Source organism: Elaeis guineensis, chromosome 12 (assembly GCF_000442705.2).
Source record: "Elaeis guineensis isolate ETL-2024a chromosome 12, EG11, whole genome shotgun sequence".
NCBI lineage: Eukaryota > Viridiplantae > Streptophyta > Magnoliopsida > Arecales > Arecaceae > Elaeis > Elaeis guineensis.
The window spans coordinates 36,205,697-36,277,785 of NC_026004.2; positions in this window are offsets into that span (position 1 = coordinate 36,205,697).

Below are 72,089 nucleotides of genomic sequence, written 5' to 3' on the forward strand. Positions count from 1 at the left end.
TCGCAACAAAGCAATTCAGGGCTGCCACCCTCCTTGTAAGGTGTTGAACCTCTTTTATCAACTTCAGGGCGGCCATCTCCTGGATGGCATGAATTTTCTCTGGATTGGCTTCGATCCCGCACCCCGATACCATGAAGCCCAGGAATTTTCCCGAGGTCACTCCGAAAGCGCACTTAGTCGGGTTCAGCTTCATCTTATATTTTCGAAGGGCGTCGAAGGTCTCCTCGAGGTCGGCGACGTGGTTCATGGAAGATTTGCTTTTTACGAGCATGTCATCCATGTAGACCTCCATGTTGCGGCCGATCTATTTCTTAAAGATTTTATTCACCAGCCGCTGATAGGTCGCACCTGCATTTTTGAGGCTGAAAGGCATGACTCTGTAATAGTAAAGACCATGGTTAGTAATGAAAGCAGTCTTTTCTTCATCTTCTGGTGCCATCTTGATTTGATTATAGCCGGAGAATACATCCATAAAGGTGAAAAGCTCATGGCCCGAGGTTGCATCCACCAGTTGATCAATTTTGGGCAGAGGGTAGCTGTCCTTCGGGCAGGCTTTATTCAGCTTTTTGAAATCTATACACATCCTCCACTTGCTGGTTGCCTTTTTGACTAGGATGACGTTGGAAATCCAGTCAGGATAATTGACTTCTCTAATGAATCTGGCTTTCAGGAGTTTGTCCACTTCCTCGGCTATTGCTTTCTGCCTCTTCGATGCATGACCTCGAATTTTTTCCTTCGTCGGTTGATGCTTCGGATCAATGGCCAGGCGGTGTTCCATGACTTCTGCATCAATCCCTGGCATGTCTGCTGGGACCCAAGTGAAAATATCCGCATTCTTCTGTAGGAAATCAATGAGCTGCATCCGCACCTCTTCCCCCAGGTTGGAGCCGATCTTCACCACATGTTCCGTATTCCCATCGTTCAAAGGGATCGAAACCAGATCTTCGATTGGGCCGCCCCTTTCCTCAGCGAGATCATCGTGGGCATCCAATCCATCAACCGGACAGAGGTCAGATTGGTCACTTCTTTGCAAGGCTATGTTGTAGCAGTGTCTGGCCAGGGCCTGGTCTCCTCTGACTTCTCCGACTCCCTGGTTAGTAGGGAATTTCAATTTCAAATGATAGGTTGACACCACAGCCCGGAGAGCGTTGAGGCCAGGTCGGCTGAGGATAGCGTTGTAGGCTGACGGCGCCTTCACCACCAGAAAATTCACCAAAGCCTTGGATTGTCTTGGATATCGACCCGCAGCCACAGTCAAAGTTATTACCCCCTCCACCGGGACAGCATCACCGGTAAACCCTACCAAGGGGGAGCTGATCGGCCCCAAATGACCATCTAGGATGGATATTTTTGAGAAGGCATCGTAGAACAAAATATCGACCGAACTTGCATTATCGACAAGAATGTGGTGGACATCGTAATTAGCTATATTTAAAGAAACTACAACTGCATCGTTATGAGAAAATTGAACTCCCCGAGCATCTTCTTCAGTAAAGGTTATGGATTCCTCAATTCTTTGTCGCTTAAGAGGTCCGTCCAATACATCGATTGTTCCCTACCGGGATTCTCCCGAGATGGTGTTGGCAAAATCCGTCGGAGGTCGATCATCGGAATGCTCCAGGCCAACTGCTGTTGCCGGAGGAGGAGGAGCCTGGGTGTTGCTCCTAGATTGATTTTGATGATTACAAAGCAGATTGAAGGGATACAAATATTTTAAATTGAAAAAGTCTTTATGCTCTTCAAGGGCAAAATCATAATTTTACTAAAATCTTGATTTGATAGTATCATTTGGTAGAACAAATGATTTGTAAACTATTGATGAAAATTTTATTATTTTTGGACTTATATTTTTGAAGTTATGAAGGTTTGAAGTGCATGAGTCGACTCATGAGTCAACTCATGGCACTATGAGCTGATTGACACGCAAAAATTTCCCATGGCACGCTGGATTTTTGGCTTGGCACGACCTGTGAGTCGACTCATGAGTCGACCCACAAGGCATGAGTCGACTCATGAGTCGACCTCTGCTGATTTGGGCCAAAAAATCCAGAAATCAAAGTTTCTGGCTAATGCAACAGAAGTCGACTCCTGAAGCATGAGTCGACCCCTGCGACGGAAATCGTCCGCAACGGCTAGTTTTTTGCCCGTTTTAATTGCCTTTTATGCTTCCTAAAAATGCTCTAACGGCTCTTTTTCTGCCTAATATGTTTTCTCCTGTTTCTTAATGCTATAAAATGTTTCAAAAGGTGAAAATACAGGATATAATTGAGAGGATCCAAAATATACATGAAGTGATCAACGAGACATTTGAGAGAAAAAGAAAAGAGGATCCAAAATCTACACGAGAGAGAGACAGGTGATCCACAATATACACGAGAGATTGTGAAAGAGATTCAAGAGCATTCAAAGAGAGGATTTTTCACACCTATTGTTTCAACCTTGATCTAGAGATCTTTCAAAGCCTTCAAGAAGTCTTCAATCAAAGATCATCCTCTTCTCAAGCATTCATTCAAGCGTTCATCCACCTTAAGAAAATCCAAAAAGGAGATTCTTCATTTGAGTAAAGTATTTTTATTGTTATATTCGCTCATTTAAGGAGCTGTTATTGTATTAATTTGTGCTCTAAGCTATTTTACTCTTTGTGAGTATTTGTTCTCATTTTTGGAGGATTTCCAAAACAAGGGAAGGTTGATCCGAACCTGAAATCGGAGTATTTTGGGTTGACTTGTACCCGAAAAATAAGTAGACTAGCTTGGGATAGCTGGTGTCGGAGTTTTCGATGTTTGTATTCGGGTTGAATACAAGTATAGTGGATTAGAATTCCCAAGTAGGAGCTTGGGGAGTGGATGTAGGTGCAAGGTTGGCACCGAACCACTATAAATCCTTGTATTTGTGGTGTGCTTTCTTGTTTCTCTTTATTTCTTTATTATATCCTTGCATTCTTGCTTTAGGTAATTAATCTTGAATTAAAGTCTTTGTTCTCATTCATCATAAGTAATTAATTAAGCCTAAAATTTTTAGAAACCCAATTCACCCCCCCCCCCCCTCTTGGGTTGCATAGCTGGGCAACAAGTGGTATCAGAGCTCGGTGCTCTAGCCCTTATTTGATCTAACAATCAAAGAGCCAAAGATCTATGGCTACCCATGTCGGTACTTGTCTAGCCGAGGGGCAATCTACAAACCGACCTCCACTTTTCAATGGGTCTAATTACACCTATTGGAAAGCTCGGATGAAGATATTCATACAAGCACTCGACTATGATATGTGGAGTATCATAGTGAACGGTCCTCACACACCCATCAAGATTATAGATGGTGAGGAGTCAACCAAACCCGAGAAAGAATGGGATGAGGTTGATAAGAAATTGGCACAATTAAATGCCAAAGCTATGAATATTCTTTATTGTGCACTAGATGCAAATGAATTTAATCGCATTTCTACTTGTGCATCTGCTAAAGAAATATGGGATAGGTTAGAAGTAACCCATGAGGGAACAAATCAAGTAAAAGAGACTAAAATAAACATGCTAGTGCATAAATATGAATTGTTCAAAATAGAGCATGATGAGTCCATAACTGCTATGTTTACTCATTTTACTGATATAATTAATGGTTTGAAGAGTCTTGGCAAATCTTATACTAACAGTGAGCTTGTAAGGAAGATTCTCAGGTCATTGCCAAGAACTTGGGAAGCCAAGGTGACTGCCATCCAAGAAGCAAAGGACTTGAACTCTCTACCTCTAGAAGAGCTTCTTGGATCCTTGATGACTCATGAACTTAGCATGAAGCAACATCAAGAGGATGAAGTCAAAAAGAAAAGAACCATTGCCCTCAAATCCATAACTTCGTCTGATTATGAAATGGATGACACTGAAGATGAAGAACAGGATGAAGAGATGACACTCATCACCCGGAGATTTAAGAAGTTTCTAAGAAAAAGGAAACAGGGGATGAGAAAGAAGTTCACAAAAGGGAAACAAAGCAAAGAGAAAGAGAAAGATCAACCCCTTATATGCTACGAGTGCAAGAAGCCAGGACATTTCAGATCCGAATGTCCACAACTGAAGAAAGGTCCCAAAAAGTTCAAAAAGAAAGCAATGATGGCGACTTGGAGTGCAAGTGATGACTCAAGCTCCGACGAGGAAACCTCAACAGAACAAGCCAACCTGTGCCTGATGGCACACGAAAATGAGGTAACTTCTGAATCCACTAGTGAATTTACTTTTGAAGAATTGCATGAAGCATTCTATGATTTAATTGATGAATTAAAGAAACTAGGAAAGAAAAATAAAGAACTAAAATTGAAAAATCAGTTCTTAGTGAAACAAGCTGAAAACCTTTCAATTGAAAAATTCACCTTGATTCAAGAAAATCAAAACTTAAAGAATGAAATTAACAAGCTGAAACCTATAGTAGATAAGTTCACCTTAAGTTCAAACAAACTAAATATGATCCTTGATAATCAGAAAGCTATATATGATAAGGCTGGACTTGGCTATAAACCCCTGAAGAAATAAAAATTTCTGAAGAATATTTATGTAAATTATTCAAGTAACAAGTCTACAAATATTACTTGTTTCAAATGTGGAAGAATAGGACATAAATCATACACATATCTTATTAACAAATATGCAAACACAAAGAAAATATGGGTTCCAAAAAGAACCATTTTGACTAACCTAAAAGGACCCAAGAAAGCTTGGGTACCTAAGACAGAAACTTGACCTTTGCTTGCAGGTGTGTCTAGCATCCCAAGAAGGAAACAGAAAATAGTATCTTGACAGTGGATGCTCGAGACACATGACTGGTGATGAATCATAATTCATCACGCTTGATGCTAAGGATGGAGGGATGGTCACCTTTGGAGATAATGGCAAAGGAAAGATCATCGGGATAGGTAACATTGGTATCACTCCCTCCAAATGCATTGAGAATGTTTTACTAGTTAAAGGTTTAAAGCATAACTTACTTAGCATTAGTCAATTCTGTGATAAAGGGTATAAAGTAGTTTTTGAATCATCTGTTTGCATTGTGACTAGTCCTATTAACGATGGCATTAAATTTATAGGACATAGGCATGGCAATGTTTATATGATAGATTTGAATGACTTAGCCAAATTAGACATGCAATGCCTAGTATCCTTGAATGCTAAAATTAATGAGACTAGTTGGCTGTGGCATCGTAGACTTGCACATATCAGCATGCATTCTCTTTCAAAATTAATTAAAAAGGAATTAGTTCTCGGTTTGCCAAAATTGAATTTTGAAAAGGATAGAATTTGTAATGCATGCCAATTAGGTAAACAAACTAGAGTTTCATTTAAATCCAAAAATACTGTTTCAACTTCTAGATCTTTAGAGCTCTTACATGTGGACTTATTTGGACCAACAAGAACCACTAGTCTAGGAGGAAAACAATATAGCTTTGTAATTATAGATGATTACTCTCGTTTTACTTGGGTTTTCTTTTTGGCTCACAAAAATGAAACTTTTCATATTTTCACTAAATTTCATCAAAAAGTCACTAATGAAAAAGGATTTTCAATTCAAAATATTAGAAGTGATCATGGAACTGAATTTGAAAATCAAGATTTTGAAAATTTTTGTGATGAAAATGGAATTGGCCATAACTTCTCTGCTCCTAGGACACCCCAACAAAATGGGGTAGTTGAAAGGAAAAACAGAACCTTAGAAGAAATGGCCCGTACCATGCTTTGTGAAAGCAACCTTCCAAGATATTTTTGGGCGGAAGCAATTAACACAGCATGTTACATTTTAAATCATGCTTTGATTAGACAATTTTTAAAGAAAACCCCCTATGAACTTTGGAAAGGAAGAAAACCAAATATTGCATATTTTCATGTTTTTGGTTGCCGATGTTTTGTATTAAATAATGGCAAAGAAAAACTTGATAAATTTGATGCAAAATCAGATGAAGCAATCTTTCTAGGTTACTCCTCCACTAGTAAAGCATTTAGAGTTTTCAACAAAAGAACTTTAGTAGTTGAGGAGTCCATACATGTTGTTTTTGATGAATCTAACGATCTTCCTTCAAGGAAGAACGAGGGTGTTGATGATGCAGATCCACTAATAGAAGGTATGAAGGAGATCACTCTGAAAGATTCAGCAACTCCAGAAGACAAGGATCAAGAAGGTGAACAAGATGAGATAGGTGAAGAAATTCAAGAACAACCTCAAGGTACAAATGACCTACCCAAGGAATGGAGGTATGTTCACAACCACCCTAAGGAGTTAATTATTGGTGATCCTATGCATGGGGTAAAAACCCGTTCTTCACTTAGAGATGTAGTTAATCATTGTGCTTTTGTATCTCATCTTGAACCTAAAACTTTTGAAGAAGCTGAAAATGATCATAATTAGATTAATGCTATACAAGAGGAACTTAATCAATTTGAAAGAAATAATGTTTGGACCTTAGTATCAAGACCTAAAGATTATTCAATAATTGGCACAAAATGGGTCTTTAGAAACAAATTAGATGAGCATGGAAATGTAATTAGAAATAAAGCAAGACTAGTTGCTAAGGGATATAATCAAGAAGAAGGAATTGATTTTGATGAAACCTTTACACCTGTTGCTAGATTAGAAGCTATTAGACTTCTACTTGCATATGCTTGCTTTATGAAATTCAAATTATTTCAAATGGATGTTAAAAGTATATTTTTAAATAGATATATCGCTGAAGAAGTATATGTAGAACAACCCCCTGGATTTGAAAATCATGCTTTTCCTAATCATGTCTTTAGATTAAATAAAGCTTTATATGGATTAAAACAAGCACCTATAGCATGGTATGAAAGGCTAAGCAAATTTCTACTAAATAATAGTTTTTCAAGAGGTAATGTAGATACAACCCTATTTACTAAAAGAAATCAAAATGATATGCTAGTTATACAAATTTATGTTGATGACATAATTTTTGGGTCTACTAATGAATCCCTTTGTCAAGACTTTGCTAAGCTTATGCAGGGGGAGTTCGAGATGAGCATGATGGGAGAACTCACCTTCTTCCTCGGACTCCAAATCAAACAATCAAAAGAGAGAATCTCCATCACCCAAAGCAAGTACACCAAGGAACTACTCAAAAGATTTGGAATGGAGAACTGCAAACTAATTGGCACACCAATGAGTCCCTCATGTAAGCTTGACAAGGATGATGAAGGTAAATGTGTAGACTTAAAATACTATAGAGGTATGATTGGCTCATTATTATATTTAACTGCAAGTAGGCCTGATATCATGTTTAGTGTTTGCATATGTGCTAGATATCAATCAAATCCTAAAGAATCTCATTTGAATGCTGTTAAAAGAATCCTTAGATACTTAAATGGTACTCAAACTCTAGGGTTATGGTACTCTAAGGACTCACAAATTGATTTATTAGGATATTCAGATGCTGATTTTGCTGGATGTAAATTAGATAGAAAAAGCACAAGTGGAACTTGCCAATTTCTTGGAGTTAACCTAATCTCATGGTTTAGCAAGAAATAAAATTCGGTGGCACTGTCTACGGCTGAGGCCGAATACATTACAGCCGGAAGTTGTTGTGCTCAAATCTTATGGATTAAGCAACAACTCGAAGACTTTGGAATCAAACTTAATGAAACACCAATAAGATGTGACAACACAAGTGCCATAAATCTATCTAAAAATCCAATTCAACACTCAAGATCCAAACATATTGAAATAAGACATCATTTTATAAGAGAACATGTTCAAAATAAAAATATAATTCTTGAATATGTTTGCACTGAAAATTAATTAGCTGATATCTTTACAAAGGCCCTTAGTGAGGATAGATTCTGTGAAATTAGGAGAAATCTAGGAATTCTAGATCCATATGCCTAAAATTTCTCAATTTCCAAAGAATTCATGTCAAAAACTCTTAGAGCTCAATTTCCAACATCTATCCTAAAAACTTATCATTGAGCAAAATTCCTTCTCCCAAAATTTCGAATTTTTCTGGAATTTATTCGCATTTTTTCTGAATTTCTGAACTTCATGAGTCGACCCCCATGAGTCGACTCAATGGCAAACTTGTTATTTCCTCAAACTTCCCACGGGCTCATTGTTTTTATATTGGATCCCTGTTCGTGAGACGACTCATCTTCTCATCGTCCTCCTTCCAAAAGCCGTCTTCTCTAATTCTTTTTGCTCCAAATCCAAGGATCTAGTTCGAGGCAATTCTCCCTCCTCCTCTCCACCAAAAATCGCCACCTTGGAAAGGGATTTTTTTTGTGTTTTCTCGCATTGCTTTGCGCGGTTGGAACATGCCCTAGCACTTCACCGATCTTCCCAAATCCACTTCTTTTCTCCACCAAAATCCTTCTTCACTCTCTTGTGATCCCTCCTCCACTCATTCAAGTGTTCCTCCAAGTCTCCTTACCTGCTACAAAATTGGATATGGCTCCAAAGATGAAGCTTCTCCAAAGAAGAAAGTCAATCCGTGAGCCTGAAAAAATTGTCCGAAAGAAAAGGCATGCTCAGTCTTCAACTGCTCCCACTCCAGTTTTAGCATCTGCTCAAGGTCCCTCTCAATCCTTTCTAAGCCCCAGTAAGAATCCTCTTTCCGATAGAAAAGTCGAAACCGGGAAGAATATAGATTTTTGGTTCTTTGAGAAAGAGGGCTTTACTTTTGCAAGTAAGATTAAAAACCAAGGATGGAAACTCTACTGCTCCCTTAAGGAAGTCACCTATGTTGACCTAGTTAGAGAATTCTACCAGAATCTACTTTATGGAGATGGGTCAGTGACTTCAACAGTCAAGGGAATTGATATCTGCTTGGATTCTAGGATATTGGGAGAAATACTTCAGTTGCCTAGTGAAGGTTACTCTTATATGGAACTCCCAGTTAAAGAAGAGGGGATCAGAATTATTTTAGGAGAAACTTATTCAGGGAGTTTAAACAAATTGGAAGCAAAGGTTTTGTCCATTGAGATGAGGATCCTGCATCAGATGGTAACGAAGCTCTTCTTTCCTAGGAGTGGTAGACATGATTTACTTTTCAATAGAGATGTATGTATCATGTTTCATGTCATCACTCAGACCCCCCTGAACCTCCCTGCACTTATGATAGAGGCCATGAGAGAAACTTTGAACAGATCCAAGGCACACTTGCCTTATGGTATGGCTCTTACTAGAGTATTTAGGAGGTTTGGAGTTAGCTGTGAGGGGGAGGCTTCTACTAAGCTCTCTCATGTGGACACTTTCAACCAACACACCCTGCACTGAATGGGATTTACAAAGACTGATGGTGGTTGGATTAAGGGATCTGAAGAGAGAGCTGAAGAGAGAGCTGAAGACAGAACTGAAGGCAGAGTAGAAGAAGAAGATCCATCATCTCCTGTCCATGACTTCAGGGCAGCATCACCACATATTTAGTTCATTCCTGATACAGAGGCTGGCCCTTCAGAGTTTACTAGGATGCCCACACCAGTGTATCAACCAGAGAGTAGAGCACCTCAATCAGAGTTCAGACTGGTTGACGATCAGATCGAGCAGATATCACAGCGTGTGGCTTCTTTACTATCTAGTCAGTGGAGTAGTACTTCTTTTGCACCTGGAGCCACTTCTTCTGATCAGACCATGACTCCCCACATCTCCACTGTGTTTCAGATGATATCAGATCAGTCCATCCGGATTCAGCAGCTTGAGGACACAGTCTGGCGACTGACTGGCAGAGTTCTTGACTTGCAGGGGCAAATCCTTGCTTTGGCCCATCCCAAGCCACAGGAGTCAACTATTAAGGTCACAGACCTCACTGCAGAGGCTGGCAGGCTCAGAGGAGCACTAGAAGGTGGATATGAATTACTGAGGAAAGAGATCCGAGGATCGAGTGAGCATGCTACCACTCAGTTCACTGCTCTACTACAGTCTGTTTCCAGAGCACTGAACGTACTTGATTCCATCAGACTCACCCTTTCTGTTCAGTCCTTAGCATCTCAGCGTACTCAGCCTCCCAGTTCATCTCGCTCTCCTGCTCGTGCTAGAGGCAGACGGGGTAGAGGACGCACTTCTGATCCATCAGCTTCTCATCTCATATCTGATGACTCCGATCCTTGACTTGTCTTGATCTTTACTAGATCCTAGGTGTTAGTGTCTTGTTCTAGGATCTGTATTTTGGGGCCATGTATTGAAAATTAGCTGGTTGACTTTTATTTTAAGAATTATGTAATGAAACAATTATGGTTTTATGGAATCATCTTTTACTTATATTTCTACCTTTTGTAATGATATCGATCATATTTTGGTTATATATATTCTCCTTGTTGAAATATTGTCTTCTCTTTGTTGCTGTTTGCTATTGATAATTGCTATATTAAGGGGGAGCAAACATCTGTGATAAACTCTAAAGGGGGAGAAATTAAAGAATGTTTCAGAAAAAGGAAGAGTTAACCATGTTTGATGATGTCAAAAAGGGGGAGAAATTAAATAAAAATTTGGGAAATTAAACAAAAAGCAATCCAACAAAAGCAAAACCATAAACTATGAAAAAGCAACTCATCAAAACCAAATTATGAGAAATTAATGAATGAATTGAAAATTTAAAGAACAATATCAAAAATACAATGCTAAGTACAATGCAAATAAGTAATTTTTAAATTACTTCTTTACATATGCTCTGATTTGCTTTAAAAAATTTAAATATGCTCTGATATACTTCAAAATTCAAACTTGCTCTGATACATCTTTTGAAATTTTATTTACCTTGATACATCTTAAGAAATTTAACTTACTCTGATACATCCTAAATTTTTTTTTTAACTTGCTCTGATACATTATAAAATTTTCTCTGATACATTGTAAAAATTATTTTTCTTGCTCTGATACATTGTCCTAAAATTTTTAACTTGCTCTGATACATTATAAAATTTGCTCTGATACATTGTGAAATTTTCTCTGATACATTGTAAAATCTTTTCTGATAACATTGTAAAAAAAATTTTTTTTGCTCTGATACATTGCAAAATTTATTTTTTTTCTCTTGCTCTGATACATCTTAAACTCAAAATGATCTAATATACTCTCCAAATCAACTCTTAAACATGCTTTGGCACACATAATTATTTTTTTCAAAAGCAATTAAAGCACATAATTATTTTTTGCTCTGATGCTAAAACTAAAATCAAATGAGAATGAGCAAATTTTCAAAATACAGCTTAATCTGATAACAAAAACAAGTTTTTCACTCTAATACCAAATTCACATAATCCAATGAGCATCTTTTCAAATCTTTAAGAAAATGGACAAACTATTTTTGCATATGACCATTTATATCACATGCCAAAAGAATCATATTTTTTTTACACCTATAGTGCATTCTTTTGAAATTAATGCATTCACATAAATGCTTTTGTTCAAGTATTTTGTCATCATCAAAAAGGGGGAGATTGTTGCTCCTAGATTGATTTTGATGATTACAAAGCATATTGAAGGGATACAAATATTTTAAATTGAAAAAGTCTTTATGCTCTTCAAGGGCAAAATCATAATTTTATTAAAATCCTGATTTGATAGTATCATTTGGTAGAATAAATGATTTATAAACTATTGATAAAAATTTTATTATTTTTGGACTTATATTTTTGAAGTTATGAAGGTTTGAAGTGCATGAGTCGACTCATGAGTCAACTCATGGCACTATGAGCTGATTGGCACGCAAAAATTTCCCATGGCACGCTGGATTTTTGGCTTGGCACGACCTGTGAGTCGACTCATGAGTCGACCCACAAGGCATGAGTCGACTCATGAGTCGACCTCTGCTGATTTGGGCCAAAAAATCCAGAAATCAAAGTTTCTGGCTAATGCAACAGAAGTCGACTCATGAGTCGACTCTTGAAGCATGAGTCGACTCATGAGTCGACCCCTGCGATGGAAATCGTCCGCAACGGCTAGTTTTTTGCCCATTTTAATTGCCTTTTATGCTTCCTAAAAATGCTCTAACGGCTCTTTTTCTGTCTAATATATTTTTTCCTATTTCTTAATGCTATAAAATGTTTCAAAAGGTGAAAATACAGGATATAATTGAGAGGATCCAAAATATACATGAAGTGATCAACGAGACATTCGAGAGAAAAAGAAAAGAGGATCCAAAATCTACACGAGAGAGAGACAGGTGATCCACAATATACACGAGAGATTGTGAAAGAGATTCAAGAGCATTCAAAGAGAAGATTTTTCACGCCTATTGTTTCAACCTTGATCTAGAGATCTTTCAAAGCCTTCAAGAAGTCTTCAATCAAAGATCATCCTCTTCTCAAGCATTCATTCAAGCGTTCATCCACCTTGAGAAAATTCAAAAAGGAGATTCTTCATTTGAGTAAAGTGTTTTTATTGTTATATTCGCTCATTTAAGGAGCTGTTATTGTATTAATTTGTGCTCTAAGCTATTTTACTCTTTGTGAGTATTTGTTCTTGTTTTTGGAGGATTTTCAAAACAAGGGAAGGTTGATCCGAACCTGAAATCAGAGTGTTTTGGGTTGACTTGTACCCGGGAAACAAGTAGACTAGCTTGGGATAGCTGGTGTCGGAGTTTCCGACGTTTGTATTCGGGTTGAATACAAGTATAGTGGATTAGAATTCCCAAGTAGGAGCTTGGGGAGTGGATGTAGGTGCAAGGTTGGCACCGAACCACTATAAATCCTTGTGTTTGTGGTGTGCTTTCTTGTTTCTCTTTATTTCTTTATTATATCCTTGCATTCTTGCTTTAGGTAATTAATCTTGAATTAAAGTCTTTGTTCTCATTCATCATAAGTAATTAATTAAGCCTAAAATTTTTAGAAACCCAATTCACCCCCCCCCTCTTGGGTTGCATAGCTGGGCAACACTGGGAGATCGGAGATGGGGCCGGGGCTTGCGGAGCTCGCTGAGACCTGGCCATGGAGGCCGTTGACCACCGGGAGGATGCCCTTCGGGGAGGCATCAGGTGGAGGCCAGGCAGAAAACTGGAGGAGAAGGTATCGGGGAAGATGACCGGAGGCGGTCCCGTTGAGCGCTCCTTTAAGAACAAGAGTACTGTGAAGACACGAGCCCTTCCTCTAGCGCCAATCCTGTTGGTGCAAAAATCTGTCTGCATCGGAGAAGCTGGAGTCGAGGGAGTCGCGGTCGCCGTCGGGACCTGCAAAAGAAGTCTAAACCGGAGTTGGGATTATTCCGGCAAGACCCCTCGACGCTCAAGTCAGTTTTCTACCTCAACAAGAATGGAGTGCTCGAACGGAAATTTTAGCAGAGTTTTGGGATAGAAATTAAAGCTTAGAGAATAATGTATCTGGGGCCCCCTTTTTATAGGCAGAGGGAGCAATGGATTGATAGCGACGTTTGTAACTGCCTAGTAGTGGGCCGCTCGGGGCCAGGAAGAGTTTATTATGAAGAGTAATGGGGGGAGTCATGGCTGTCACCATGGCTCGCCACGTGGAGTCTGTTGCAGAGAGTGGAGCGGCATCCACAGTCGTGACTCATCAGGGAGTGGTGGAGCCGCACAGAATCTATCGCAGGAAGTGGAGCAAAATCATGGCCATTACTATGGCCTGCCGCGTAAAGCCTGTTACGGGGAGTGGTGGACCAGTGCAGAATCCATCGCAGGAAGTGGAGCAGAATCATGGCCATTAATGCGGCCTGCTGCGTGGAGCCTATTACGGGGAGTGGTGGAGCCGCACAGAATCCATCGCAGGAGGTGGAGTAGAGTCGTGGCTGTTACTGTGGCCTGTCAGGGAGTCCAGGCCTGTCGGTCGAAGCTCAGTTGAAGCGCTTGATGGAGAGAGGCGGCTATCCATCTGAAAGGAGCTCGGATGTTGCTGGCGGGCCATCTACCGTTGGGGTCCTGAGCATTAGTACTATAGGCGAGGGCCATTTGCTGTAGGAGCCCAGTCAGAGGCTTTCTGTAGATGAAGTTCAATTTTCGTAGGAGTCCGGACGAAGGCTTCCTGCAGCCAGAGTCGGAGAAGAAGTCCGGCTCCCGTAGGAGTCCGGATGAAGTCTTCTTGTAGTCGAGGTCAGGGATGAAGCCCGGCTCCTGTAGGAGTCCGGATGAAGTCTTTCTGTAGCCAGAGTCGAGGATGAAGTCTGGCTCCCGTAGGAGTCCGGACGAAGTCTTCCTACAGTTGAAGTCGGGGATGAAGTCCGGCTCCCGTAGGAGTCTAGACGAAGTCTTCTTGTAGTCAAAGCCGGGGACGAAGTCTGGCTCCCGTAGGAGTCCGGACGAAGTCTTCCTACAGTCGGAGTCGGGGACGAAGTCCGGCTCCCGTAGGAGTCCGGACGAAGTCTTCCTGCAGTCAAAGTCAGGGATGGAGTCCGGCTCCCGTAGGAGTCCGGACGAAGTCTTCCTGCAGTCGGAGTCGGGGACGAAGTCCGGCTCCCACAGGAGTCCGGATGAAGTCTTCCTGCAGTCAAAGTCAGGGATGAAGTCCGGCTCCCGTAGGAGTCCGGACGAAGTCTTCTTGCAGCCGGAGTCGGGGATGAAGTCCGGCTCCCGTAGGAGTCCGGACGAAGTCTTCCTGTAGTCGAAGTCGGGGATGAAGTCTGGCTCCTGTGGGAGTCCAGACGAAGTCTTCCTGTAGGAGAAGTTGGGGATGAAGTCCGGCTCCCGTAGGAGTCCGGACGAAGTCTTCCCACCATCGGAGTCGGGGACGGAGTCCGGCACCCATAGGAGTCCGTCCTTCATGAAGAATCTGGTTGACGCTGGAGGGGATTTATCCATCGGCAGAACTTGAGAATGCTGCTGAGGCTCAATCGTCGGAGAGATGTCGTCGAAGGTCGGACGCTGGTAGAATCCCTGAGTGGTCACTCCTGACACGAACTTCGACTGGGGGGGATTTTATACCCAACAAAGTCCATGGAGATCAACAGTGTATGAGCACTTGTTGATCCATCCGAAGGAATTAAACCCATAGGATGCAAATGGATTTTCAAAAGAAAAAGAGGAGCGGATGAAAAGGTAGAGACCTATAAAGTCCATCTAGTTGCCAAGAGATATTATCAATGTTATGGTATTGTTCGTGATGAGACAATCTCTCCTGTGGCAATGCTCAAGTCCATTCAAATTATGCTTGCTATAGTGGCACACCTAGATTATGAGATCTGACAAATGGATGTCAAAACTATTTTTCTCAATAGAGAGTTGGAAGAAGAGGTGTATATGATACCGAAAGAAGAGTGTCCTACAAGCCAATCGCATGAGTAATGTGATGGGACTTTTCTTTATAAACTTCCAACACATATAATGATATTTTTTATTTGATAATAAAATGAGATATTGATTCATCATTTTAGCTGTATCTTAGTATATTTAAGATTATGATGAACCTTAAAGATTAAGATAATAATTTTAGGAGATATGAATGGGTCATGCCTGTGAGATCTAAAATCATAATCTTAAACATTCCTGATTCTGAGATCATTAAGTCGGAGATCAATATTCTGGATACACTGACACATCCTATATATGCTCGATGGAGAGGGTGGCTAATCACACTAGCCACTTATGTGGGGACACTAATACAAGGATGTGGGTGCTCATTTGAGAATAAGTTCACTGAATTGACTTACCAATAGAGAACATCTTATGAAGCCTTATATGCATGTCAAAAGATAGTTCTCTAAGTGGGAGTTGTACAAGTGATCCTTAGATCTGAGATCATCATATAATCTTGTGCACATAAATCTATATTTTGGTTCATAACTAGGTATGGCATTGAGATATATACGGAATATTTTGGATATGATGGAGTGTATGAAGCTTGTGAGTCGATCAACAAAGAATCCATCACTCCTAGTAAGAGGACATCCTGTGAATTCTCAGCTCTAAATGACTCAAAAAAGTCTTTTGGCCAAAAATAGGATAAAGATTAGAAAGAGTTTCTAATGCTTCCTCATTAGAGTCATCATTGGTTGATAGAGAATCGATATGAATAGATGGTTGAGTTTGATATAATTCCATACTCATGAATATATTCGGGATGCAAGGATGATCAAAAGATTCAATTGCACGATAACTTGCCACTGAAAGATATATTTGATATTTTTTTAAAATTTTTTATCTTTTAGATAGTCATGATACATTGCTAGACATTAATCTTGACTTATGAATTTGATCAAATTAAAGAGTTCAATTCGATTGCCAATTAGAAAAAATTCTAATTACTGAACTCGGGTTAGCTCGTTTTGGACCTTAATCAACTGGAAGAAGTCTAATCAAATTAGGTCAACTTGCACCTAGACCTACTGCTGGTTAGATGTGGAACCCAATGAGTCATACACACATAAAAAAATTATCCAAAAACCCTTTTGATAAGGTTGATTGGAGTTTTGGATCCAATCAGGATTTCTAATAAGCATGCTACACGTGTGGAAACCCTAGCTTCTTGAATTGGATTCAGATTCAAATCAAATCTTGCTTTTTGATCAAACCAAATTGAGCCATCAGTTAATTTAGGTTTGGATCAAGGTGTTGCTACTTTGGATGGTGCCACATAGCCTTGGTAGGCACCATTTGATAGAGTCCAAGCTAGGTTGGACTCTTGGCGTGAAAAGGGTGTTGGGCATGCACATTTTGATGTGAGAAAGGACTGAGAGTCCTTCTACCTTGGGATTTAGATGTGTGTGGCTGCTCACATCACCCTCCATCCTCTGACATACATCTCAAAGATTAATATGTTCATATTCTAGATTTTTTATGGTGTGGAAAGATGGAAAGAATCACAGGCGCACATGCAAAAGTTGACTCACGTGACTCCTCACGTTTGGAGAGTCCTTCTGCCATTCAAATTTGATTTGAATGGAACACAACCTATCAGATTATATGCCTTTTTAAATCTAATTTTAAATGGATATTTATCTGGAATTTTTTTAGATTTATCTGATACTTAGAAGGATGCCTGAAATGCCCTTATGTGTGCATGCATGCGGTGATAAGGAGGAAAAGCGATGTGATGTGAGAAGAGTCCTTCTGCTTTAAGCTGAAGGAGGCATCTCCTCTTAGCTTATTAGGAGATTTGAAATCAGATTTGAGTCTCCTCTTTGGATTTTTCTGAATTGAGATTGGATGCCAAAATGCCTCTTCATTGATGCACATGTGTGGGAGAAGGCTGATCGACGTATCAGGCAGAAGAGTCCTTCTGTTTAAAGACTCTTAAATAACCTGATACACAGATCTTATATGACATTTAAATGGGCTGTGTCCTTTCTTTTAGGTGCCCCTCTGTCGCCTATAATAGGCCTCACATGCTGGGTGTCCGACACAACTCAGAAAACTTTCCAATTTCATCTCCTTGCTTCTTCTTATTTTCTTACATCCCCTCTTAGTCTTAGGACAAGACTTTGGTACTTAAGACAAAGCCTAATTAGGTCCAGACAAGAGTGAGGGAGGTTTTAAAGAAGAGAAATTAAAAGTCCAGAGAAGGTGGAGTGAGGGTGAATCAGATTCTCAATGAAATCTGATCGGTACAAGGCTAGTCGAGTTCTAAGGGCTAAAACTCTGAAGTAAGATTCAAGAAGAAGCACTGCTCTTGGATTAGTTTCTATGTGGATCACCATTGAATAGCGAACACTTGGGTGCCTAGTAAAAATTGGGATAAGCATTACAGGTATTCCTCTTGTCCATATTTAGTTTAATTATGCTTTGATTGCTATAGTCAAGGGATTCTGGGTTCTAGGATTTCGGTGTGCTGGAATGTTTTGAATAAAAATTTTAAACACCTAGACCTTCTACTATGCCACCAAAACCTAACAGTGGTATCAGATCCATCTTGATTTATATAATCAATGGTTGGAATGTTGTCTTGATTGTGATCAAGCTAAGGTTTTTAGTTTGATTCAAGTCGGGTCATCAGTTGAACCCATTTGAATATCCAAATACTAATATACCTTAGAGATATGTTTAGATGCATGATGTAATGATTATGATTATGTTAACCTATCTTAGAAATATGTTTAGATGCATAATGTCATAATTATGATTGTCATAATTTTAAATTTGATTATGCATCATTATGTGATAATTAAATTTAGTGGTTGCTATTTATAATCCACCTCTTTATCATTCTGAAATAAGATTGTCCTAGCATAACGGGGGTATCTATAATGCTATAAGATTATCCTAGAATGATGAATGATTTATTTTTTTACATGACATAGTTTGAATATTTATATGTATTAGTGTTATGAACTAGAATGTGCATGAGACTATTAAAGCCCTCATAAAAATTATATTAAGTCATAGTATTGGGAACTAGTAACTAACCAATTCTTGAATCGATTAATCGATTGGTGTCTAAGAGTATTTCAAGTGTAGTGGTTATTTAACTAATTCCGTTCATTGATCTGGCTAATTTATTGGTGTCTAAGAAAAGCAATGGCAGATCCCTACCAATCTTAACACTTTTCTGATGAATTAGATTAGTCCAAATCTTAAATTTAGGTTGCTCAGAGTTTATTACACTAATGTTGCCTTTCTTCATGCTAAGATGATTACTATGTCAAGAACTGTAGTAAGTTTGTTGTGCTATCTACAAGACTTACTATAGGGATTGAAGTGAGGATCTCTTGATGCATATTAGATGCTTACGATATATTTTGGATATGCTATTTTGTTGTACTATCCATAAGGATAGCATTATTCTGTTGGAACCTGATCTAGGGTTTCAGGATTAGATCTTGAAATTTTTTTAAGATCAGACAATAGAAGACTAAAATAAATCAAAATTTATCTTATAAAACTAGAGAATCCTTAGATCTAAGATCCTATTACATGATTATTACATGGTATTAAATCAAAAATTAAAATATAAAGAGCAAGAACTACATGTTGATCATATCAACATATTTCTATACTACATCTAATGTATGTAAAATATAATAGATCAGATCTATTACCTTGCAAGTTAGACGTTCTAACTTTGCTGATCTAGGCTTGAGGATGATGTTGCAAGCCGCATATATATCCGACCTCTAGGAGTCATCCACACGAGCCCATGAATCACGATCAGAAGTTCTGATCTAGGAAATCAGCATAGTATGCTAGTACTGTGCTGATCCTTCTTCGATGGTCGATTAGATGCCTCTTTCTTCTTGATTTGGACTCTTCCAAAGATGAGAAGTAGAAGAAGGAGTTTTAGATGTGAGACACTCTCAGAAAACTCACAGATGGATGAAGAAAAGAGGTGAACACAGCAACCGTAGAAGAAGACCCTCTTCTTCTTCTCTTTGCTCTCACCTAGACACCTAGTTTTGTGTCTATTATATCTCCATGCCTCAACACCCTTTCTCTCTAATTTTCACATTCCCCAAAGGACTCTCAATTATCTAAAATCCACAAAAATGTTCAAGAAGAAATTCATCTTAAATCATGAGATATGAAGAATCCTTGTCTAGGTCAAATACCTAGTCAAGAAAAATCCAAACAGGACAAGACAAGTGGTGCCCAACTCTTGGGTGCCTCTTCCTTTTTCTACCATGGACCACCATCAAAGGGTACATGATATGTGCCATAAAAGTCATAAAAATCTTAAAAAAAATATGGATAAAATCAATACCATAAAGAAAGAGTTTTGGTTTCTTAAAATTCTATCTCATAGAATTTGAAATCCAAACTAATTCCTGCTTTGACATGGTCCACAACTACATTCCATGTAAGAGAGAAAGAGTGGAAAGCTTTGGGCATGCATGAAGGCCTGGGAGAGAAGATTTTGTCACACAAAATAAGAGATAGTGGGCATGGGGGGCTAAGGTGGCGCAAGGTGGAATCCTAGTCTTATTAGGGTTCAATCTATGACTTGTTCAAATTTGGTTTCTCAAACCAAATCAAACCAAAATCAAATCAATATAATTAAAATATATCTTAACCTAATTAAAAATTTAATTTAATCAAATTAAATTATATTTAAATCTAATTTAATTTTTTAATCAAATTAGAAATTAGGTTGACCCAAGTCCTAATTGAACTAGGACTAGTTTTTTCTTGCACTTGGCTTATCCAATAAACCAATTAAACTTGATCCAATCAAGTCCAAACTAAATCTAATTAAATCATATTTAATCAGACTTAATCTCATCCCATTAGTTTAATCAAATTAAGTCAATTAGTAATCAAATTGCTAATCGATCCTCCTGCAATACGTGCACTAGGTTAAATGTCAATCGTATTGATCATTTAACCCTAGAATGATTCTTAATCATTGATCAACCATCCGATCAGATCATGAACTCTAATGTGTGTGACCTCATAGGTTCGAACCTAAGTTGATAGTATAGAAATAAATTTCTGTACCAATTGTTGCTTCTAGATTGATTTTGATGATTACAAAGCAGATTGAAGGGATACAAATAATTTTAAAATGAAAAAGTCCTTATGCTCTTCAAGGGCAAAATTATAATTTCACTAAAATCTTGATTTGATAGTACCATTTGGTAGAACAAATGATTTGAAATCTATTGGTGAAAATTTCATTGTGTTTGGACTTATATTTTTGAAGTTATGAAGGTTTGAAGTGCATGAGTCGACTCATGAGTCAACTCATGGCACTGTGAGCTGATTGGCACGCAAAAATTCTCCTTGGCACGCTAGTTTTCTGGCTTGGCATGACCTGTGAGTCGACTCATGAGTCGACCCACAAGGCATGAGTCGACTCATGAGTTGACCCCTGCTAATTTGAGCCAAGAATTTCCAGAAACGCATTCTCTGGTTTTTGCAACAGAGGTCGACTCATGAGTCGACCCCTGAAGCATGAGTCGACTCATGAGTCGACCCCTGCGACGGGAAATGTCAGCAACGGCTATTTTTTTGCCCGTTTTAATTGCCTTTTATGCTTCCTAAAATTGCTCTAACGGCTCTTTATCTGCCTAAATTATTTTCTCTTGCTTCTAATGTCATAAAATACTTTTAATGGTGAAAGAAATTGCAGATTAAAAAGCAGATCAAACGTGAAATCAAAAAAAAAAAAAAATAGAAGAAAGGATCCAAAATCTGCATGAAAAAGCCTGAGATCAACGAAATATCCAAAAAGAAAAAGAGAGAGGATCCACAATATACAAGAGAGATTATGAAAGAGAAAAGCAAGAGCATTCAAGAGGATCTTTCAAGCCTATTGTTCAACCTTGATCTAGAGATCTTTCAAAGCTTTCAAGAGATCTTCAATCAACAAACAACCTCTTCTCAAGCATTCATTCAAGCGTTCATCCACCTTGAGAAAATTCGAAAAGGGTTCTTCATTTGAGTAAAGTTTTTATTGTTATATTAGCTCATTTAAAGGAGCTGTTATTGTATTAATCTGTGCTCAAAATTTTCTAACTCTTTGTGAGTTTTAGTTCTTATTTTTGGAGGATTTTCAAAACAAGGAAAGGTTGATCCGAACCTGAAATCGGAGTGTTTTGGGTTTACTTGTACCCGAAAAACAAGTGATCTAGCTTGGGATAGCTAGTGTCAGAGTTTTCGACATTTTGTATTCGGGTTGAATACAAAGTATAGTGGATTGAAATTCCCAAGTAGGAGCTTGGGGAGTGGATGTAGGTGCAAGGTTAGCACCGAACCACTATAAATCCTTGTGTTTGTGGTGTGCTTTATCGCTTCACTTTATTTCTTTATTATATTCTTACATTCCTGCTTTAGGTAATTAATATTGAATTAATGTCTTTGTTTTGTCCTTCATAAGTAATCAGTTGGGGCTTAAAATTTTTAGAAACCCAATTCACCCCCCCCTCTTGGGTTGCATAGCTGGGCAACAAGTGGTATCAGAGCCGGTGCTCTAGCCCTTCTTTGATCTAACAATCAAAGAGCCAAAGATCTATGGCAACCCATGTCGGTACTTCTCTAGCCGAGGGGCAATCAACAAACTGACCTCCACTTTTCAATGGGTCTAATTACACCTATTGGAAAGCTCGGATGAAGATTTTCATACAAGCACTCGACTATGATATGTGGAGTATCATAGTGAATGGTCCTCACACACCCACCAAGATTATAGATGGTGAGGAGTCAACCAAATCCGAGAAAGAATGGGATGAGGTTGACAAGAAATTGGCACAATTAAATGCCAAAGCCATGAATGTTCTTTATTGTGCACTAGATGCTAGTGAATTCAATCGTATTTCTACTTGTGCATCTGCTAAAGAAATATGGGATAGGTTAGAAGTCACCCATGAGGGAACAAATCAAGTAAAAGAGTCTAAAATAAACATGCTTGTACATAAATATGAATTGTTCAAAATAGAGCATGACGAGTCCATAACTGCCATGTTTACTCGTTTTACTGATATAATTAATGGTTTGAAGAGTCTTGGCAAATCTTATACTAACAGTGAACTTGTAAGGAAGATTCTCAGGTCACTGCCAAGAACTTGGGAAGCCAAGGTGACTGCCATCCAAGAAGCAAAGGACTTGAACACTCTACCTCTAGAAGAGCTTCTTGGATCCTTGATGACTCATGAACTGAGCATGAAGCAACATCAAGAGGATGAAGTCAAAAAGAAAAGAACCATTGCCCTCAAATCCATAACTTCGCCTGATTATGAAACGGATGAATCTGAAGATGAAGAACAGGATGAAGAGATGGCACTCATCACCCAAAAATTTAAGAAGTTTCTAAGAAAAAGGAAACAGGGGATGAGAAAGAAATTCACAAAAGGGGAACAAAGCAAAGAAAAAGAGAAAGATCAACCCCTTACATGCTACGAGTGCAAGAAGCCGGGACATTTCAGATCCGAATGTCCACAACTGAAAAAAGGTCCCAAAAAGTTCAAAAAGAAGGCAATGATGGCGACTTGGAGTGCGAGTGATGACTCAAGCTCCGACGAGGAAACCTCAACAGAACAAGCCAATCTGTGTCTGATGGCACATGAAAATGAGGTAACTTCTAAATCCACTAGTGAATTCACATTTGAAGAATTGCATGAAGCTTTCTATGACTCAATTGATGAATTAAAGAAACTAGGGAAGAAAAACAAAGAACTGAAATTGGAAAATCAGTCCTTAGTGAAACAAGCTGAAATTCTTTCAATTGAAAAACTCACCTTGAGTCAAGAAAATCAAAACTTAAAGGATGAAATTAACAAGCTGAAATCTATAATAGATAAGTTCACATTAAGTTCAAACAAACTAAATATGATCCTTGAAAATCAGAAAGCTATATATAATAAGGCTGGACTTGGCTATAAACCTCTGAAGAAACAAAAGTTTCTGAAGGATATTTATGTAAATTATTCAGGTAACAAGTCTACAAATATTACTTGTTTCAAATGCGGTAGAATAGGACATAAATCATACACATGCCTTAAATCTACCAATACAATTATAAAGAAAATATGGGTTCCAAAAGGAACCATTCTGACTAACCCAAAAGGACCCAAGAAAGCTTGGGTACCTAAGACAGAGACTTGACCTTTGCTTGCAGGTGTGTCTAGCATCCCAAGAAGGAAACAGGAAATGGTATCTAGGCAGTGGATGCTCGAGACACATGACTGGTGATGAATCACAATTCATCACGCTTGATGCTAAGGATGGAGGGATGGTCACCTTTGGAGATAATGGCAAAGGAAAGATCATCGAGATAGGTAACATTGGTATCACTCCCTCCAAATACATTGAGAATGTTTTACTAGTTAAAGGTTTAAAGCATAACTTACTTAGCATTAGTCAATTCTGTGATAAAGGGTATAAAGTAGTTTTTGAATCATCTGTTTGCATTGTGACTAGTCCTATTAACGATGGCATTAAATTTATAGGACATAGGCATGGCAATGTTTATATGATAGATTTGAATGACTTAGCCAAATTAGACATGCAATGCCTAGTATCCTTGAATGCTAAAATCAATGAGACTAGTTGGCTGTGGCATCGTAGACTTGCACATATCAGCATGCATTCTCTTTCAAAATTAATTAAGAAAGATTTAGTTCTCGGTTTGCCAAAACTGAATTTTGAAAAGGATAGAATCTGTGATGCATGCCAATTAGGTAAACAAACTAGAGTATCATTTAAATCCAAAAATACTGTTTCAACTTTTAGACCATTAGAGCTCTTACATATGGACTTATTTGGACCAACAAGAACCACCAGTCTAGGAGGAAAAAGATATGGCTTTGTAATTATAGATGATTACTCTCGTTTTACTTGGGTTTTCTTTTTGGCTCACAAAAATAAAACTTTTCATATTTTCACTAAATTTCATCGAAAAGTCTCTAATGAAAAAGGATTTTCAATTCAAAATATTAGAAGTGATCATGGAACTGAATTTGAAAATCAAGATTTTGAAAATTTTTGTGATGAAAATGGAATTGGCCATAACTTCTCTGCTCCTAGGACACCCCAACAGAATGGGGTAGTTGAAAGGAAAAACAGAACCTTAGAAGAAATGGCCCGTACCATGCTTTGTGAAAGCAACCTTCCAAGATATTTTTGGGCGAAAGCAATTAACACAGCATGTTACATTTTAAATCGTGCTTTAATTAGACAATTTTTAAAGAAAACCCCCTATGAACTTTGGAAAGGAAGAAAACCAAATATTGCATATTTTCATGTCTTTGGTTGCCGATGTTTTGTATTAAATAATGGAAAAGAAAAACTCGGTAAATTTGATGCAAAATCAGATGAAGCAATCTTTTTAGGTTACTCCTCCACTAGTAAAGCATTTAGAGTTTTCAACAAAAGAACTTTAGTAGTTGAGGAGTCCATACATGTTGTTTTTGATGAATCTAACGATCTTCCTTCAAGAAAGAATGAGGGTGTTGATGATGCAGAGCCACTAATAGAAGGTATGAAGGAGATCACTCTGAAAGACTCAGCAACTCCAGAAGACAAGGATCAAGAAGATAAACAAGATGAGAGAAGTGAAGAAATTCAAGAACAACCTCAAGGTACTGTTGCTCCTAGATTGATTTTGATGATTACAAAGCAGATTGAAGGGATACAAATAATTTTAAAATGAAAAAGTCCTTATGCTCTTCAAGGGCAAAATCATAATTTCACTAAAATCCTGATTTGATAGTACCATTTGGTAGAACAAATGATTTGAAATCTATTGGTGAAAATTTTATTATGTTTGGACTTATATTTTTGAAGTTATGAAGGTTTGAAGTGCATGAGTCGACTCATGAGTCAACTCATGGCACTGTGAGCTGATTGGCACGCAAAAATTCTCCTTGGCATGCTAGTTTTCTGGCTTGGCACGACCTGTGAGTCGACTCATGAGTCGACCCACAAGGCATGAGTCGACTCATGAGTTGACCCCTGCTAATTTGAGCCAAGAATTTCTAGAAATGCATTCTCTGGTTTTTGCAACAGAGGTCGACTCATGAGTCGACCCCTGAAGCATGAGTCGACTCATGAGTCGACCCCTGCGACGGAAAATGTCAGCAACGGCTATTTTTTTGCCCATTTTAATTGCCATTTATGCTTCCTAAAAATCCTCTAACGGCTCTTTATCTACCTAAAATGTTTTCTCTTGCTTCTAATGCTACAAAATACTTTAAATGGTGAAAGAAATTGCAGATTAAATAGCGGATCAAACGTGAAATCAAAGAAACGAGAAGAACAGAAGAAAGGATCCGAAATTTGCAAGAAAAAGCCTGAGATCAACGAAAAATCCAAAAAGAAAAAGAGAGAGGATCCACAATATACCAGAGAGATTGTGAAAGAGAAAAGCAAGATCTTTCAAGGAGAGAATTCTTCACGCCTATTGTTTCAACCTTGATCTAGAGATTGTTTCAAAGCTTTCAAGAGATCTTCAATCAACAATCAACCTCTTCTCAAGCATTCAAGCGTTCATCCACTTTGAGAAAATCCGAAAAAAGGGTTTTTCATTAGAGTAAAGCTTTTATTGTTATATTCGCTCATTTAAGGAGCTGTTATTGTATTAATCTGTGCTCTAAATTTTCTAACTCTTTGTGAGTTTTTATTCTTATTTTTGGAGGATTTCCAAAATAAGGAAAGGTTGATCCGAACCTGAAATCGGAGTGTTTTGGGTTTATTTGTACCCGGGAAATAAGTGATCTAGCTTGGGATAGCTAGTGTCGGAGTTTCCGACATTTTGTATTCGGGTTGAATACAAAGGATAGTGGATTGAAATTCCCAAGTAGGATCTTGGGGAGTGGATGTAGGTGCAAGGTTAGCACTGAACCACTATAAATCCTTGTGTTTGTGGTGTGCTTTATCGCTTCACTTTATTTCTTTATTATATTCTTGCATTCCTGCTTTAGGTAATTAATATTGAATTAAAGTCTTTATTTTGATCTTCATAAGTAATCTGTTGGGCTTAAAATTTTTAGAAACCCAATTCACCCCCCCCTCTTGGGTTGCATAGCTGGGCAACAAGTGGTATCAGAGCCGGTGCTCTAGCCCTTCTTTGATCTAACAATCAAAGAGTCAAAGATCTATGGCAACCCATGTTGGTACTTCTCTAGCCGAGGGGCAATCAACAAACCGACCTCCACTTTTCAATGGGTCTAATTACACCTATTGAAAAGCTCGGATGAAGATTTTCATACAAGCACTCAACTATGATATGTGGAGTATCATAGTGAATGGTCCTCACACACCCACCAAGATTATAGATGGTGAGGAGTCAACCAAACCCGAGAAAGAATGGGATGAGGTTGACAAGAAATTGGCACAATTAAATGCCAAAGCCATGAATGTTCTTTATTGTGCGCTAGATGCTAGTGAATTCAATCGCATTTCTACTTGTGCATCTGCTAAAGAAATATGGGATAGGTTAGAAGTCACCCATGAGAGAACAAATCAAGTAAAAGAGTCTAAAATAAACATGCTTGTACATAAATATGAATTGTTCAAAATAGAGCATGATGAGTCCATAACTGCTATGTTTACTCGTTTTACTGATATAATCAATGGTTTAAAGAGTCTTGGCAAATCTTATACTAACAGTGAACTTGTAAGGAAGATTCTCAGGTCACTGCCAAGAACTTGGGAAGCCAAGGTGACTGCCATCCAAGAAGCAAAGGACTTGAACACTCTACCTCTAGAAGAGCTTCTTGGATCCTTGATGACTCATGAACTTAGCATGAAGCAACATCAAGAGGATGAAGTCAAAAAGAAAAGAACCATTGCCCTCAAATCTACAACTTCGCCTGATTATGAAACAGATGAATCTGAAGATGAAGAACAGGATGAAGAGATGGCTCTCATCACCCAGAAATTCAAGAAGTTTCTAAGAAAAAGGAAACAGGGGATGAGAAAAAAATTTACAAAAGGGGATCAAAGCAAAGAAAAGGAGAAAGATCAACCCCCTATATGCTACGAGTGCAAGAAGCCAGGACATTTCAGATCCGAATGTCCACAATTGAAGAAAGGTCCAAAGAAGTTCAAAAAGAAGGCAATGATGGCGACCTGGAGTGCGAGTGATGACTCAAGCTCCGACGAGGAAACCTCAACAGAGCAAGCCAACCTGTGCCTGATGGCACACGAAAATGAGGTAACTTCTGAATCCACTAGTGAATTTACTTTTGAAGAATTGCATGAAGCATTCTATGATTCAATTGATGAATTAAAGAAACTAGGGAAGAAAAACAAAGAGCTGAAATTGGAAAATCAGTCCTTAGTGAAACAAGCTGAAAATCTTTCAATTGAAAAATTTACCTTGATTCAAGAAAATCAAAACTTAAAGGATGAAATGAACAAACTGAAATCTATAGTAGATAAGTTCACCTTAAGTTCAAACAAACTAAATATGATCCTTGAAAATCAGAAAGCTATATATGATAAGGCTGGACTTGGTTATAAACCCCTGAAGAAACAAAATTTTCTGAAGGATATTTATGTAAATTATTCAAGTAACAAGTCTACAAATATTACTTGTTTTAAATGTGGAAGAATAGGACATAAATCATACACATGTCTTATTAACAAATATGCAAACACAAAGAAAATATGGGTTCCAAAAGGAACCATTCTGACTAACCTGAAAGGACCCAAGAAAGCTTGGGTACCTAAGACAGAAACGTGACCTTTGCTTGCAGGTGTGTCTAGCATCCCAAGAAGGAAACAGGAAATGGTATCTTGACAGCGGATGCTCGAGACACATGACTGGTGATGAATCACAATTTATCACGCTTGATGCTAAGGATGGAGGGATGGTCACCTTTGGAGATAATGGCAAAGGAAAGATCATCGGGATAGGTAACATTGGTATCACTCCCTCCAAATACATTGAGAATATTTTATTAGTTAAAGGTTTAAAGCATAACTTACTTAGCATTAGTCAATTCTGTGATAAAGGGTATAAAGTAAGTTTTGAATCATCTGTTTGCATTGTGACGAGTCCTATTAACGATGGCATTAAATTTATAGGACATAGGCATGGCAATGTTTATATGGTAGACTTGAATGATTTAACAAAATTAGACATGCAATGCCTAGTTTCCTTAAATGCTAAAATAAATGAGACTAGTTGGCTGTGGCATCGTAGACTTGCACACATTAGCATGCATTCTCTCTCAAAATTAATTAAAAAGGATTTAGTTCTCGGTTTGCCAAAATTGAATTTTGAAAAGAATAGAATTTGTGATGCATGCCAATTAGGTAAACAAACTAGAGTATCATTTAAATCCAAAAACACTGTTTCAACTTCTAGACCTTTAGAGCTCTTACATATGGATTTGTTTGGACCAACTAGAACCACTAGTCTAGGAGGAAAATGATATGGATTTGTAATAATAGATGATTACTCTCGTTTTACTTGGGTTTTCTTTTTGGCTCACAAAAATGAAACTTTTCATATTTTCACTAAATTTCATCGAAAAGTCTCTAATGAAAAAGGTTTTTCAATTCAAAATATTAGAAGTGATCATGGAACTGAATTTGAAAATCAAGATTTTGAAAATTTTTATGATGAAAATGGAATTGGCCATAACTTCTCTGCTCCAAGGACACCCCAACAGAATGGGGTAGTTGAAAGGAAAAATAGAACCTTAGAAGAAATGGCCCGTACCATGCTTTGTGAAAGCAACCTTCCAAAATATTTTTGGGCGGAAGCAATTAACACAGCATGTTACGTTTTAAATCGTGCTTTAATTAGATAATTTTTAAAGAAAACCCCCTATGAACTTTGGAAAGGAAGAAAACCAAATATTGCATATTTTCATATTTTTGGTTACCGATGTTTTGTATTAAATAATGGCAAAGAAAAACTTGGTAAATTTGATGCAAAATCAGATGAAGCAATCTTTCTAGGTTACTCCTCCACTAGTAAAGCATTTAGAGTTTTCAACAAAAGAACTTTAGTAGTTGAGGAGTCCATACATGTTATTTTTGATGAATCTAACGATCTTCTTTCAAGGAAGAATGAGGGTGTTGATGATGCAGAGCCACTAATAGAAGGTATGAAGGAGATCACTCTGAAAGACTCAGCAACTCCAAAAGACAAGGATCAAGAAGACGAACAAAATGAAAGAGGTGAAGAAATTCAAGAACAACCTCAAGGTACAAATGACCTACCCAAGGAATGGAGGTATGTTCACAACCACCCTAAGGAGTTAATTATCGGTGATCCTATGCATGGGGTAAAAACACGTTCTTCACTTAGAGATGTACTTAATCATTGTGCTTTTGTAGCTCAACTTGAACCTAAAACTTTTGAAGAGGCTGAAAATGATCATAACTGGATTAATGCTATGCAAGAGGAACTTAATCAATTTGAAAGAAATAATGTTTGGACCTTAGTATCAAGACCTAAAGATTACTCAATAATTGGAACAAAATGGGTCTTTAGAAATAAATTAGATGAGCATGGAAATGTAATTAGAAATAAAGCAAGACTGGTTGCTAAGGGATATAATCAAGAAGAAGGAATTGATTTTGATGAAACCTTTGCACCTGTTGCTAGATTAGAAGCTATTAGACTTCTACTTGCATATGCTTGCTTTATGAATTTCAAGTTATTTCAAATGGATGTTAAAAGTGTATTTTTAAATGGATATATTCTGAAGAAGTATATGTAGAACAACCCCCTGGATTTGAAAATCATGCTTTTCCCAATCATGTCTTTAGATTAAATAAAGCTTTATATGGATTAAGACAAGCACCTAGAGCATGGTATGAAAGGCTAAGCAAATTTCTACTAAATAATGGTTTCTCAAGAGGCAATGTAGATACAACCCTATTTATTAAAAGAAACCAAAATGATATGCTAATTATACAAATTTATGTTGATGACATAATTTTTGGGTCTACTAATGAATCCCTTTGTCAAGACTTTGCTAAGCTTATGCAGGGAGAGTTCGAGATGAGCATGATGGGAGAACTCACTTTCTTCCTCGGACTCCAAATCAAACAATCAAAAGAGGGAATCTCCATCACCCAAAGCAAGTACACCAAGGAACTACTCAAAAGATTTGGAATGGAGAACTGCAAACCAATTGGCACACCAATGAGTCCCTCATGTAAGCTTGACAAGGATGATGAAGGTAAAAGCGTAGACTTAAAATACTATAGAGGTATGATTGGCTCATTATTATATTTAACTGCAAGTAGGTCTGATATCATGTTTAGTGTTTGCTTATGTGCAAGATATCAATCTAATCCTAAAGAATCTCATTTGAATGCTGTTAAAAGAATCCTTAGATACTTAAATGGTACTCAAACTCTAGGGTTATGGTACTCTAAGGACTCACAAATTAATTTGTTAGGATATTCTGATGCTGATTTTGCTGGATGTAAATTAGATAGAAAAAGCACAAGTGGAACTTGCCAATTTCTTGGAGTAAACCTAATCTCATGGTTTAGCAAGAAACAAAATTCGGTGGCACTGTCTACGGCTGAGGCCGAATACATTGCAGCCGGAAGTTGTTGTGCTCAAATCTTGTGGATTAAGCAACAACTCGAAGATTTTGGAATCAAACTTAATGAAACACCAATAAAATGTGATAATACAAGTGCCATAAATCTATCTAAAAATCCAATTCAACACTCAAGATCTAAACATATTGAAATAAGACATCATTTTATAAGAGAACATGTTCAAAACAAAAATGTAACTCTTGAATATGTTTGCACTAAAAATCAATTAGCCGATATCTTTACAAAGGCCCTTAGTGAGGATAGATTCTGTGAAATTAGGAGAAATCTAGGAATTCTAGATCCATTTGTCTGAAATTTCTCAATTTCCAAAGAATAGATGTCAAAAACTCTTAGAGCTCAATTTTCAACATCTATCCTGATCCCAAAAGCTCAGATTTATCATTCTAAAAACTTATCATTGAGCAAAATTCCTTCACTCAAAATTTCAAATTTTTTTGGAATTTATTTGTATTTTTCCTGAATTTCTGAACTTCATGAGTCGACCCCCATGAGTCGACTCAATGGCAAACTTGTAAATCCCACAAACTTTCAACGGGTTCATTGTTTTTATAACGGGAACCCTGTTTGTGAGACGACTCATCTTCTCATCGTCTTCCTTCCGAAAGCCGTTCTTTCCAACTCTTTCTTGCTCCAAATCCAAGGATCAATTTTGAGGCAATTCTCCCTCCTCCTCTCCACCAAAAATCGCCTCCTTGGAAAAGAGATTTCTCGTGCTTTCTCACATTGCTCGGCGCGGTTGGAATGTGCCCTAGCACTTCATCGAACTTCCAAAATCCACTTCTTTTCTCCACTAAAATTCCTCTTTACTCTCTTGTGATCTCTCCTCCACTCAATTCAAGTCTTCTTGTCTGCTACTTTATTGGATATGGCTCCAAAGATAAAACTTTCCCAAAGAAGGAAATCAATCCGTGAGCCTGAGGAATTTGTCCGAAAGAAAAGGCATGCTCAATCTTCCAGTGTTCCCGATCCAGTTTCAGTACCTGCTCAAGGTCTCTCTCAATCCTCCATAAGCCCCAGTGTAAATCCTCTTTCTGATAGAAAAGTAGAAACCGGGAAAAATATAGATTTTCGGTTCTTTGAGAAAGAAGGCTTTACTTTTGCTACCAAGATCAAAAATCAAGGATGGGAACTCTACTGCTCCCTTAAGGAAGTCACCTATGTTGATCTTGTTAGAGAGTTCTACCAGAACCTAAATTATGGAAATGGGTCAGTGACTTCAACAGTCAAGGGGATTGATATATGCTTGGATTCTAGGATATTGGGAGAAATACTTCAGTTGCCTAGTGAAGGATACTCATATATGGAACTCCCAATTAAAGAAGAAGGGATCAGAATTATCTTAGGAGAAGCTTTTTCAGAAAATTTAAACAAATTGGAAGCAAAGCTATTGTCCATTGAGATGAGGGTCCTGCATCAGATTGTAACAAAACTCTTCTTTCCTAGGAGTGGTAGACATGACTTACTCTCTGGCAGAGATGTATGTGTCATGTTTCATGTCATCACTCAGACCCCCCTAAACCTCCCTGCACTTATGATAGAGGCCATGAGAGAAACTTTGAACAGATCCAAGGCACACTTGCCTTATGGTATGGCCCTTACCAGAGTATTCAGGAGGTTTGGAGTTAGCTGTGAGGGGGAGGCTGCTACTAAGCTCTCTCATGTGGACACTTTCAACCAACACAGCCTGCACCGAATGGGAATTACAAAGACTGTTGGTGGTTGGATCAAGGGCTCTGAAGAAAGAGCTGAGGAGAGAGTTGAGGAAAGAGCTGAAAACAGAACTGAAGGCAGAGTAGAAGAAGAAGGTCCATCTTCTCCTGTCCATGACTTCAGGGCAGCTTCACCAGATACCCAGTTCATTCCTGATACTGAGGCTGGCCCTTCTGAGTTTACTAGGATGCCCACACCAGTGTATCAGCCAGAGAGCAGAGCACCTTATTCAGAGTTCAGACTGGCTGACGATCAGATCGAGCATATTTCACAGCGTGTGGCTTCTTTGCTGTCTAGCCAGTGGAGTAGTACTTCTTTTGCACCTGGAGCTACCTCTTCTGATCAGACCATTACTCCCCACATCTCCACTGTATTTCAGATGATTTCAGATCAGTCCGTCAGGATACAGCAGCTTGAGGACACAGTCTGGAGACTGACTGGCAGAATTCTTGACTTACAGGGGCAAGTCCTTGCATTGGCTCATCCCCAGCCACAGGAGTCTACTATTGAGGTCACAGACCTCACTACAGAGGCTGGCAGGCTCAAAGGAGCACTAGAAGGTGGATATGAATTACTGAGGAAAGAGATCCGAGGATCGAGTGAGCATGCTACCACCCAGTTCACTGCTCTACTTCAATCTGTTTTCAGAGCACTGAACGTACTTGATTCTATCAGACTCATGGTATCAGCCCTAGCATCTCAGCGTTCTCAGCCACCCAGTTCATCTCGTTCTCCTACTCGTGACAGAGGCAGACGGGGTAGAGGACGCACTTCTGATCCATCATCTCCTCACCCTATATCTGATGACTCCGATCATTGACCTATCTTGATCATTACTAGATCCTAGGTGTTAGTATTTTGTTCTAGGATCTATACCTCGGGGCCATGTATTGACAATTAGCTGGTTGAATTTTATTTTTTAAGAACTATGTATTGAAACAATTATGATATTAATGGAATCATCTTTTACCTATATTTCTACCTCTTTGTAATGATCATATTTTGGTTATATATTTTCTTCTTGTTGAAATATTGTCTTCTCCTTGTTGTTGTTTGCTGTTGATAATTGCTATATTAAGGGGGAGCAAACATCTGTGAAAAACTCTAAAGAGGAAGAAAATAAAGAATATTTCAGAAAAAGAAAAGGAAGAGTTAACTATGTTTGATGATGTCAAAAAGGGGGAGAAATTAAACAAAAACAAAAATTGAAATTAGACAAAAAGCAAAACCCTAAATTATGAGAAAAAGGGGGAGAAATTAAACAAAAACAAAGATTGGAAGATTAAAACAAATATTGGAGAAATTAAATAAATATTGGAGAAATTAAACAAAAAATTGAAAGATTAAACAAAACTTTGAGAAATTTGGTATCGAAATTTGGTATCAGACAGAACTTAAACAAAAAGCCATCCATCAAAAGCAAAATCATAAGTACAATGCAAATAAGTATTTTTTTTTATGCTCTGATATATTTCAAAATTCAAACTTGCTCTGATACATCTTTTGAAATTTTATTCACCTTGATACAACTTAAGAAATTTGATTTACTCTGATACACCCTAAAATTTCTTTTAACTTGCTCTGATACATGATAAAATTTAATCTGATACAGTTTCTCAGATATATTATAACATTTGCTCTGATACAGTGTGAAATTTTCTTTGATATTTGCTCTAATACAGTGTGAAATTTTCTCTGATATATTATAAAATTTTTTGCTCTGATACATTATAAAATCTTTTCTAATATCATTGTAAAAATTATTTTTCTTGCTCTGATACATTACAAAATTTATTTCTCTTCTCTTGCTCTGATATATCTTAAACTCAAAATGATCTAATACCCTTTTCAAATCTTTAAGAAAATGGACAAACTATTTTTGCATTTATATTACATGCCAAAAGAATCATACTCTTTTCAAGCATATACACCTATAATGGATTCTGCATTAACATAAATATTTTTGTTCAAATATTTTGTCATCATCAAAAAGAGAGAGATTGTTGCTCCTAGATTGATTTTGATGATTACAAAGCAGATTGAAGGGATACAAATAATTTTAAAATGAAAAAGTCCTTATGCTCTTCAAGGGCAAAATCATAATTTCATTAAAATCCTGATTTGATAGTACCATTTGGTAGAACAAATGATTTGAAATCTATTGGTAAAAATTTTATTGTGTTTGGACTTATATTTTTGAAGTTATGAAGGTTTGAAGTGCATGAGTCGACTCATGAGTCCACTCATGGCACTGTGAGCTGATTGGCACGCAAAAATTCTCCTTGGCACGCTAGTTTTCTGGCTTGGCACGACCTGTGAGTCGACCCACAAGGCATGAGTCGACTCATGAGTCGACCCCTGCTAATTTGAGCCAAGAATTTCCAGAAACGCATTCTCTGATTTTTGCAACAGAGGTCGACTCATGAGTCGACCCCTAAAGCATGAGTCGACTCATGAGTCGACCCCTGCGACGGGAAATGTCAGCAACGGCTATTTTTTTGCCCGTTTTAATTGCCATTTATGCTTCCTAAAAATCCTCTAACGGCTCTTTATCTACCTAAAATATTTTCTCTTGCTTCTAATTCTACAAAATGCTTTAAATGGTGAAAGAAATTACAGATTAAATAGCGGATCAAACGTGAAATCAAAGAAACGAGAAGAACAGAAGAAAGGATCCGAAATTTGCAAGAAAAAGCCTGAGATCAACGAAAAATCCAAAAAGAAAAAGAGAGAGGATCCACAATATACCAGAGAGATTGTGAAAGAGAAAAGCAAGATCTTTCAAGGAGAGAATTCTTCACGCCTATTGTTTCAACCTTGATCTAGAGATTGTTTCAAAGCTTTCAAGAGATCTTCAATCAACAATCAACCTCTTCTCAAGCATTCAAGCGTTCATCCACTTTGAGAAAATCTGAAAAAGGGGTTCTTCATTTGAGTAAAGCTTTTATTGTTATATTCGCTCATTTAAGGAGCTGTTATTGTATTAATCTGTGCTCTAAATTTTCTAACTCTTTGTGAGTTTTTGTTCTTATTTTTGGAAGATTTCCAAAACAAGGAAAGGTTGATCCGAACCTGAAATCGGAGTGTTTTGGGTTTACTTGTACCCGGGAAACAAGTGATCTAGCTTGGGATAGCTAGTGTCGGAGTTTCTGACGTTTTGTATTCGGGTTGAATACAAAGGATAGTGGATTGAAATTCCCAAGTAGGATCTTGGGGAGTGGATGTAGGTGCAAGGTTAGCACCGAACCACTATAAATCCTTGTGTTTGTGGTGTGCTTTATCGCTTCACTTTATTTTTTTATTATATTCTTGCATTCCTGCTTTAGGTAATTAATATTGAATTAAAGTCTTTGTTTTGATCTTCATAAGTAATCTGTTGGGCTTAAAATTTTTAGAAACCCAATTCACCCCCCCCCCTCTTGGGTTGCATAGCTGGGCAACAGGTACAAATGACCTACCCAAGGAATGGAGGTATGTTCACAACCACCCTAAGGAGTTAATTATCGGTGAACCTATGCATGGGGTAAAAACACGTTCTTCACTTAGAGATGTACTTAATCATTGTGCTTTTGTATCTCAACTTGAACCTAAAACTTTTGAAGAAGTTGAAAATGATCATAACTGGATTAATGCTATGCAAGAGGAACTTAATCAATTTGAAAGAAATAATGTTTGGACCTTAGTATCAAGATCTAAAGATTATTCAATAATTGGAACAAAATGGATCTTTAGAAACAAATTAGATGAGCATGGAAATGTAATTAGAAATAAAGCAAGACTGGTTGCTAAGGGATATAATCAAGAAGAAGGAATTGATTTTGATGAAACCTTTGCACCTGTTGCTAGATTAGAAGCTATTAGACTTCTACTTGCATATGCTTGCTTTATGAATTTCAAGTTATTTCAAATGGATGTTAAAAGTGCATTTTTAAATGGATATATCTCTGAAGAAGTATATGTAGAACAACCCCCTGGATTTGAAAATCATACTTTTCCTAATCATGTCTTTAGATTAAATAAAGCTTTATATGGATTAAAACAAGCACCTAGAGCATGGTATGAAAGGCTAAGCAAATTTCTACTAAATAATGGTTTTTCAAGAGGCAATGTAGATACAACCCTATTTATTAAAAGAAATCAAAATGATATGCTAATTATACAAATTTATGTTGATGACATAATTTTTGGGTCTACTAATGAATCCCTTTGTCAAGACTTCGCTAAGCTTATGCAGGGAGAGTTCGAGATGAGCATGATGGGAGAACTCACCTTCTTCCTCGGACTCCAAATTAAACAATCAAAAGAGGGAATCTCCATCATCCAAAGCAAGTACACCAAGGAACTACTCAAAAGATTTGGAATGGAGAACTGCAAACCAATTGGCACACCAATGAGTCCCTCAAGTAAGCTTGACAAGGATGATGAAGGTAAAAGCGTAGACTTAAAATACTACAGAGGTATAATTGGCTCATTATTATATTTAACTGCAAGTAGGCCTGATATCATGTTTAGTGTTTGCTTATGTGCTAGATATCAAACTAATCCTAAAGAATCTCATTTGAATGCTGTTAAAAGAATCCTTAGATACTTAAATGGTACTCAAACTCTAGGGTTATGGTACTCTAAGGACTCACAAATTAATTTGTTAGGATATTCTGATGCTGATTTTGCTGGATGTAAATTAGATAGAAAAAGCACAAGTAGAACTTGCCAAATTCTTGGAGTTAACCTAATCTCATGGTTTAGCAAGAAACAAAATTCAGTGGCACTGTCTATGGCTGAGGCCGAATACATTGCAGCCGGAAGTTGTTGTGCTCAAATCTTGTGGATTAAGCAACAACTCGAAGACTTTGGAATCAAACTTAATGAAACACCAATAAGATGTGACAACACAAGTGCCATAAATCTATCTAAAAATCTAATTCAACATTCAAGATCCAAACATATTGAAATAAGACATCATTTCATAAGAGAACATGTTCAAAACAAAAATATAATTTTTGAATATATTTGCACTGAGAATCAATTAGCTGATATCTTTACAAAGGCTCTTAGTGAGGATAGATTCTATGAAATTAGGAGAAATCTAGGAATTCTAGATCCATTTGCCTAAAATTTCTCAATTTCTAAAGAATTGATTAGAGCTCAAGTTTCAACATCTATCCTAGTCCCAAAAGCTCAAATTTATCATTCTAAAAACTTATCATTGAGCAAAATTCTTTCACTCAAAATTTCAAATTTTTCTGGAATTTATTCACATTTTTCCTGATTTTTTGAACTTCATGAGTCAACCCCCATGAGTCGACTCAATGGCAAACTTGTAAATCCCACCAACTTTCAACGGGTTCATTGTTTTTATAAGGGTTACTGTTTGTGAGACGACTCATCTTCCCATCGTTCTTCTTCCAAAAGCCGTCTTCTCCAACTCTTCTTGCTCCAAATCCAAGGATTAATTTTGAGGCAATTCTCCCTCCTCTTCTCCACCAAAAATCGCCTCCTTCAAAAGGATTTTCTGTGCTTTCTCGCTTTGCTTGGCGCGGTTGGAACGTGCCCTAGCACTTTACCGAACTTCCAAAATCCACTTCTTTTCTCCACCAAAATCCTTCGTCACTCTCTTGTGATCCCTCCTCCACTCAATTCAAGTCTTCTTGTCTGCTACTTTAGTGGATATGGCTCCAAAGATGAAGCTTCCCCAAAGAAGGAAATCAATCTGTGAGCCTGAAGAAGTTGTCCGAAAGAAAAGGCATGCTCAGTCTTCAACTGCTCCCACTCCAGTTTCAGTACCTACTCAAGGTCCCTCTCAATCCTCCATAAGCCCCAGTGTAAATCCTCTTTCTGATAGAAAAGTAGAAACCGAAAAAAATATAGATTTTCGGTTCTTTGAGAAAGAAGGCTTTACTTTTGCAAGTAAAATTAAAAATCAAGGATGGGAACTCTATTGCTCTCTTAAGGAAGTCACCTATGTTGACCTAGTAAGAGAATTCTACCAGAATCTACATTATGAAAACGGGTCAGTGACTTCAACTGTAAAGGGAATTGATATCTGCTTGGATTCTAGGATATTGGGAGAAATACTTCAGTTGCCTAGTGAAGGATATTCATATATGAAACTCCCAATTAAAGAAGAGGGGATCAGAATGATCTTAGGAGAAACTTATTCAGGAAGTTTAAACAAGTTAGAAGCAAAGATTTTGTCCATTGAGATGAGGGTGCTGCATCAGATAGTTTCAAAGCTTTTCTTTCCTAGGAGTGATAGACATGACTTACTTTCCAGCAGAGATGTATGTGTCATGTTTCATGTCATCACTCAGACCCCCATGAACCTCCCTGCACTTATGATAGAGGCCATGAGAGAAACTTTGAACAGATCCAAGGCACACTTGCCTTATGGTATGGCCCTTACTAGAGTATTTAGGAGGTTTGGAGTTAGCTATGAGGGGGAGGCACCTACCAAACTCTCACATGTGGACACTTTCAACCAACACAGCCTGCACCGAATGGGAATTACAAAGACTGTTGGTGGTTGGATCAAGGGCTCTGAAGAAAGAACTGAGGATAGAGCTAAAATAAGAGCTGAAGACAGAACTGAAGGCAGAGTAGAAGAAGAAGGTCCATCTTCTCCTGTACATGACTTCAGGGCAGCTTCACCAGATACCCAGTTCATTCCTGATACTGAGGCTGGCCCTTCAGAGTTTACTAGGATGCCCACACCAGTGTATCAGCCAGAGAGCAGAGCACCTCATTCAGAGTTCAGACTGGCTGACGATCAGATCGAGCATATATCTCAGCGTGTGGCTTCTTTGCTGTCTAGTCAGTGGGGTAGTACTTCTTTTGCACCTGGAGCCACCTCTTCTGATCAGACCATTACTCTCCACATCTCCACTGTGTTTCAGATGATATCAGATCAGTCCATCAGGATCCAGCAGCTTGAGGACACAGTCTGGAGACTTACTGGCAGAATTCTTGACTTGCAGGGGCAAGTCCTTGCTTTGGCCCATCCCCAGCCACAGGAGTCTACTATTGAGGTCACAGACCTCACTGCAGAGGCTGGCAGGCTCAGAGGAGCACTAGAAGGTGGATATGAATTACTGAGGAAAGAGATCCGAGGATCGAGTGAGCATGCTACCACTCAGTTCACTGCTCTACTTCAATCTGTTTCCAGAGCACTGAACGTACTTGATTCTATCAGACTCATGGTATCAGCCCTAGCATCTCAGCATTCTCAGCCACCCAGTTCATCTCGCTCTCCCACTCGTGGCAGAGGCAGACGGGGTAGAGGACGCACTTCTGATCCATCATCTCCTCACCCTATCTCTGATGACTCCGATCATTGACTTATCTTGATCTTTATTAGATCCTAGGTGTTAGTATCTTGTTCTAGGATCTATACCTTGGGGCCATGTATTGACAATTAGCTGGTTGAATTTTATTTTTAAGAATTATGTATTGAAACAATTATGATATTAATGGAATCATCTTTTACCTATATTTCTACCTTTTGTAATGATATTGATCATATTTTGGTTATATATATTCTCCTTGTTGAAATATTGTTGTTGTTTGCTGTTGATAATTGCTATATTAAGGGGGAGCAAACATCTGTGATATACTCTAAAAGGGGAGAAATTAAAGAATATTTCTGAAAAAAGAAAAGTTAACCATGTCTGATGATGTCAAAAAGGGGGAGAAAGTAAACAATTAAACAAAAAGCAAGCAACTCATTAAAAGCAAAACCCTAAATTATGAAAGAAAAAGGGGGAGAAATTAAACAAAATGCAACTCATCAAAGGCAAAACCCCAAAAGCAAAATTACAAATTATGAGAAATTTGGCATCAAACAGAAATTAAACAAAAAGCAATTCAATTATTGAGAAATTAAACAAAAAGCAACCCATCAAAAGCAAAAATACAAATTATGAAAAATTAATTGAAGAATTTAAAGAATAATACCAAAAGTACAATGCTAAGTACAATGCAATTATGTAACTTTAAATTACTTCTTTACATATGCTCTGATTTACCTTAAAAATTTAAATATGCTCTGATATATTTCAAAATTCAAACTTGCTCTGATATATCTTTTAAAATTTACCTTGATACATCTTAAGAAATTTAACTTACTCTGATACTCCCTAAAATTTCTTTTAACTTGCTCTGATACATTATAAAATTTGCTCTGATATAGTGTGAAATTTTCTCTGATACATTACAAAATTTGCTCTGATACAGTGTGAAATTTTCTCTGATACATTACAAAATTTACTCTGATACAGTGTGAAATTTTCTCTGATACATTACAAAATTTGCTCTGATACAGTGTGAAATTTTCTCTGATACATTATAAAATTTGCTCTGATACAGTGTGAAATTTTCTCTGTTATATTATAACATTTACTCTGATACATTGTAAAATCTTTTCGGATAACATTGTAAAAATTATTTTTTTTGCTCTGATATATTAAAAAATTTATTTTTCTCTCTTGCTTTGATATATCTTAAACTCAAAATGATCTAATACTCTTTTCAAATATTTATGAAAATGGACAAACTATTTTTGCATATGACCATTTATATCACATGCCAAAAGAATCATATTTTTCAAGCATATACACCTATAGTGTATTTTTTTGAAATTAATGCATTCACATAAATGCTTTTGTTCAAGTGTTTTGTCATCATCAAAAAGGGGGAGATTGTTGCTCCTAGATTGATTTTGATGATTACAAAGCAGATTGAAGGGATACAAATAATTTTAAAATGAAAAAGTCCTTATGCTCTTCAAGGGCAAAATTGTAATTTCACTAAAATCCTGATTTGATAGTACCATTTGGTAGAACAAATGATTTGAAATCTATTGGTGAAAATTTCATTGTGTTTGGACTTATATTTTTGAAGTTATGAAGGTTTGAAGTGCATGAGTCGACTCATGAGTCAACTCATGGCACTGTGAGCTGATTGGCACGCAAAAATTCTCCTTGGCACGCTAGTTTTCTGGCTTGGCACGACCTGTGAGTCGACTCATGAGTTGACCCACAAGGCATGAGTCGACTCATGAGTCGACCCCTGCTAATTTGAGCCAAGAATTTCCAGAAACGCATTCTCTGGTTTTTGCAACAGAGGTCGACTCATGAGTCGACCCCTGAAGCATGAGTCGACTCATGAGTCGACCCCTGCGATGGGAAATGTCAGCAACGGCTATTTTTTTGCCCATTTTAATTGCCTTTTATGCTTCCTAAAATTGCTCTAACGGCTCTTTATTTTCCTAAATTGTTTTCTCTTGCTTCTAATGTCATAAAATGCTTTTAATGGTGAAAGAAATTGCAGATTAAATAGCAGATCAAACGTGAAATCAAAAAAAAAAAAAAACAGAAGAAAGGATCCGAAATCTGCACGAAAAAGCCTGAGATCAACGAAATATCCAAAAAGAAAAAGAGAGAGGATCCACAATATACAAGAGAGATTGTGAAAGAGAAAAGCAAGAGCATTCAAGAGGATCTTTCAAGCCTATTGTTCAACCTTGATCTAGAGATCTTCCAAAGCTTTCAAGAGATCTTCAATCAACAAACAATCTCTTCTCAAGCATTCGTTCAAGCGTTCATCCACCTTGAGAAAATTCGAAAAGGGTTCTTCATTTGAGTAAAGTTTTTATTGTTATATTAGCTCATTTAAAGGAGCTGTTATTGTATTAATCTGTGCTCAAAATTTTCTAACTCTTTGTGAGTTTTAGTTTTTATTTTTGGAGGATTTCCAAAATAAGGAAAGGTTGATCCGAACCTGAAATCGGAGTGTTTTGGGTTTACTTGTACCTGGGAAACAAGTGATCTAGCTTGGGATAGCTAGTGTCGGAGTTTCCGACGTTTTGTATTCGGGTTGAATACAAAGTATAGTGGATTGAAATTCCCAAGTAGGAGCTTGGGGAGTGGATGTAGGTGCAAGGTTAGCACCGAACCACTATAAATCCTTGTGTTTGTGGTGTGCTTTATCGCTTCACTTTATTTCTTTATTATATTCTTGCATTCCTGCTTTAGGTAATTAATATTGAATTAAAGTCTTTGTTTTGTTCTTCATAAGTAATCAGTTGGGGCTTAAAATTTTTAGAAACCCAATTCACCCCCCCCTCTTGGGTTGCATAGCTGGGCAACACCAATCGAAGTGATCATCTAGCAATGGTACCCGATGGTCGGATAGGTCGAATGTGTAGAACAACATCCTTAGAACCCATACGGATATAGTTTCCATATAACTTATTCCCTTGATCAAAATACTCATAGGACACCTCAGAGTTCAACTATCGACTCTGATTAGGTTGTCCACATTGTATTTCAAAATATCAAATCTATCTGATGGATTACCCTGGCCAAGGTTTTGCTAAATTGAAATACAGCGACTCATTCTTCTCCAACTCTTGGAGTGGTCAATCCTATCTCGATCACACTCTGACTTCACAAGTACTTGACTATGCCTAGAAGTCTTTCATCACTAAATTAGAAATTTAATTAGTCTAGTACCAAAGCACAGTGAGTTGCTTGCAAGTCATTGAGGCGATCTCAGATCTAAGGGATACTTATACCTATATCCCATCAGAGACATTCTCGATAGTAGAATACTGTGGAGTTGGTCACGTTCAATGATGATGTACCCTTACATCTCATCTGTATGCCATACCCGTATCTCCACACTCTTTGGTTAAGAGGACAACCAACCCATATGGCCTACAGTGACCTATGCTCGATAGAAGCTGTCATCCTTATTAATAGCCTATCATTTGGTCATGAACAGTTTTAAGGACTAATCGATAAATCTTCTCTTTATCGAACTTAAATAGTCCTAAAGTCTTTATCAGAATAATGAAGTTCATTAGAAGATGAAAACTTATGATGAAAATACCAAAAATATATTTTATTTATTAACAAATCAATTACAATATAAGGTTGCTCAACCGTCAACAAGTTAACGATTGACTTTGGGGGCATATTTTTCAATATATTGAAATATGACTGTATAAAAATGAAAAGTCTGACTTAACTAAATATTATAGTTTATTGTGCTATCCACAAGACTATGAGTGTCTTAGAGGCAAGATGAAGTTGAGAGTTGCATGGTGTTAAATGAATGTCTTAGAAGTCAATTGTTGGCTAACATATTTTATAATTTTAGAGCTTAACTTTATATTTATAAAATATTTATTATTAATAAAAGATAATTTTATTTAAATCATGTTTATGTGTCCATAGTTTATCCTATAAATTAACAAAGATGATTTTGTATATTCTTAAGATGTTAATAATTTGAGACCTACATTGTTAGTGGTTAGTTTCTAAATACTCTCAATCGATGGATCATCATGATAGATAGTGATCAATCTATTTAAGATTAGTATATGGATCACCTCTCTTCTAGGCATATGAGTCTTGGGTCTGTGGTATAAGAACACTAGGATGAGAGTGTAGGTGGTTGTTAGAGAACAACTTGCACTAAGCATGACCAACATGAGAAATAACTTAGATGTCTACTCTCTCATCAATGATTTTCTCAATGTTGCAGTGGTATGAGTGATCTTTTGACTTACAGTATCATCAACTATTCACAGCGAGGCTACTAAGTTTAATTGCACATTCTCTTGATCCCTAACCATTCGGATCCTTGCTGTGTATGTTGGCTTTAGTAGGTTCAGATTCACTGCTAAAAGTAAGATACATCTAGATGAAATCTATCAATTTTGGTAGAAAAAGAGAAGTCCTACATGATTCATGAGACTAAGTTCAGAAAGTCTTCGGTCAAAGCAAGTGTGAATGGTGGAAAGATATTTCCATAGGATTCATAAGTGAACTCGAGTCGAGCCAATCTGATATATGACTGACGATGAAGTTTGACTAGTTCTCCATGATCTCCATCAAGTCATGACTCACGATAGAAGTACTGAATCATACGGTAATTGTACCTAAGAGTTTATACTTTTATTCTGCTAGATTATCATTACATATTGCTAGGCATCGTTGGTGGATTATGGGACTCGTCGGATGTCATCTTGATGATCGATGATCCTTGAAAGGCAGAGTTGGAATTGTTCCAACCCATCGAAAGAAGTTTCGATGATATTGTGATGGAGATCACAATATATCTCACTACCAAACAAAATGGAACCTATGGGGTCACACACAAAAGAGATTCTTATCCGATCAGATAGTTGATCAATAATTATGAATCGTTGAAGAATAAAATCATCAGTATGATTGATGATTAACCTTATGCAAAAGTTATAATTATATAATTCACTAAATATTAATAAATTATAAAAAAGATTAATTAGCAATTGGATTGCTAATTGGCTTAATCTAATTGAGCAATAAGGTTCGGATCAAGTCTAATTGAATTAGATTCATTTTGACTTGGATTGGGTTTGATTGGATCCAGCCTAAATACGAGGGAGACTAATTCTTGATTTGATCAAGACTTGAGTTCAATTAATTTCTAATTAGATTGGAATTTAATTAAGGAGATTGGGTTCCTATTTGATTAGGTTCCATTCTATCCTTGGATCAAACCAAATCGGATTTGGTTTAAACCAAAATAGAAAACTCTAGAGTCCTATCTCCCTAGGACTCTCTCCCATTGCATGCCCTAGGTTTCATGCTAAGAAACATCATGCAAAAAAGGTTTTGGTGGTGAGAAAATTCATGTGAAAGAAAGAGGATGCAAGAAAGGTGGGGCGGCACTCTTGATGAGTCATCCTCTTATCTCTTTCCTATTTTGAATTTGATTCAAATCCAAAGATAGAGATAAGAATGAATAAATTAGGGATTAATGGAAAATTGTTGTGGCACCATCCTATCACTTTTTACATTGAGAAAGAAGTTGGTGCGAGAAAAAATCATATTTGATTTCTTTCTCACACTACTCTTCTTTCTTGGTGCAAAAAAAATTGGACGCCCCTCCTTTTAGCATGTGATAGGTTGTGGAGTCCCAAGGAAACCCTTATATCTCTTGCCCCTATAAAAAGGCTCCAATACTTGGATGCCTAAGCATGAAAAATATGTTGAGAAATGTGTCCCAAAAAGCCAATCATCAAGCTGTTGACGGTTGAGCAACCAAGTATTGTAATTGATTTGTTAATAAATAAAATATATTTGGTATTTTCATCATAAGCTTTCATCTTCTAATGAACTCCGTTGTTATGATGAAGTCCTTAGGACTATTTAGGTTCGATAAAGAGAGGATTTATCGATTAGTCCTTAAAACTGTTCACGACCAAATGATAGGCTGTTAATAAGGACGACAGCTTCTATCGAGCATAGGTCGCTGTAGGCCATATGGGTTGGTTGTCCTCTTAACCAAGGAGTGTGGAGACACTGGTATGGCATACAGGTGAGATATAAGGGTACATCATCATTGAACGTGACCAACTCCAGAGCATTCTACTGTCGAGAATGTCTCTGATGGGATATAGGTATAAGTGTCCCTTAGACTTGAGATCGCCTCAGTGACTTGCAAGCAATTCACTGTGCTTTGGTACTGGACTAACTGAATTTTTAATTCAGAGACGGAAGGCTTTTGGGCACAGTCAAGTACTTGCGAAGTCAGAGTGTGATCGAGATGGGATTGACCACTCCAAGAGTTGGAGAAGAATGAGTCGCTGTATTTCAATTTAGCAAAACCTTGGCCAGGAAAATCCATCAGATGGATTTGATATTTTGAAATACAATGTGGACAACCTGATCAGAGTTGACAGTTAAACTCTGGGGTGTCCTATGATCATTTTGGTCAAGGGGATGAATTATATGAAAACTATATCCGCATGGGTTCTAAGGATGTTGTTCTACACATTCGACCTATCCGGTCGTCGGGTACCATTGCTAGATGGTCACTTCGATTGGTATAAGAATTTATTCCTATGCTACCGGCTTAGGTTCGGACCTATGAGGTCACACACATTAGAGTTCATAATCCGATCAGGTGGTTGATCAACGATTAAGAATCATTCTAGGGTTAAATGATCAATACGATTGACATTTAACCCAGTGCAAGTGTTGCAGGAGGATCGATTAGCAATTCGATTGCTAATTGGCTTAATTTGATTAAGCCAATGGGCTGAGATTAAGTCTAATTAAATATAATTTAATTAGATTTATTTTGGGCTTGATTGGATCAAGTCCAATTGGTTTATTGGATAAACCAAGTGCAAGAAAAAATTAGTCCTAGTTCAACTAGGACTTGGGTCAATCTAATTTCTAATTTGATTAGAAAATTAAATCAGATTTAAATCTAATTTAATTTGATTAAATTAGGTTTTTAATTGGGTTAAGACCTATTTTAATTGGGTTGATCTAATTTTGATATGATTTGGTTTGGGAAACCAAATTAAAACAAGTCATAAGACAGAATCCTAGTAAGACTAGGATTCCACCTTGCGCTACATAAGCCTTCTCCACGCCCTCTCTCTTATTCAACGCCAATCTCCACTTATTTTGTGTGACAAAAGCCCTCTCTCAGATCTCTCCCATGTTCACAAAAGGTCTCCTCTCTTCTTTCTTACATGGAAGGTGGTTTGGATCAAATCTAAAAGGAATAAGTTTGGATTTCGAATTCTATGAGATAGAGTTTTAGAAATCCAAAACTCTTTCAATTTTGCACCGAATTTATCTAATTTTTTTTTAGAATTTTTGTAGCTTTTAGGGTATACATTGTGCACCCTTTTTTGTTGATCCATACATGAAAATATGAAGGAGGTGCTCAAGAGTTGGGCGTCCCTTAACTTGCCATGTTTGGATAAGCCTTGACTAGGTGTTTGACCTAGACAAGGACTCTATCATATCTCTCTATATAAGATGAGTTTCTTTGTGAAATTTAAGGAGAAATTAGAGATTTGAGAGTCCTTTGTGCCATCCAAAAATCAGAGAGAAATACCTTTGGGTCGTGGAGATATAAAAGATGCAAGTTTGGGTGTCTAGAGAAAAAAATGTGAAGAAGAAGAGGGTCTTCTTCTTGGGTTTTTGTTTTCATATCTTTTCTCCCTCCATCTTGAGTTTCCTGAGAGTGTCTCAGATCTGAAACTCCTCCTTTTACTTTCCACCTTTGGAAGAGTCCAAATCAAGAAGAAGGAGGCACCTGATCAACCATCAAAGAAGGATCAGCGCAGTACTAGCATACTGTGCTGATTTCCTGAAGCAGGACTTCTGATCGAGATTCGTGGGCTCGTGTGGATGACTCCTAGAGGCCGGACGCATGTGCGGCTTGCAACATCATCCTCAAGCCCAGATCAGCAAGGTTAGAACGTCTAACTTGCAAGGTAATAGATCTGATCTATTGTTTAATACATACATTAGATGTAGTATAGAAACATGTTGATATGATCAACATGTAGTTCATGCTATATTTATATATTTTAATTTTTGATTTAATGCCATGTAATAATCATGTAATAGAATCTAAGATCTAGGGATTTTTTGATCTTAGAAAATAAATTTTGATTTATTTTAGTCTTCCGCTGTATGATCTTGAAAAAGTTTCAAGATCTAACCCTCTTTTTCAAGATCTAACCCTAAAACCCTAGATCTGGTTCCTACAAAATAGAGAAAAAAATTTGAGAGAAAAGTTTTGCTCAAAATTCGAGCCTCCTTCCTCCTTTTCTTCCTCCCCGTTCTTCTTAGTTCTCAAGAGAGTTTGTGAGATCTAAAAGAGAACCAGATCAGCCATCAAAGAAGAGAACTTTGTAAGAGAGCTAGCACCCCAGAAAGATCATCTCACTTCTGATCAGAATGAGTCCTCATATGGATACCTGTGGAGACCGGGCACATGCATGGCTAGAGGAACCGTTTAGATCCACGATCATTGGCTGTGGTGTAGTTAGACCCATGCAAAGGTATTAAGATCCAATCTTAATATTTTATTTCAATTTTAGATTATATGCAAGTCTTTGATCTGGGCACGGATAGAATTAGATATGATCTATTGCATGTGGGGTTAAAAGGTTTAACCTAGATCTGCTTCTGCTATTTCAAAATCATTTTTGAGATCTATGCATGAAACACTTTCTTCTCATTCTTGATCCATCTTCTCTAACATGAATCTCAGTCATTTGGATCTTTGATTAACCATTGATCTTTATCCACGATGTCAACACTTGAACTACAGTCTATCTCCTTTTTTCTTGATGTAGAAGAGATCACCCAACACTTGGGCGTATGGGAAGGTGGGATGCCCAACCCTTAGGCATTGGAGAGAGAGGAGAAGGAGAGGATGGCATGGAGATGGGGAGGAGGTTTAGATCTAAATTCATAATTCAATGACTCCATAGACTCTAGGAGATCATCTCTTAAATAGACATTTTCTTGATTCCAAATCAATCTCCAATTAGACTAAAAAAGTTAGTTCTTATCTCATAAGGTCCCTTGCTTTTTAATTTGATTTTCTTTCCAAAAAAATCAGATCCAATTAGAAAAGCCCACACCCTGTATGGCAAGTAGAGAGGGCGCCCACATCTTATAAGGCAAGATGAGGGGGCACCCCTCATCCCATAAGATATGTAGAGGGGGTGCCAACCTTTGGCACCTCTTAGGGTTTTTGTGCACACAAGAGAGGGGGCGTAGCCCCTCTCACTTTCTCTCCACACCAACTCCAAAGGGGCATGCACCCCTTGGACATTCCAAAAAGAAAAAAAGGCATGCACCTCTTCTTCTCTTCTCTTTCGAAAAATGATCCATGCTAAAAAAAAAATTCAAGAAAGAAAATAAGGAGATTTATTTGTCAACTAATTGGCTTGATCCAATCTTTTTGGGCCCTCAAATAGGTGCTCCTATAAATCCAAATCAAAGTGGATTTAGATTAGGTTTAAGACTATAGACTTGATTCAATCCTTATCTAATAAGGAATCTAAGTCCAGAGAAGAATTAAATTTAACTATGTGCTAGCATGGTTTACCTAAACTCAATAGGATTTTACTAAATCCTAATCCAAGTGTAACTTCACAAGCTCAATTGGTTAATTTAATATTAAATCTCTTAATGTGTGATCCCATAGATTTTATTCTATCTGATAGTGAGATATATTATAATTTTCATCACAATATCATTAAAACTTTTTTCGATAGATTGAAATAATTCCAACTCTATCCTTTGAGGGTCATCGATCATTAAGATGATGCTCGATGAGTTTCACAATCTAATAGTGACACCTAGCAATATATAATGGCAACCTAGTAGAATGAAAGTATGAACCTCTAGCTGCAGTTAACATATGATTCAGTCTTTCTATCATGAGTCCCGACTTGACAAAGGTCATGGAGAACTTGTCAGTCATATATCAGATTGGCTCGACTCAAATTTACTTATAAATCTCATGAAAACTCTTTTCTAGTATTCACACATGCTTTGGCCAAAATCTTTTTAAACTCAGTCTCGCAAATCGTATAGGACTTCTTCTTTTCTTCCAAGATCGATAGATGTTAGACGTATGTCCTATAAGCCATTCTGGTTGACACATTGTTATAAGTCTAAGACATAATTTTATACTTAATACATTGATTTGACTAATAAATGGGCAAGTTTAATTTTTATTCAAGAGTGATATGCCCTTGAATCATCTATGGAATTAATACTTCGATACATATTCTCAAGATATTGAGAATTAGAGGTATATATAATTAATTCTTAAATGCTCTCAGTCATAGTATCATCATAAAGATAGTGATCGATCCAGATAGATCTATACATAGATTGCTTCTTTCAGGATAGATAAATCTCTGATCTATAGTGTAGAGATATTGAGTGACGAGTGTGGATAGCTGTTAAAGAAGAACTAGTACTGAGCATAACCATACGAAAGATTACTTAGATTTTTAATCAATTGTTAGTGATCATCTTGATACTGTAGTTGTGTGAATGATCTTTTGATCTACGATGATATGATTGCTCATAATGAGGCTGCTGAAGTTTGACTGACAAATAAACATGACCTCATTGAGACCTTATAATGGATGTTGGCGACAGTTGGTCCACTATAGGAGTAGAGTGTGCATCTAGATGGAATCAATCAACCTTGATAGAGAGGAGTAGTCTTATGAGAGTTGAGAGGCTTAGTTTGAGAGTCTATAGCCACAACAATATGATTAATAGAAAAGAGTTTTCATGAGAATCATAATTGGATTTGAACTAATCGAATCTATCATATGACAGATGATGAGGTTTGATAATTTATCCATGACTCACCATCTAGTCAGGACTCACAATAGAGAGACTGAATCACATGTGAACTATATCTTGAAAATTTTTTTAGTTCTACTAGGTTACTGTTATATACTGCTATATGTCACTAGTGGATTGTGAGAGCTCACTAGGATTGCTCAGGATCAACAATCCTTAATGAGTTAGAGTGGAATCATTTCGACCCATTGAAAAGAGTTTCAATAATACTATGATAAAGATCATTGTATATCTCACTATCAGATATAATTGAACCTATGAGATCACATAATAAAAGAATTAGATTTAAAATAAGAAATTAGACTTATGAAGTCTCAATTAGATTTAGAAAAACCTTATTGGGTTTAGGATAATCTTGCTAGCACATGGTTGAACCCAATTTCTTCTTTGCACTTGAATTACTTATTTGATAAGATTAATTTGAGTTAATTATTTACTAATAATCTTAATGAGTTAGATTCATTGGGCTCCAATTGTTGGGTGCCTAAGATTTTGGGTCATAATGGGTCAAACCTTTAATCAATTTTCTTGATTATTTGCATGGGGTGCCACTTAATTTGATCAAATTAGGCATGCCCACCTTAAAGAGGCTGTGTGAGACCAACATGGGCATCCCCTAGGCCCTATGTGGCATGTGAAAAAGTGGGTGCAAAGGCTCCAATATTTAGCACCTAATAGATCTCCTAAAAGGGGTCAAATATCAAAAGCGTATTGGAAATTGTGTCTTAAAACTAATTGTGTGACAATTGAGTTTATCCTTATATATGAATTATTGATTGTTGAATAATAGCTATTCTGATATTTTTCATCACAAAGTGACATCTTTCTTGAACTCTTGTACTGTGATGAAGTCTCTAGAACTATGCTAGTGTATGATAAAGAGATGATTTATCGTATAGTTCTTAAACAAGTTCATGACCAAATGATACATCATTACAGGATGATGACGTTTGTCGAGTGAAGATCATTGTGTGCCATATGGGTTGGTTGTCCTCTTAATCAAGGAGTGTGGTGACACTGGTATGGCATATAAGTGAGATGTAAGAGTATATCATCACTGAACAAGTGACTCACCTGTTGAGCATTCTGCTGTTAAGACCTGCTCGCAAAACACATGGGTATAAATTGAAGAAACCAGATCTAGGATTTTAGGGTTAGATCTTGAAACTTTTCAAGATCAGACAGCGAAAGATAAATAAATCAAAATTTATCTTATAAAATTAAAGAATCCCTAGATCTAAGATCCTATTACATGATTATTACATGGTATTAAATTAAAAATTAAAATATAAAGAGCAAAAACTATATGTCGATCATATCAACATGTTTCTATACTACATCTAATGTATGCAAAATATAATAGATCAGATCTATTACCTTGCAAGTTAAACATTCTAACTTTGCTGATCTGGACTTGAGAATGACATTCTAAGCCACACATACATTCGACCTCTAAAAGTCATCCACACGAGCTCATGAATCACGATCAGAAGTCCTAGTCCAGGAAATCAGCATAGTATGCTAGTACTGTGCTGATCCTTCTTCCATGGTCGATCAGATATCTCTTTCTTCTTGATTTGGACTCTTCCAATGATGAGAAATAAGAGAAAGAGTTTTAGATATGAGACACTCTTAGAAAATTCACAGATAGAGGAAGGGAAGAGGTGAACACAGCAACCCTAGAAGAAGACCCTCTTCTTCTTCTCTTTGCTCTCCCCTAGACACCTAGTTTTGTATCTATTATATCTCCATGCCCCAAAACTCTTTCTCCCTGATTTTTACACACCCCAAAGGTCTCCCAATATTTTGTATTTTGCAAAAATCTCAAGAATAAATTCATCTTAAATAAAGAGATATAAAGAATCTTTATCTAGATCAAATACCTAGTCAAGAAAAATCCAAACAGGGCAAGACAAGGGGTGCCCAACTCTTGGGTGCCCCCTCCTTTTTCTTCCATGGACCACCAAAAAAGGGCACACAATATGTGCCATAAAAGTCATGAAAATCTCAAAAAAAATCTGGATAAAATCAGTACCATAGGAAAAGAGTTTTGATTTCCTAAAATTCTATCTCATAGAATTTGAAATCCAAACTAATTCCTACTTTAACTTGGTCCACAACTACATTCCATGTAAGAGAGAAACAGTGAAAAGCTTTGGGCATGTGTAAAGGCCTAAGAGAAAAGATTTTATCATACAAAATAAGAGAGAGTGGGTGTGGGGGGCTAAGGTGGCGCAAGGTGGAATCCTAGTCTAACTAGGATTCAATCTATGACTTGTTAAAATTTGGTTTCTCAAACCAAATCAAACCAAAACTAAATCAACCCAATTAAAATAGGTCTTAACCCAATTAAGAACTTAATTTAATCAGATTAAATTAGATTTAAATCTAATTTAATTTTTTAATCGAATTAGAAATTAGGTTGATCCAAGTCCTAATTGGACCAGGACTAGTTTTTTCTTGCACTTGGCTTATCCAATAAACTAATTAGACTTGATCAAATCAAGCTCAAACTAAATTTAATTAAATTATATTCAATTAGACTTAATCTTAATCGATTGGCTTAATCAAATTAAGCCAATTAGCAACCGAATTGCTAATCGATCCTCCTGCAACACTTGCACTAGGTTAAATATCAATCGTATTGATTGTTTAACCCTATAGTCATCCTTGAGCATCAAGTGTCAAAGGGATGAATTATATGGTAACTATATCCACATGGGTTTTAGAGTGTTACTGGACATACATTCAGCCTATTCAGATGTCAGGTCCCATTACTAGACGGTTACATTGATTAGTACAAAAATCATTCTTGTGCTATCAATTTAGGTTCAAACCTATGGAGTCATACACATAGAAGTACCTTTCTGATCAAATGACTGATTGATGATTATGAATCATTAGAGGATTTAATTATCAATTTGATTGATGATTAATCCTATACAAAGATTGTAATAAATATTTACTAATGATTAGTAAATTAGAGGAGCAAGCAATTGACAATATGATTATTGATTGACTCAATTTGATTAAGCAATGGGGATTAGATTAGATCTAATTGAATTAGATTCAATTAGATTAATTTTGGATTGATTGGATGCATCCCTATTAAATAATAGAGCTTGTTCCAATTAATCTCAGGGATGCATGAATATGATTTAATTATTTTTATATAGGCTTTGGATTGATTGGATGCAGTCCTATTAAATAATAGGGTTTATTTCAATTGATCTCTAAAAAATAAATTAAAATTTATGTTGAATAAGATTTAATTATTTTATATAGATTTTGATTGGATCAAATCTTATTGGATAATGGCTTGATTGGATCAAGCCCTATTATCAAATAGCTTTCCTGATATCCATTAAGAATCAATCTCTGGATCCATAGGATTTTAATCTAACTAATTTTAAAATTGATTGGAGCCTAATAATTGGCTAGAATCTAATTAGTTAGTTTTTTATAACTAATTTTTAAATTGGTTAACATTGGATCCAAGAATTAGTTAGAAATTGACTAAGATCTTGAATCCTATTTGAAATAGGACTTAACCAACTAAACCAACCTATGTGCTACTTATTTTCATGCCCCACAACCCTTTCACCATGAGAAACTCCACACCCACTAAGGAGCCGCACCCCCTCTCTTCCTTCCATGGAAAAAAAGGGGCATCCCTTCCCTTGTTATCGCCTAAAAGAAAAGAAAAGATAAGGGGGCGTCCAAGAGTTGGACGCCCCATATCTCATGCATCTAGTCTCTCCTCTTCTCCTCCCTTCTTGAAAAGATTTTTGAAATCTTTTATTACTAATTTTTGGGCATCAAAGAGAGGCTTCTCTACTAGTTTTACAGTAAAAAATTAGAGAAGAAAAGTTCTTCCCAATGAGAGAAAGAGAAGGAAAAAGAAAAGATCTTCTTTCTTATGTGCAACCTTGAAGAAGGAAGAGTTCTTCTTTCAAATTTTTTTATTTTTTTTTTAAGATAAAAATTAGATTAGATCTAACTTTTAATATAAATATTTAGAAAAAAATATCAAAAAAATCTGGTTGGATGTTTGGGACTTTCTAGAGTTCTAAATCAAGGAAGAAGATGAGTCTTCTTTCTTGTGTGCAGCCTTGAAGAAGATGAAATTTTTTTTTCAATTTTTTCTTCTATTTTTTTATAAGATGAAAATTAAATTAAATCTAATTTTTTACATGAGAATTTAGAGAGAAAATATCAAAAAAATCTGGTTGGGCGTAAGGGACTTCCTAGAGTTCTAGATCAAGGAAAAAAAAGAGAGAAGAACGGTTCTTCTTTTGGATCTCTCTTTTGGATTTTTTTAGAGCTTAAGATTTTATATGATTTTTAGTATGAGAAATTAGATTAGATTTTATTTTCATCATAAAAAATTAGAGAAGAAAAATTCTTCTTAAGGGCGTGAAAGGAAGAGAGAAAGATTCTCTCTTATGCATGAAAAATTGAGAAGAAAAGATTTTTCTCTTGATTTCTATTATAGAGATCAGATGCACAGATCTAAAAAGAAAAAAAGAGGATCTTCTCATTCTTCATCTCCATCATGTTCCTCTTAGATCAGCCAAAAGATAGTGTCTTCACGAGCTAGCACTCTCGGAGAGATCGATCAGCATGAAGACTTCGTGTGGATATCTGTAGAGGTCGGACGCATATGTGGCTACCAAGCATCATGAAGAACCATCTACTATGAATTTCAGATAAGGTGATCTACTACCTACACTCAGATATAAGGTTTTGATCTTAATTAATATTTAGATGTGATCTAAATATAAATTAGATATGTTCTGTACTTGCTGAATTTTAGATTTCAGATGTGCATACATGCATATTAGTTCATATTATAGATCCTGTATGATGATTTAAATTTGATCTATGTATGTATTGTAGATTAAATTATTTAATCTATATATATTTCTGTTGGTGCAAAAATCCGCTCGCGCCGGAGAAGCTGGAGTCGAGGAAGTCACGGTCGCTACCGGGACCTGCAAAGGAAGTCTAAACCGGAGGTGGGGTTGCTCCGGCAAGACCCTCCGACGCTCAAGTCAGTTCTCTGCCTCAACAAGAATGGAGTGCTCGAACGGAGAATTTAGCAAAGTTTTTAGATGAAAGATGAAAGCTTATAGAATAACGTATCTGGAGCCTCCTTTTATAGGCGGAGGGGGCAGTAGCCTGAGAGCGACATCTGTAACCGTCTGGCAGTGGGCTGCCCAAGGTCAGGCGGAGTTTGCTGCGAAGAGTAGTGGAGTGGACCCGTGGCTATCACCGGGGTGTGCCACGTGGAGTCAGTTACGGGGAGTGGAGCGGCGTTCGCTGTCGTGACTCGTCATAGAGTGGTGGGATCGCACAGGATCTGCCGCAGGGAGTGGAGCAGAATCGTGGCCGTTAATATGGCCTGTCAGGGAGTAATGGAGCTGCGTAGGGTCCGCCGCAGGGAGTGGAGCAGAATCGTGGCCATTAATATGGCCTGTCAGGGAGTAATAGAGCTGCGTAGGGTCCGCCGCAGGGAGTGGAGCAGTGTTGTCCGTTACTGTAGCCTGCCAGGGGGTCCAGACTTGTCGGTCGAAGTTCGGTTGGAGTCGGTAGCGAGGTCCGATATCCGTAGGAGTTTGGGCGAGGTCTTCCCGCAGTCGGAATAGAAGATGGAGTCTGGCTTCCGTAGGAGTCCGGACGAAGTCTACTTGTAGTTAAAGTTAAAGACGAAGTCCGGCTCCCGTAGGAGTCCGGACAAGGCTTACCGGCAGCTGATGTTGAGGACGGAGCCCGGCTCCCATAGGAGTCCGGGCGGAGTCTACTTGCGGTTGAAGTTGTTGGCAGAGTCCAGCTCCCGTAGGAGTCCGGACGAAGTCTGTCTACAACCATTGGAGTCGAGGATGAAGCCCGGCTCCCATAGGAGTCTGGGCGGAGTCTTCCTGTAATTAAAGTTAAAGGCGAAGTCCGGCTCCCATAGGAGTCCGGACAAGGCTTACCGGCAGCTGATGTTGAGGATGGAGCCCGGCTCCTATAGGAGTCCGGGCGGAGTCTACTTGCGGTTGAGGTTGTTGGCAGAGTCCGGCTCCTGTAGGAGTCCGGACGAAGTCTGTCTGTAGCCGTTGGAGTCGAGGACGAAGCCCGGCTCCCGTAGAAGTCCGGGCGGAGTCTTTCTGCAATTAAAGTTAAAGGCGAAGTCCGGCTCCCGTAGGAGTCTGGACAAGGCTTACCGGCAGCTGATGTTGAGGACGGAGCCCGACTCCTGTAGGAGTCCGGGCGGAGTCTACTTGCGGTTGAGGTTGTTGGCGGAGTCCGGCTCCCGTAGGAGTCCGGACGAAGTCTGTCTGCAGCCGTTGGAGTCGAGGATGAAGCCCGGCTCCCATAGAAGTCCGAGCGGAGTCTTCCTGCAATTAAAGTTAAAGGCGAAGTCTGGCTCCCGTAGGAGTCCGGACAAGGCTTACCGGCAGCTGATGTTGAGGACGGAGCCCGGCTCCTATAGGAGTCCGAGCAGAGTCTACTTGCGGTTGGGGTTGTTGGCGGAGTTCGGCTCCCGTAGGAGTCCGGACGAAATCTGTCTGCAGCCGTTGGAGTCGAGGACGAAGCCCGGCTCCCGTAGAAGTCCGAGCGGAGTCTTCCTGCAATTAAAGTTAAAGGCGAAGTCTGGCTCCCGTAGGAGTCCGGACAAGGCTTATCGGTAGCTGATGTTGAGGATGGAGCCAGGCTCCTGTAGGAGTCCGGGCGGAGTCTACTTGCGGTTGAGGTTGTTGGCAGAGTCTGGCTCCCGTAGGAGTCCGGACGATGTCTGTCTGCAGCCGTTGGAGTCGAGGATGAAGCCCGGCTCCCATAGAAGTCCGGGCGGAGTCTTTTTGCAATTAAAGTTAAAGGCGAAGTCCGGCTCCCGTAGGAGTCCGGACAAGGCTTACCGACAGCTGATGTCGAGGATGGAGCCCGACTCCCGTAGGAGTCCGGGCGGAGTCTACTTGCGGTTGAAGTTGTCTGCGGAGTCCGGCTCCCGTAGGAGTCCGGACGAAGTCTGTCTGCAGCTGTTGGAGTCGAGGATGAAGCCCGGCTCCCGTAGGAGTCTGGGTGGAGTCTTCCTGCAATTAAAGCTAAAGGCAAAGTCTGGCTCGCGTAGGAGTCCGGACAAGGCTTACCGGCAGTTGATGTTGAGGATGGAGCCCGGCTCTCGTAGGAGTTCGGGCGGAGCCTACTTGAGCTGATTCTGTTGAGGACTTCGGCTGTGGGTATTTTATACCCAACACCAGTCCCCCTACTTTCGAGTTTGAATTTCGAACGAAAGAAGTACAGAGAGATGGGCATAGCTGAAACCGTCCGAGATTTTGATGAGCTCCAAGCCCTAAGAGGCACCGTTAAGGAAATTTCTGTCTCCCTCGGGGAAAAGACAGCTGAGCTGCAACAACTGAAGATCCAACTGGCATACGAGCAGTGGGCCGTCGCAGACGTGGAGGCAGAATCTGAGATCTTGAGGAAGAGGCATCGAGAGGCGGAGGTCGAGAGCCAGCAACTTCGTCGGGCGCTGCAGGACGCGCTGCAGTAAAGAGGAGAGCTAGAAGAAGAAATTGAGAATCTAAGGCAGTCCTGGTTAAGGGATGGAGTAGATAATTCTAGGTCGGAGGGAGTCGGGCCTCCTTAGAGCTCTTTTCATCTTTCTATCTTTTCATGTATTTACTTCCCTTTTTGTCATTTTGCCTTTCTTTCCTTGGCCTTCCGGGCTTTGTAGCGTGTATATCAGAAATAGAATGAAAAGGGTGTTTTGTGTTACCTCGTCCGCGCGTTGCGCTAAATTGCCGTTCGCCAAACTTTTCTTGTCGTTTGACCTGTCTGATGTAGACGTCGTTGGGGGGGGGTGCCCGATCGTCGATGCGTTAGCTCGCCTTTCTCGTCGTACATGGCCGCAAGCCCGAGCTTGACCGTCCGGGCTCCGCACTACTTCGGGGATGTCGTTGTCTTCCTAAGCAGTGTCGAAAGTCTTTTCAGAGGCCGGGGGTGTTCGGTAGGAACCCCCCGTTTCAGTTGGGACGAAGTCCTTTAGGTCTTTTGGTGTGGTTCCTCCTTCATCTGTTCCCGTCGTAGTTCGTCATTCTTCCTTTTTAATTTTTCTCCTCTTCTCAGAGTGAGGGCCCTCCCCCCGCTTTTCGCGGGGTTGCATAGAAGCGAGGAGGTGCCGCTGAGGGACTTTTTCCTTTCATCCGATCTTGTTGGGCGGCCGGGTTTCGCCACCATCAGTCCTTGCTGCAGAAGTCGTGGGTGGAGCCTGACTCCCGTAGGAGTCCGGGCGAGGTCTTCCTTGGCATCGTGGATGGAGCCCGGCTCCCGTAGGAGTTCGGGTGGAGTATTCCTTGGCGTCGTGGACGGAGCTCAGCTCCCGTAGGAGTCTGGGTGGAGTCTTCCATGGCGTCGTGGGTGGAGCCCGGCTCCCGTAGGAGTTTGGGTGGAGTCTTCCATGGCGTCGTGGGCGGAGCCCGACTCCCGTAGGAGTCCGGGTGGAGTCTTCCTTGGCATCGTGGGTGGAGCCCGGCTCCCGTAGGAGTCCGGGTGGAGTCTTCTTTGGCATCGTGGGCGGAGCCCGGCTCCCGTAGAAGTTCGGGTGGAGTCTTCTTTGGCGTCGTGGATGGAGTCCGGCTTCCGTAGGAGTCCGGGTGGAGTCTTCCTTGGCGTCGTGGATGGAGCCCGGCTCCCGTAGGAGTCCGGGCCTTCCACTTTGCTCGAGCCAGGGCGAGGTTCTCCTCCCGTTCCCGGCTTGGCTGTGGGGGCACGTTAGGGCACTGTAAGGCCTCTCCCCCCATCCGGTCTAAAAGAATCGGGCCTTCAACTTTGCTCATGTCAGGACGAGGTTCTCCTCCTGTTCCTGACATGGCTGTGGGGGCACATTAGGGCATTGTAAGGCCTCTCCCCCCATCCGATCTAAAAGAATCGGGCCTTTGACTTTGCTCATGTCAGGACGAGGTTCTCCTCCTGTTCCTGATATGGCTGTGGGGGCACATTAGGGCGTTGTAAGGCCTCTCCCCCCATCCGGTCTAAAAGAACCGGGCCTTTGACTTTGCTCATGTCAGGACGAGGTTCTCCTCCTGTTCCTGACATGGCTGTGGGGGCACATTAGGGCGTTGTAAGGCCTCTCCCCCCATCCGATCTAAAAGAATCGAGCTTTTGACTTTGCTCATGTCAGGACGAGGTTCTCCTCCTATTCCTGACATGGCTGTGGGGGCACGTTAGGGCGTTGTAAGGCCTCTCCCCCAATCCGATTTTGAGATAGTCGGACTTTCATTTTAGGTATGTTAGGATGGGGTTCTCCCCCGTTCCTAACATAACTTTGCTTCAAGCGTTTGGAGGGGTCATATCCAGTCGTAATAAACCCATGCCAGATGGGAAGAGTACGTCAAGTAGAAAGAAATTTAGATTCAAGGTGAAATCGTAAGTGATACATTTACAGAATTTTCGAGTTCCACGGTCGCGGGTGGTCCGCTCCTCCTTGAGGCCCTCCAGTGATGGAGTCGATGGTCCCGATGGGAGGCCGGTCCCTGGGTTGCTCCTTCCTTCTTGGCGGTTCAGGCTGCGGAAGGGCCCTTGGCCGATCTCCTCTACCCTCGGGCCTGCATCGGATGAATCTGTCGAGCTGACCTCGTCGAATGAGCTCCTCGATCTCATCCCGAAGCTGGATGCATTCCTCTGTGTCGTGGCCGTGGTCACGGTGGTAGAGGCAGAACTTGTTGGGGTTGCACTTCTCGGGGTGTGTGCGCATCCTCTCCGGCCTAGGGAGCTGCTCCCTGACCTCCATCAATACCTGGGCCTTCGAGGCGTTGAGGGGGGCGTAGTTGCGGAATCTCCCTGGTGTGGAACCCCGCCGAACCCCATGATCCGGGCTTCCCTGCCTGTGCACCCGGGGTGGAGTATGGGCGCGCTTATGCCCAGGAGGGGATCGAGAATGCAACCGGGCTTCCTTTGGCCTTTCTTCAATTGCGGGCTTACTCGAGTCTCCCGCCTGCCGTTCCCTCGCTGTCTCTTCATCCTTCATTTTGAAGGCTTCTTCCGCTCGGGCGTATCCTTCGGCCCGGGCCAGCAAATCAGCAAAATCTCTGGGATACTTCTTCTCCAAGGAGAACAAAAGATCATTCTTCTGAAGGCCACCCTTCAGGGCGGCCATTGCGACTGATTGGTCCAAGTTCCGGACCTCCAGCATTGCGATGTTGAAGTGGTTGATGTAGGCCCGAATGGACTCCCCTTCCCTCTGCTTGATGTTGATGAGGGACTCCGAACCCTTTCGGGGGCGCCGGCTGCTGACAAAATGGGCCACAAATTGGTGGCTCATTTGATCGAAGGAAAAGATGGTACCCGATTTCAAAGCCGAGTACCAGTTCCTTGCCGCTCCCTTCAAGGTGGACGGGAAGGCCCGGCATAGAATGGCATCAGGAGCACCGTGAAGCAGCATCATCGTCCGGAAGGCCTCTAGATGATCAACCGGGTCTGAAGTCCCATCGTAGCTTTCGAACTGGGGAAGCTTGAAGTTTGGCGGGATCGGTTCCTGCATGATCATTTGGGAGAAGAGAGGGTCGGTACAAATATCCTCACCATAAGCGGGGGGCGCATGATGGAGTTCTTCGATCCGTCGATTCATCTCCTGGAGCCTCCGGTCCAGGAAATCCTCTCGACTTCGAGTCTCGAGGGTCCTCTGGCAGAACGGGGGCAGGGATCTTCCAGGGGTGGAGTCATGGTCCGATTGAGGGCTCTCTACCCTCGGGTTCGTTTTCCCAGGAAGGACGGGGCGGCTGGCCCAAGTGGCCCACCCTGCCGTCGGATTCTGGTGTTCTGGGGATGCCCTTTTCGGGCGTACCGATGCCTGCGGCTGCTACTGCTGCATAGCTTGCATAGCCTTGGTGAGGCCTCTGACCTGCTGCACCAGCAGGTCAAACTGCTCCGCGCCGACCGCCACCGCCGGAGGAGGAGGAGGAGGTTGAGAAACAGGAGGGGAGGCCGGAGCCTGGGATCTAGCCGCGGAGGCCGTGGACCGTCGCATGGATGCCTTGCGAGGAGGCATCAAGTATGGATCCCATGGGGGAAACAAGGAGTGGGTGTCGGAGGAGATGATCGAAGGTGGATCCGTTGAGCGCTCCTTTAAGAACAAGGGTACTGCAAAGACACAGCCCCTTCCTCTAGCGCCAATCCTGTTGGTGCAAAAATTCACTCGCGCCGGAGAAGCTGGAGTCGAGGAAGTCGCGGTCGCCGTCGGGACCTGCAAAGGAAGTCTAAATCGGAGGTGGGGTTGCTCCGGTAAGACCCTCCGATGCTCAAGTCAGTTCTCTGCCTCAACAAGAATGGAGTGCTCGAACAGAGAATTTAGCAGAGTTTTTAAATGAAAGATGAAAGCTTATAGAATAACATATCTGGAGCCTCCTTTTATAGGCAGAGGGGGCAGTAGCCTGATAGCGACATCTGTAATCGCCTGACCCTGGGCAGCCCACTACCAGACGGTTACAGATGTCGCTATCAGGCTACTGCCCCCTCTGCCTATAAAAGGGGGCTCCAGATACGCTATCAGGCTACTGCCCCCTCCGCCTATAAAAGGGGGCTCCAGATACGTTATTCTATAAGCTTTCATCTTTCATCTAAAAACTCTGCTAAATTCTTCGTTCGAGCACTCCATTCTTGTTGAGGCAGAGAACTGACTTGAGCGTCGGAGGGTCTTGTCGGAGCAACCCCACCTCCGGTTTAGACTTCCTTTGCAGGTCCCGACGGCGACCGCGACTTCCTCGACTCCAGCTTCTCCGGTGCGAACGGATTTTTGCACCAATAATTTCATTATAAAATTTTAAAAATTCATGCATATCACCCACCACGCTTCTCTTCAAATGGTATCAAAGCGAAGGTTTATTATGACATAAACATATATATATGTAGAGTTGAAATCTAGATATAGCAATGCATGAGATGTGTTATGATCTAATTTTAGATATGATCTAATATAAAATTAGATCTAATATAATTTATATTAGAACTAAATTTTTTACATATATGATATGTGAATTAGATTAGATGTTCTGAGTAGCAAAGTATTCGATTGGATAATCACCAGGCCGTCCGGTTATAGGAGCAAGTAGGTTACATGACCCTCTCTTCTCATTCAATGGGCTGCTCTTCATGGCATGTAGGGGTGCCACTGCGAGGTCCCATGAAGGAGAAAGCAAAAAGAGAAAACTTACTTTCTTATAAAATTCTAGATCTTGAAACCCTAGGTGTTGTTGTATGTGATACAAGTTGTGAAGAAACTAGTTACATCTAATCTTAATTAATCAAAATTGCTTCGATTGAAATTCATGAAAATTTAGATTTGATCTAAAAAATTTTATGATTTAATGTAAAAGGTTTACATAAGAAATTATTTCATAACCTTAACCTATGTTGATGCTATACTTAATTAAGAATTAAGAAATATATTTTAGATCTAGAATTATGATTAAAGATCTAATAACATTGCATAAAACATGGGGCATGGGTTAGCTCAAATCAGGTCCTTTTAATTGGTTTAGACTTAAGGTTAGAATCAAAAACCTAATGGACTAAAAAGAGTAGTTGATCCTGTTGGGTTTCGGTGGCGCAGCGAAAGGATTAGGTGTTTAAAATTTTCATTAAAAACATCCGATGCACCGAAAATCCTAATGCTCAGAAACTCTTGACTATATCAATCAAAGTACAATAAAATAAATTTAGATCAAAAGAATATCTGTAATGCTAATCCAATTTCTACAAGGCATCCTAGTGTCCACCCTCCAATGGTGATCCATATGAAAATTGAACCAAGGACTGCGCTCCTTCTTCACCTTGCTTCAAGAGTTCTAGCCCCTAGGACTCAACCAGCCACCAATCGATGAGATCTTCCTCCAGACCTGAGTCTGAACCTTTTTAAATAATCCACTGGACTTGACTATCTTTTTCTAGACCTCTTAAACCCTTAGAGCTATTAGTGTTAGGCTTGTCTTAAAAGAACAAGCCTTGTCCTAAAACCTAGAGTTGTAATAGAGGGAGAGAGGGAGTGGATAGGGTATGTAAGAATTGAATGATCACCCCATCTGCCATCCCCTATTTATAGCACTAGATGGGGCACTAATAGAGAAGGAACGCCTCATCTAGAAAGGTATATCAAGTTCTCATATCACTTATCTGAGAGTCCTTAAACAGAAGGACTCTTTAGGGGGTGATACGTCGATTCCTGCCTTCTCACACGTGCATGCCTAGAATGAGATACTTTTTGCATCTCTTCACACATCAGATTAGCATAAAATTTTTTCACATAAACCTTTGTCCAAATAGAAAGGCTATCACCAAATTACATATTATTTGGATAAAAATTCATATTTGAGAAGGACTCTTCACCGAAGAGACGTGTGAGCACCTTCTCCCTGTCGCACGTGCGCACGCCCAGAAAAGGGTGTGAAAAGAAACCTTTCTTAATCTGATAATTTTTTAGATTTTTACCATGAGATTAAAACTTAAAAATAAATCTTATCACAAAAATAATCAGATAGAAAGTCACTTAAGACTCCCTAAACAGAAGGAGTCTTCGCATCCCTTTGCACGTCCAGAAAAAACTGTTGCATGTGCAGCAAAGATTCAAGCAATTTTTTCATGCACAATCTGGTATATTTTTTATACATAAAAAAGTGTGATAGGTGGATTATCATCTGATCTACTTTCCATAAAATATAGAGGCCCAAAACAGAATGATTCTTAGTCCTTCTCTATGCCACAAATAAAGTGCGCATGCATTCTGCATATTAGTGCCAAGAGTCCTTAATTTGGACTCTTAGTTATTTGGCGTGTACACCAGATATGGTGCCTCTTTTTAGATGCTTCTAGGTGGCTTGACCTTACCCAAATGCCCACCAAGTTGGGCTAGCACATGAGCAAGGCATGAGACCAAATTGATCTCTAAAAGAGCTAGGGATTCTACATGTGCTAGTATACTTATTGGAACCCTGATTGAATCCAAAATTTCAATCAACCTTTTTCAAAAAGGTCTTTGGTCAATTTTTATATATGTATGATCCATTGAGTTCTACATCTAGCTGATAGTAGGTCTGGATGTAAGTTGGCCTAATTTGATTAGAATTTAATCTAACTGATTTAGGTCCAATCGAGCTAACCCGATTTTAGTAATTAGAACTCTTTCTAATTGGTGTTCGAATTAAACTCTTTAATTCGATCAAAAATCTACAAGTCAAGATTAACGTCTAGCAACCATATCATGACTATCCAAAAGATATAATAATTTGATAAAAATATCAAATATACCCTTCAGTAGCAAGTTATCATGCAATACAATACTTCGATCATCCTAGCATCCTGAATATGTTCATGAGTATGGAATCATGTCAAACTCAAACACATATTCATATCGATTCTCAATTAACCAATGATGACTCCAATGAAGAAGTATTAGAAACTCTTTCTAATCTCCTTTCTACTTTTGGCCAAATTTTTTTTTTTTTAAGTCATCTATGAATGAGAATACACAGGATGCGATCTCCTCTTACTAGGAGCAATTGATTCTATGCTGACCTACTCACAACCTTCGTACACACTCTTACCATATCCAAAACACCCCGTACATATCTTAAAGCTATGCTTGAGTATGAACCAAAATATGGATTCATGTGAAGGAACCAGATCTAGGGTTTCAGGGTTAGATCTTGAAACTTTTTCAAGATCTAATAGTGGAAGACTAAAATAAATCAAAATTTATCTTATAAAACTAGAGAATCTCTAGATCTAAGATCCTATTACATGATTATTATATGATATTAAATCAAAAATTAAAATATAAAGAGCATGAACTACATGTTGATCATATCAACATGTTTCTATACTACATCTAATGTATGTAAAATATAATAGATCAGATCTATTATCATGCAAGTTAGACATTCTAACTTTACTGATCCAGGCTTGAGGATGATGTTACGAGCTGCACATATGTCTAATCTCTAGGAGTCATCCACACGAGTCAATGAATCACGATCAGAAGTCCTGGTCCAGGAAATCAGCATAGTATGCTAATACTGCACTAATTCTTCTTCGATGGTCGATCAGATGCCTCCTTCTTTTTTATTTGGACTCTTCCAAAGATAAGAAGTAGGAGAGAGAGTTTTATATGTGAGATACTCTCAGAAAATTCACAGATGGAGGAAGGGAAGAGGTGAACTCAGCAACCCTAGAAGAAGACCCTCTTCTTTTTCTCTTTGCTCTAACCCAGACACTTAGTTTTGTGTCTATTATATCTCCATTCTCCAACACTCTTCCTCTCTAATTTTCACAATCCCAAAAGGTCTCTCAATGCTCTATAATCTACAAAAATATCAAAAAGAAATTCATTTTAAATAATTAGATATAAAGAATCTTTGTCTAGGTCAAATACCTAGTCAAGAAAAATCCAAACAGGGCAAGACAAGTGGTGCCCAACTCTTGGGCGCCCCCTCCTTCTTTTCCTATCATGGACCACCATAAAAATGCACACAATGTGTTCCATAAAAGTCATAAAAATCTTAGAAAAAATCTAGGTTAAATCAGTGCCATAAGGAAAGAGTTTTGGTTTCCTAAAATTCTATCTCATAGAATTTGAAATCCAAACTAATTCCTACTTTGACTTGGTCTACAACCACATTCCATGTAAGAGAGAAAAAATGAAAATCTTTGGACATATGTGAAAGCCTAAGAGAGAAGGTTTTGTCATACAAAATAAGGGAGAGTGGGCATGGGGGGCTAAGATGGCGCAAGGTGGAATCCTAGTCTTACTAGGGTTCAATCTATGACTTGTTCAAATTTGATTTCTCAAATAAAATCAAACTAAAACCAAATCAATCTAATTAAAATAAGTTTTAACCCAATTAAGAACTTAATTTAATCAAATTAAATTAAATTTAAATCTAATTTAATTTTTTAATCGAATCAGAAATTAGGTTGACCCAAGTCCTAATTGAACTAGGACTAGTTTTTTCTTGCACTTGGCTTATCCAATAAACAAATTGGACTTGATCCAATCAAGCCAAAACCAAATATAATTAAATCATATTCTATTAGACTTAATCTCAGCATATTGGCTTAATCAAATTAAGCTAATTAGCAATTGAATTGCCAATCGATCCTCCTACAACACTTGCACTAGGTTAAATATCAATCGTATTGATCGTTTAACCCTAGAATGATTCTTAATCGTTGATCAACCATCCGATCAGATTGTGAACTCTAATGTGTGTGACCTCATAGGTCCGAACCTAAGCTGATAGTATAAAAATAAATTTTTATACCAATCGAAATGACCATCTAGCAATGGTATCCGACGGTCGGATAGGTCGAATATATAGAACAACATCTTTAGAACCCATGCAGATATAGTTTCCATATAACTCATCCCCTTGACCAAAATGCTCATAAGACACCTCAAAGTTCAACTGTTAACTCTAATCAAGTTGTCCACATTGTATTTCAAAATATCAAATCTATCTGATGGATTACCCTGGCCAAAGTTTTGCTAAATTGAAATACAGCGACTCATTCTTCTCCAATTCTTGGAGTGGTCAATCCCATCTTGATCACACTCTGACTTTGCAAGTACTTGACTATGCACAGAAGCCTTCCGTCATTGAATTAGAAATTTAATTAGTCCAGTACCAAAGCACAGTGAGTTGCTTGCAAGTCACTGAGGCGATCTTAGGTTTAAGGGACACTTATACCTATATCCCATCAGAGACATTCTCGACAGCAGAATACTCTGGAGTTGGTCACATTCAATGATGATGTATCCTTACATCTCACTTGTATACCATACCAGTATCTCCACACTCCTTGGTTAAGAGGACAACCAACCCATATGGCCTACAGCGACCTATGCTCGATAGAAACTGTCGTCCTTATTAACAGCTTATTATTTGATTGTAAACAGTTTTAAGGACTAATCGATAAATCCTTCCTTTATCGAACCTAAATAGTCCTAAGGACTTCATCACAACAACGGAGTTCATTAAAAGATAAAAACTTATGATGAAAATATCAAAAATATATTTTATATGTTAACAAATCAATTACAATACAAGGTTGCTCAACCGTCAACAGGTTGACGATTGGTTTTTCGGATATATTTTTCAATAACTCCCACTTGTCCTAAAGCCACTCGGCACAGTATCTAATACCCATCTTCGACTTGTGGTTGTCGAACTCCTTTATCGCCAGGGCTTTAGTGAAGGGGTCGGCCAAGTTCTTCTTTCCATCGATCTTCTGAAGGTCAACGTCACCTCGATCCACGATCTCCCAGACTAGGTGGAAGCGGCGCAAAATGTGCTTTGTCCGCTGGTGTGCTTTGGGTTCCTTCGCCTGAGCAATGGCACAGTGCTGTCACAGTAGAGCAAGACCGGACCATCGAGGGAGGGTGCTACTCTGAGCTTGATGATGAATTTTTTCAGCCACACAGCTTCCTTCGCAGCATCTGATGCTGCGATGTACTCCACCTCACAAACAGAGTCTGCCACAGTATGTTGCTTGAAACTCTTCCAGCAGATGGCTCCACCATTCAGAATAAAGATATAACCCGACACGCTTCTGCCACCATCATGGTCAGATTGAAAGCTGGAGTATGTGAAACCCACAAGTTTCAGATCTGACTCGCCATAAACCAACCATTGGTCCTTAGTATTTCTCAAATACTTAAAGATGGCTTTAACCACTTTTCTGTGGTTTTCTCTAGGATTAGATTGGTATCTACTCACGACTCCTAGTGAGTATGCCACATCTGGCCTTGTACATGTCATGGCATACATGATAGATCCCACGATCGAAGCATATGAGACTCTACTCAAATACTTTCTCTCTCTTCAGGAGTTATCGGACAATCCTTCTTAGAGAAAGAAATTCCATGGCCTATCGGTAGATAGCCTTTCTTGAAATTCTCCATGCTGAACCTCTTCAGCACAATGTCTATGTACGTGGACTGGGATAATCCAAGCATCCTTTTAGATCTATCCCTATAGATCTTCATCTCTAGGATGTAGGATGCTTCACCCAAGTCCTTCATGGAGAACTACAATGACAACCAAACTTTTATTCCCTGTAGTGCGGGGATGTCATTCCAGATTAAGAGAATGTTATCCACGTACAAGATAAAGAATACCACAATTGGACCATTTGCCCATTTATAGATGCAGGACTCTTCTCCGTTCTTAACAAAGCCATACGTTTTGATCACCTTATCAAATTGCATGTTCCAACTCCAACAAGCTTGCTTCAATCCATAAATGGATCTTTGAAGCTTGCACACCTTGGACTCATCTGTGGATGTAAACTTCTCAGGTTGTATCATATACACCTCTTCAATCAGCTCTCCATTCAAGAAAGCTGTCTTTATATCTATCTGCCAAATCTCATAATCCAGATGGACAGCTATTGCAAGCATTATCCGAATGAATTTGAGCATTACCACAGAGGAGAACGTCTCGTTATAGTCAATACCATAATGTTGATGATACCCCTTGCCAACCAGACAGGCTTTATAGGTCTCCACCTTTCCGTCTGTGCCCCTCTTCCTATTGAAGACCCATTTACACCCATGGATTTAACCCTTTCAGGTGGGTCAACCAATATCAATACATCATTGACCTTCATGGACTCCATTTCGAATTTCATGGCTTCAAGCCATTTCTCGAAATCAGGTCTCTGCATTGCATCCATATAGATGATCGAATCCTCATCGTTCTCATTGAGTTCAATGGGATCACTATCCCGGATCAAAAAATTATAGTATCTATCTGACTGATGCAGTACTCTATCGGATCGCCTTAATAGTGCAGGTACATTGGGCTCTGAATCTGATCTAATCAAATCTGACTCAGGTTCAACTATTGGTGTCGGTCCTTCTACCTGTTGAACTTCATCAAGTTCAACCTTAGAGGCAATGGTTCCTTCACCAAGGAACTCCTTTTCTAAAAAGGTTGCCTTAATGCTGACAAACACCTTTTGTTCATCAGCATAGTAGAAAAAATATCCTTTGGTCTCTTTGGGGTACCTTATGAATGTGCGTTTGTCAACCTAGGTCCAAGTTTATCTGTAACTAACCATTTGACATAGGCCGAGCACCCCCAAACTGTAAGGTGTGAAAGTGCTGGCTTACGCCCTGTCCATATCTCATATGGAGTCTTAATTACAGACTTACTTGGAACCCTATTTAACAGATAATAGGCTGATTTGAGTGCATATCCCCAGAAGGATATCGACAAGCTGACAAAATCTATCATGGATCGGACCATGTCTAATAGAGTTCGATTTCTCCTTTCAGACACACCATTATGCTGTGGTGTTCTTGGAGGAGTCCATTGAGAGAGAATCCCATTCTCTCCTAGATATGTGAGAAACTCACCAGAAAGGTATTCTCCTCCTCGGTCAGACCGAAGAGTTTTAATACTCTTCTCAGTTTATTTTTCTACTTCACTTTGAAATTGTTTGAACATTTTAAATGAATCTGACTTATGTTTTAATAGATAGACATATCCATATCTGGATAGATCATCTGTGAAAGTGATGAAGTAGAAATATCCACCTCTAGCACTTGTGCTCATGGGCCTGCATACATCAGTATGTACTAGGCCCAAGAGCTCCGTAGCTCTCTCACCTTTTTCAGTAAAAGCTCACTTGGTCATTTTACCAAGAAGACAGGACTCACAGGTTGGTAGTGATTCACAATCACTGACTTCGAGGATTCTCTCTTGAGTCAACCTGTTTATCCTGTTCTTGTTTATATGACCTAGCCTACAGTGCCATAAGTAGATATCTGATACACTATCTAATCTAGGGTGCTTGCCAGTAGAATAGACTACATTAATAGGTTATGATAACATATACACATCATTGTTCAAATGTCCACAAAAAATAGTAACACCATTCATAATGATATTAAAAACTTATTTCTTTATTAAAATTTTATATTCATTTTTGGCCAGAAGGCCTACAAAAATAATATTTAAAAAAAAATTGGGATAGAAATGACAATCATTAAGAACAATGGTATGGGACTCAAATACAAGTTTCAAGATTTCTAATGCTAAAACTGGAACTGGTCTTCCATCTCCAACGTTCAGGAACCTCTCGCCTTGCTCGAATCTCCTATTGACCTACAACCCCTGCAACGAATTGCAAATATGGTAAGGACTACCGAGATCCAATACCCAATCAGTCATATCACAAATAGAGAAATTACAAGAAGTTATCATATAAATACCTTGCCCAGCAACAGCTTGCTTCTTTTTCTACCTATTCGGATCCAAGGAGGCAATGTACTGAGGATAGTTCCTCTTCCAGTGCCCCTGCTTCTTGCAAAAGAAGCATTCAGCTTGACTCTTATCGGGATTGATCTTTCTGGTCTGGCCCTGCACTAATGTCCCAGCCTGAACTTGCACTTTCTTCTTCTTGTTCTTTTTCCCTTTCTCAAAGGGTCAAGAACTAGAAGACGAACCTCCCACTAAGTTCACCGACTCTTTGTGGAGTTGGTGATCCTTCTCAAAGTTCTGAAGCAACCCCAGTAATCCATGATAATTTACTTCAGGCTTTGTCATTCTATAATGAGTGAGGAATGGGAGATAAGACTTGGGCAGTGAGTTCAGTATTGCATCTTTCCCAAGCTACTAATGCAAGGAAAAGCCGAGCTTACTCAAATGCTCTATCAGCTCGATCTTGTACAATACATGATTAGTGACAGAAGCACCATCCCACATTTTGACGTTGAAGATGGCACAACTAGTCTTGTGCCTCTCTACATCATCGGGTGTACCAAAAGCATCCTCCAATACTTGAAGCATGTCCTTTGGCTGAGCCATCCCAAATCTGTGACTGAACTCGTTGCTCATGGCAGCCAGCATGATGCAGTGCACCGTGGTCCGATCACTGAGCCACTTCTGGTAAGTATCTCTGACTGTTCCACATGCATTGGCAGTTGGCTCCTAAGGTGCAGGATCCGTTATCACATATAGGATCCGTTCATGCTTCAGGACTATCTTCAACTTTCGGTACCAGCTATCGAAGTTGGGTCCCACCAAATTATCATTGTCCAATAATGATCAGAGTGATAGGGAAGTGGCTATATCTGCATAAAGAAAAATCATAACCTAATTAGTAATTGATTTATTAAACATAAAGATTTAAACTTTAATCAAAAGGTTTCTCCCACTATTTTATTCGAATTGGTAGCCTCTACCTCCAATTTGAAGAATTATCCTAATTCTTTAGTGGGTACTAGAATCCACTTAGACTGCACACAAGCCCAACTTTGGTTGGCCAATCCATGTACATCTAAGGGTAGGTTTATAATCAATAGTTTCTCTAAATAATTTTTA